This window comes from Anabrus simplex, chromosome X (assembly GCF_040414725.1).
Source record: "Anabrus simplex isolate iqAnaSimp1 chromosome X, ASM4041472v1, whole genome shotgun sequence".
Classification (NCBI taxonomy): domain Eukaryota; kingdom Metazoa; phylum Arthropoda; class Insecta; order Orthoptera; family Tettigoniidae; genus Anabrus; species Anabrus simplex.
Genome location: NC_090279.1, coordinates 202,440,133 through 202,512,221, shown reverse-complemented (window position 1 = coordinate 202,512,221; position 72,089 = coordinate 202,440,133). Strand labels below are relative to the sequence as shown.

The 72,089-nt window shown below is 39.0% G+C and overlaps 2 protein-coding genes across 2 annotated transcripts; one reads left to right on the top strand and one right to left on the bottom strand.

The window, feature by feature from the left end:
* Positions 1 to 22,296: 22,296 nt before the first annotated feature.
* LOC136885914 (nuclear speckle splicing regulatory protein 1) lies at positions 22,297 to 34,572 on the bottom strand. The gene is made up of 5 exons (XM_067158606.2): positions 34,202 to 34,572; positions 33,984 to 34,110; positions 33,734 to 33,892; positions 32,282 to 32,489; positions 22,297 to 24,164 (listed from the first exon to the last, which is right to left on the bottom strand). Exons 1-5 carry the CDS (start codon positions 34,219 to 34,221, stop codon positions 23,431 to 23,433), a joined length of 1,248 nt encoding a protein of 415 aa, XP_067014707.1. The 5' UTR covers positions 34,222 to 34,572; the 3' UTR covers positions 22,297 to 23,430.
* Positions 34,573 to 34,602: 30 nt separating this feature from the next.
* On the top strand, positions 34,603 to 67,786 carry mRpL44 (mitochondrial ribosomal protein L44). Its single transcript, XM_067159320.2, has 6 exons — positions 34,603 to 34,997; positions 42,897 to 43,005; positions 52,623 to 52,880; positions 55,822 to 55,906; positions 58,617 to 58,920; positions 67,551 to 67,786. Exons 1-6 carry the CDS (start codon positions 34,919 to 34,921, stop codon positions 67,739 to 67,741), a joined length of 1,026 nt encoding a protein of 341 aa, XP_067015421.2. The 5' UTR covers positions 34,603 to 34,918; the 3' UTR covers positions 67,742 to 67,786.
* Positions 67,787 to 72,089: the final 4,303 nt, after the last annotated feature.

Sequence of the window (72,089 nt, the reverse complement as noted above, 5' to 3'; positions counted from 1 at the left end):
CTAAGCTCAAGTTGACTGGTTTGATCCTGGATCAGTGCAATGGTGTTTGAAGGTGCTCAAATACATTGGCCTCATGTTAGTTGATTTACGGGCATGTAGAAGAATACACACGGAAAAACGTTCTGTAAACTCGGCATCTCCAGAAGCCATAAACAAAGGGGAGAGGGGGGGGGGGTAGTGGGATGTAAACACTATAATGAGATATAAGAAGTAAAATAATGGGAACAGCAAATCAACCTGTGGGATTTGTATCTGAAGTTAGAATGAGCCTAGCAATAGAAGGGGTAGTTTGTTTGTTTTATGCATTTATTAAATTTATAGGCTATATATACATTATAGAAACTTAGAGGAACAATTAGAGATTAAAGAAAGGAAAATCTTATGAGTCCAGATTAAAAAATGGAATGCATTGCCCCAAACCCAACCCGGAAATATATTTAAAAATTTCTAAACTTATTGATACAATAAAACTGCAAATTCATTTTTTAAGCTTTTTGGAAAGAATGAATAACAGACTTATCGAATACACAAATTTCTGCAAATCAAATGCATGAGATCAAAACGGTATAAGCAAGTAGAGAAAGACCTCACTGAATTAGCATCACCAAATCTGCAGGATAGAAATGTAATCGGGAAAATTGTTCACGCAAGGGAATTTGAGGGAGATGCAAGGAGGAATCTCAACTAATATTGATTTCAAGTGCAGAAGAAGATACCAGTAAGGTCCATTCCCGTCTGATGGAATTGAATCAAATAGAATTTTTTTTAACCATCTAGTTAAATGAGTAATTTTTGTTCTATATAATGTCTCTAACACATTGGTAAAATCTTGGTTCTAGCTCAGTCCGTAATTATTATTTTTTGTCAAAATCAACAATAACAGATGCTACTGAGCTATATAAATGTTCGGTGGCTGACAGGGAATAAGATGGTCTCATCTGAAATTCACCCACACATGAGAACTGATGAAGGTTACTTAATAGTTTTATTATATAGATTTTATGTGGTTAAAAGGCTGATTTATTATTTTACTGTAGTAGACTGATTTTTCAACAACATTGAGGCCTATTTTAACATCACTGCATTTATTTTAGTACTTTAGGATATATTTGGTAATATTTTACTAACATTGTTATTAGTACAAATGGATTGTTAGTCGTGTGGCTTAGTTTGTATTTCTCTGGTTGCCAAAGACATGTTACTGATTTTGCATTTATAGTCGGTCAGCATTGACCATGAAGTTGTGATTTGTATGTGATGAAATTTCCGAGAAAGCATTTTAGTTTAGTTATTTGAGAAACATAAATAGTGAGAAATTATATTTTGTATAATTTAGAGAAATTCTGTTCAGCCATTCCCATGGTGTCGCCACAGACAAACAGGAAAATTGATCTAAATCTACTTTACGTAATCCAAGGTACTCTAGTACGAGGCAAATAGTTGGCTACACGGTTGGGTCAGGAAGCTGTGAGCTTGGACTTGGGAGATAGTGGATTCAGACCCCACTGTTGGAAGCTTTGAAGATGTCTGTGTCAGTGCAACATAAAACGTAGCAACTATGAGGCAAATATTTTGAGTGTTTTATATAGATATAAGGAACATATCACAGGAAATTCACAACTTCATGATCAAGCTGTAGTATATCTTATACTTTGTGGATTTCTGAACATTATTTGATGGCTTTTACATTTATGGTGAAAAATATTCTCATGTTTGTCAAAAGAGGAGAGATCCTATCTTACATTCTTTAATTTAGAATGACATATCAATATTGCTTTTGTTTTATCATTTATTGTGCATGTGCTGCAAAATGTCCTTTACAGCATTTTCTAAGATAACCTTTTCAAGTAAAATATTTCCCAATTTGCATTATCTATCACTTGTATGACTTTTTCCCCTTTTAAACATCATCTCTGCTGGTTTCTCATAAATGGAAAAAGGAGAATACAATCATTTTAAAATTTGCTAAAAATTAAACCTGCTTCTATTCTATTCTATTCTATTCTGTCAAGAGCTTTCCTTCTTATACAACAAAATGTATGGCAAACATTTATTTTTACTTAAAAACTAAGAATTAATTAGCTTAACTTAAATGTTCCTTTCTCGGACTTCGCTTCGAAACATTCCTTTATCTAGCAATTCCTAGTCAAGGTAATAAGGAACAATATTTTTAAAAACAAATTTATACAGTGTAGTTATTAAGAAAAAATATATTTTCCAGAATGAAATGAGATCATACATAGTGTTATGATCGTACTGCATTTCTCATATCACCATTAGGTTTAATACTTTTTCTCAGTTATCAAGTTCTGAAAATGTTCTAAAAATACTGAAATTGATTTCAAAAGAATCATTTTATTACATTGTTTTAAACTTAAAAAAGAACTCTCAGGACTGAAAACATTTAAAAATGTATTGCTGGCTTATAGCTGGATACATACTAAATTTGGTACATAGTAATTAAGATGTTATTCTTTTGAATAAAATGAATATGTGATAAATAAACTGTGATGTTATCACTCCGTCCTGTACCAAAAGTTTAAGTTTGCCAAGTTCATATCATATCACATTGTCTGTGATGTAAAGAAATAATAATTACACACCTGATTGTGATCCTGTTATACCACTGTATGTAAAACCTCCTTAAAAGGCCAATAAAATGTATGCAGTGTGATTGATCTCGCTATCATTTCAGAAGCAGTTACACTACCTACTTCCATGACATTGGACCTCTCCACATTTGAATGTTGTAAATGTAAAGAAAATCCTGAATTATTTATTTAATTACATTAAAAATCAAGTCAGGGCCAGAGAGATCATCTGGGCAGCATTGCGACACCAAAGCATTCCTAAGAAGTACTACAACGTACCCTCATCGTAAAACATGGCGTATCTGTCTACCTGTTCTCTGGCTTCTTCGGCTGTCATTGTCTGCTGGTTGGTGCTCCGTTCATTTTCACTTTAAACACCATCTTTGTAGTCTACTCTCTCCTCACCATGTTGATTGTGTACTGTACGTTGCTCCCTCCATTACCTGCTCCGTTCCACGTCATCTTGCCATGTCACTGATCCTTCTGGACCTTTCTCTGCTGACTTGCTATTCCACTGTATAAGTGAGTGCAATTGCCCAGCTCACCAGTCAGGCATTGAGCAAGGAACCTTGTGTGTGGAGGGAGCGATTCACTTCTATGCGGCTGGTCCGCTTGTACAGCTGTGCTAGTCAACGTCCTACTGGGTGAGCAATATTTTGTTCTATCTCTCAAGGTTATACTGGAACTTTTACTCTGGCCTTCAGCCTGCTGCGACAATTCTAACTTCAGGCTGTCACCAAAATGCATCATTCTTTGCCCTTTTCTGAAAGATTTCTTGTCATAATAGACTGAAGCCGTGCTTGATCTTGTCCTATATATTTTGTTACGTTTGGACTAAGAGCTGGGAAAAATCAAATGACAGTGCTTTAGGGAACACTTATTTTGGTAACATACGTACTTTATAAAAATAAAAAAAAGAGAGAAGCAGCTGTACTCTCCTTCCCTTTTTCCTCCCCCACTTCCTTGTTTTTTCTTCAGTACTAATATTCTTATTTGTAATATTCTCTGGTAGGTTTCATGTCTATAGAAAGACTCGGTGTGTAACCCTGGTGTTCTTGTATTTTACCATGGTGGCCTGTTAGGTGTCTAAGCTAGGAAAGCTGTCTTTGCTATGGCTTTTATTATATTTGTGCTTAGTGCCACTTTTCTTTTAATAGTGAACTACCACTAAGAACACAACGAAGATCCAATACAGTGAATTTGGTCATAACTGGCAAAGACTGCCAGGAACTGGACCCGGGCCTCTTACACAGATAATATACATGTAAGAGACACAGTGAAATTAAAGTATAGTAGGAATAAGGGTAAAAATATAAGTTTATTATGGAGAGAAAAATCAAAAGACCGCATAGGCCAACGTAGGCAAAACAACGAGGTCAAATAAGCTAATAGTTTATATTGATTGTACGTGGCCCTTCATCAAAATACATGGGATTCATGGTGTATTACACTTTCTCTCACTCTTACCTTAATGTAAGTCATGATGAAAACTCGGGTATAATGGCATGCATCTACTTCAATTAAATGGGGAACATAAATTCAGGTGGGTTCAAAGTATTTCTTTTATGCATATCATGTCCAAGCAACCGTAAGTTACAGGAGAAACAGGGCTCTATCATAACATTCTCCGTTCTAGTCGAAAAGATCAGACATACTGCTCTCAACAATAACACTCGAATAAACAAAAACCATAGCCTCGAGAATACAAGATCATTGAGTGAATGAGCTTAAAACAGGAGAAGAGGGAAGGATGCACCAAGCTCATAAAAATTAAAGCAAAGAGAAAAGGGGAAAGGGGAGATTACCATGGTTACACGCCAAATAAACAAAGATAAAATAGAAAGGCATAATAAAATAGAAAATAGGTAAAGAAAGCCAATGATGGCAATGCGTAATGAATAATAAGTAAATTAGACACAAAAGGTACTATGGATCCAAGAGCCAGAACCACCCTCGCCCACACAGAGACCATTGAGTTTAGGTCACTGATAAAGGGACACACAGGCTGGACGCATATGAACGTCAGCCACACAGCACATAACTAAATAAACCACCACTCTCGAGCTCAAACAGACAATAGACCAGTAAGTGGTCCATCTTAGGGAGACGGAGTGTCTCCCTCCAAAACACACAGAAGCAGTCAATCACGTTGTTAGCTTGTATTCATACCACGCAAATGTGGTGGACATGAAATATACAGAACAAGCGATAAAGTAATAGAACATGAGCTCAAGCGGTATGTTAAAGAAGTGATTCGAGTGAAACGTCTCGGACAGCACACAGGAAACGATCCAACACACACATGAATCCATGTCACCTTCTGTTTTCTAAACAAACATAGCAAATCGGTAAAGAAAGATACTGAAAGAAGCATGTAAAAGCAAAGTTAACACACAAATAAATTAGAAACACATGTAATGAGAGAGGCCTTTCTAACCCAACTATGGCGAGCATAGGATGAAGCAATTATCAGACCAAGAGAAGATTAAAGAAAAATATCTCAGATACATAGGCAGTTAACATTCTCAAAAAGGCCCTAGAATCGTACAAAGACATCTTGAATCTGTTAAAATATCTTTTATACGCCACGAAGGCGACTTGGAAATCCATCGCTTCCATATTCTCATATCAAAAAACTCTCCACTCAACCAACCAGAAAGATAACCCAGCAAGACAGGGCAGAAAACAAATGCTTTGACATATGCTGATGCATGTGATGCCATCTACCGAAATAGGGAAGTTTACGTAGTAGGAATGCGACGTCTTCAGAACAGGCAAACATACCATAAAATGATATGGTGCGGTTGAATAGCGATATAAACCCTTTATTGTTATTCATTTGTAATAACTCTAGTCATAATCCTGAAGCGATGTATTCTATTTTATAAACATTTTATACTGCTGTTAAGATAGGCAATAATGATCACCAACTTTTGTCTCCTATTCAACTAAAACCTTTTTGCTTGATTGATGTTTACTCCAGAGCAAATACTGAAAGCGTGAAAACTTACAAATTTTTTTAATACTTCTGTTTAAGTAAATGATAACAGTTACTAAGATTCGTCTGCTATTCTAATTAAAGCTTTTGCTTGAAAGATGATTACTATGGTGGAAAATTATGAAAGGATAAAAATAAGCTATGTTTCATCATTTTACAAAAATCTTTCAAAATATAATATATTGTTAGTTTTGTTGCTGAGAAAGGTGTGTATGTTCTTATTTTCCTTAAATCTTTTTCCGTTTTTCAAACCTGTACCTACCATGGTTTACTCTGGATCACCAGTACTGCTTTCGCGTTACTCTGCTGATTGATCAATATTTGGCCGTGTATCCCGATCCCGCAAACATATGCTTGGTGTGTGATACTGAATCAAGGATGGTATTGTCCTTGAAAGTCTCTTGCATGTTGCAAAGACAATACAACCTTTGTATTTGATGTGTAATGGTTTAATTTCAGGTGTTTTTCTCTGCCTTTTCATGTACCTTGAATTCAGCCTTTGCTGTTTCAAAATTTGAGTGTCACTAAACAGCTTAGCTAAATAATATTTGTTCTATTATAACTATTTTGACTCTTATGTGTTAAAGCTTGACAAGTTTGGTAGGGGTGTTTTCTCCTTTTCAAAAAATTAGCTCAGCCATATTTCCTGTCACACACCTTTATGAGAACTCTTTATCCCATAAGTGCCCACTTTATTGTATAATCCGTACATATAATAATAACTAAACCATTACAGTATGTGAGGCTGATTCAGAATATGTTCGTCCATCCCTCTACTGAAGTTAAATCTAGTTTGGCCGTATCTGAAAGTTTTCCTGTTGAAGTCTGTGTGTATAAGGGTTCGGATTTGAGTCCACTTTTGTTACTAACTACTTGACAGAGCAGTTGATGCCAGAACTACCATGGACCTTACTATACATGGTCATTGAAATGTGTGGAGAGGGTGAGGCAGCCCTAGAGCAACCAAGTTCTTCGCTGGAGAGAAATGGAATCAGGATCAACTGTAAGAAGACAATGAATGTTTGTCCAACCCTTGTCTCGTTTCTCTACGGGGTCGGGTATAAGGCGAGATGAATCTGTCGTGGCAGGTTTTTATGACTGGATACCCTTCCTGACGTCAGCCTCATCAGAGGAGTTAATGAGATGAAATGAATGACGTGATATATGATGGTAGGAAGGGAAAGGTGAAACCTGGTGCTGGCACAGACTGTCGAATAGCTCCAAGGGGTCTGCTTACGTCGTAACGTCCCCATCCGATGGACGAATCGTCAACAGCATCATATGCCCTCGCTCCATATGAGTACTGCGGAGAGGTTTGGAATTTAATCCAGGCTTTGGGCATGCAATCTAGTGATTAGAAATTGTATAACACCACTTCTCCTACCCTGCCAGCAAACATTCTGATGATGAAATTTTTTCGACCAATGGGACTAGAACCAGATAACCAAGGTGTCAGGCCGTTTAGACTTCAGCGCCTTAACGATCACGGCCAGGCGGGCTAAGAAGACAGAATACATGTTCTGTAATTTTGCACAGCCAGAGTTGTTTGGTCCCTGCAGCATTCTCTGCGAACCACTCAGTATCTCAGCTTTGTCATAACTACTGCCACAATCAACAATGATGAGTATTGTTTCAATGTTGGCTGGATGAAATAGTGATCACTAAGAGATGTCTTTTGCGACAGACAGATGACTGCTTAACATAGAGGAAAAATTTACAAGACAGAACAGTGTCTACTTGTCATCAATGACCACTACTATTCTTATTCTCTCTGCCACAGTGAAGGCTTTTGGCTGACGTTTTAGACCCATGTATTTCTTTCATGTGTACTGTATCCACCGCCGGTGCTTACACGGTGAGTCGCTGCTCTCTATCATTTTCCTATAATTGTATATCATCTGATACAAAAGTCCAGGTCCATGGCTAAGTAATGAGCATCTTTACTTTCGTCCTGGACTCCGGGTTTCAAAGGGGGTTGGTGATGAAGTGTATGTGCTGTTCCCAACATTCTGGCAACTAATACACAACACTATACTCCAGCACATTAATATAATTTCCTACATATAAGGCAGACGGCACCCACTCTTGCCAGAGGGTCTGCTTACAATGGCTGCACAAGGCTAGGTGTTATCATCACTTCCTTCCTCTCAAAGCATCTCCTTACGCCACTGAGTCCTGTTTGAAGCAGCATTATTGATATTGTCCAACGTGATTTTAACTGTTCGCGGATTTTCTTTGAACGTTTGGCGCCATGTTTTGCGTGGTCTACCTGGCTCCCACCTGTTTTCTGTTGTTTCTCATCTTCCACTATATCTTGTAACTTCCTGGAGCCACTTTGTTGTAAAATGTCCTTGTTGGTGACTCAGGTGCACGAAGTAACATCCAAAATTTTGTGTAAGCAACAAAGGTGGAACACATCGAGCTTGTGTGCAGTCTGCACCTTAATTTTCCATGTTCACTGGCGTAGACCACTGTTTGCATGACGAAAATTTCATAAAGTTTGAGTTTCATCTCCTTATCGACTGTTGTAGCAGAACAGATGGGTCCAAAGTGCTGAAAGACTGTTGAGGCTTTGCTAATTCTGTAGCCGACAGCTATACTACCATCTTGCGATAAGACGCTACCAAGGTAAGTGAATTGTTTCACTTGTTTGAATGGCTGCCACCCAACAGTGATCGGTGTGATAGTAGCCACGGTTACCATTCAACATGGTTTTTGTCCTGTCAACTAATGTGTAGTCCAACTTATCCAGCCTTGGTGACCTCTTAGTCATGACTTGTGGAGAGAGGTACTGGTAGTGATGGGCAATCTAAGATGGGGTCTCGAGATTTCTCGAGACTAACGCAAGCACTGTTTCTCGCAAGAAATTTCGATAGATCTCGAGAGTATTGTCCCTGCATTAAGTAGTGAGCAGTGTCATAGGGCTACAGTAGACTGAGCTGAATGTTGTTTGTGCCGACTATGCGAATAGCCAACCACAGGCCTTCTCCATTCCGTAAATTTGTGTCGAGAGACTAGGACTTAATTTCTTTCATTTCTACCAAAGTCTATTTTGACGCAGTATAACGTAATTATAATGATACACATTCTGGCATTGTATGCAGCGGTAGGTACACAAATGAGAAGCTTAAGTACAGAATCTGACTGCGACTGTAAGTGTATACTATTATCACTCATTTATTAGACACCACATTCAATATCCATTTGACAAGTGCCTTGTGTTTACCAACATTATGGTAATGAAGGAAATAATTCCTTACAATGTTAGAGTATTTGCGTCATAATTAGGTACTTCAGTATATGACGGTGCATGTATAATTGTGTCTAATTTTACGCGACAACTTTAAGACAATGTCTAAACTGCAATAAAAGTCGTGGGATTATTCTAAAGATGTGCCACAGCACAATCCGCTGTGTTGTTTGTTCAAAAGAAGTACAATATGTCAGCAGAAATACTTCTGGGATGATCCAGCAGTTAAAAACACACAATATTACTGAAGGGAAATCGTCACAGGTCTGCATCACAAGAAGCTACCCCGTCGACAACAATTGCGAGGTATCCAGGTAGGTGTACATCCTATCTACAGTTATTCACAAATTACGCACGGTTATTCAGCTAAGATGTCCACCTCGAATAACTCGTGAACCATTTAAGATGACATTCTGTTTTCACTTTCGTTAATGGTAATCAGGGGCTCGTAGTTGAATATGCAGTTCTTTTCCAGGCTTTTGACGAAATTTATCGATGCACACGTTTCCATATGAGAACATTATTTCACGCAATAACCGCTGATATACTATTAAAACTTACACTCGTATTTACTGGGACGTTGCCGAGATCGCAGCACAGGAGAGCATTGCCCATCACTAGTTTGTTTCGTCTCCTTGTTGACCATTGTTGCGGAATACATGGGTCCCAAGTTCTTAAAGACTGTTGAGGCTTCGCTAATTCTGTAGCTGACATCTACACTAATATCTTATGATAGCGCTGTACCAAGGTAAGTGAATTGTTCCACTGTTGCCAACCAACAGTGATCGGTGTGATAGTAGCACAGTTACCATTCAACATGGTTTTTGTCTTGTCAACATTAATGTGTAGTCCAACTTTTCCAGCCTCGGTGTCTAAACTGTTAGTCGTGACTTGTGGAGAGAGGTACTGGTTTCTACCAACAATGCAGCGACGTTATCAGCAAATAATGAAAATCATTGCAAATCCGTATTGAAAGTATCTTATAATAAATGTAAGAAATTTATTTCACTTCCACCTATTCAATACAATTCAAAATGTTGATGTTTAAGTTAAAACATTATTAAAATGAGAGTTGGGACATGTTTCGCCCTTTCTTATCAGACATCATCAGCCGTATCAGTACCTCAAATCCTACCAGGTACCTGGTTGAGAATTGTTCTAAAATCTGCTGCGAAATTGAATACATTAAAAAACTTACAAACCATATTGTTACCTATGTAAAAAATTGATCAAAGATCTACTACACTAACGAACATCACTTAAAGCCATCATTTCATTTATTTAATCTGATCCAGGACACCCTAGATTTGCCATAAGACACAAAATAATACACAATAACAATTTAGAGGGAAGATAAAGAAGATTAATGTTTTTAAAAAATGATAGGTTACAATTAACCATATTAAATGGCATGAATTCCATATAAATGGTGTCGAAGATCGAAAGGGAGTATTTGATGAGTGCGACGACTATCTCATCTTGTAGACGTCTCGCTAGTTTATATTTTTGTCACCATGTGACGAAAGATTTGGGAATTGTTCCCCTCGCACCAAAGAAAAGTCCAGTCACAGTAATTTTTTTTAAGGTTATTCGACTCAAGAAAGAAAGGGATGGTTGGATTATAGATATTCTTTTTCTCATTGTCTACGTCAGTCGGCTGAGAGGCTGACGATTCAAAGCATGCCGTAGGATCAATAATTTCTGCTTCGTTCCTCCGTCTGTCAATCGCTATAACATCAATCCTGCGAGTGCTGCCTCCATCGGCGATGCAGTGGACTTCTTCGTACACTTCTAGTAAAATTAACAATATTGATGGCCTGGAGCCACGGTCAATGCTAAATATTAATGAAAGTTAAAAAATAGTATTACAAAATAGTGGAAATTAGTTTAGAACAATGCAAATATTTATATATACCAGATGATGAGGATAGTATTACAAAACTATTTAAAATAGTCTTATTTGAATCCGCCTTGTCAATACACTTATTAATGAAAGTTAACTATTTATTTAACCATACATGTTTCGGGAAGTCATATATAAGCTCTTTAGTGTTGTTGAGCTGTTATCTTGTTGCTTAAGTGGTTTTTGGAATACCACGAGCTTAAATCATACCACAGTTCGACAGCCCCTTTCAACTAATAAACCAACATCTGAATACTCCAACAACAGAAGCACACTATCAACATTAAAATATTAGTCAACAGAAGAAGATATTAATGACACTTCAGCAGTCCTCGTCAAGATATTAATTTAATTATTCAACATAGGTTCGATCTGAATTGCAACATGAAACCATCGTCTCCCTGCGCTAGGCACATCATTAATACAGAGTGTGCTCAACGGACATAGATAGGCTAATGACATTTCGGTGAACTCTTTTGGTTGGTCAACAATAGATTTGCTCAACAAAAGTGCTCAGGTAGAACTGCGACGTGAAAGTATCGTCTTTCTGGGCTAGTCACAAACTAAAAATATTATACCTTGTTCGCTATTTTTGAATAGACTACATCAAGTGCGACGTGCCAAGGTCAAACATTACGGAAATTGGCACAGTATTGGAATGCTTTTCCTCGTCATCTCGTATATAAATATTTGCATTATTCTATACTCATTTCCACTATTTTGTAATGATATTTTTTAATAATAATACATTTATTGCAGCCAATGGCCATAGAGAAACTTACATACTGTATATAAGTAGATGATTACAAATTACAATTTCATTAAATAATTCTCAGTCTGCACAGTATTAACTCTCTTCCGAGCAGAATATCTTAAGTGACACGCCGGTTCTCACAAAATTACACGTGGTATCGATCGCATAGCTTGCCACACAAGGAACAACTACAGTCTTCACCTGGTTCATGGAATCGATCCGTGCAACAGACTTTGAAGTGAAATAATACCAATATAAATGGTCCGTTATTGGACATTATAAATTTTCCAGCTAGCTCATTCTTGGTTGCCAGCGTTTCGCCCTCGTGTGCTAGGGTGGGCTCATCAGTTGGTACCTAGCACACCTACCAATACGCTGGCTAGTGCATACCGTGGAGGCCACTGCGTAGGCTAACTGGAGCCACCGGCAGTGCCAATGCACTAAGAGACTTTGTCTCATCACTAAAAATTGATGCCTACTTGGCCATCAGATGATATAGATGTTGATTCCCATAGGGAATATGAAATATTTGTCCTGAATGAGCAAATTTATAATACCAATATAAATGGTCCATTATTGGACATTATAAATTTTCCAGCTAGCTCATTCTTGGTTGCCAGCGTTTCGCCCTCGTGTGCTAGGGTGGGCTCATCAGTTGGTACCTTGCACACCTACCAATACGCTGGCTAGTGCATACCGTGGAGGCCACTGCGTAGGCTAACTGGAGCCACCGGCAGTGCTAATGCACTAAGAGACTTTGTCTCATCACTAAAAATTGATGCCTGCTTGGCCATCAGATGATATAGATGTTGATTCCCATAGGGAATATGAAATATTTGTCCTGAATGAGCAAATTTATAATACCAATATAAATGGTCCGTTATTGGACATTATAAATTTTCCAGCTATTTATATTTATAATGTCCAATAACGGACCATTTATATTGGTATTATAAATTTGCTCATTCAGGACAAATATTTCATATTCCCTATGGGAATCAACATCTATATCATCTGATGGCCAAGCAGGCATCAATTTTTAGTGATGAGACAAAGTCTCTTAGTGCATTGGCACTGCCGGTGGCTCCAGTTAGCCTACGCAGTGGCCTCCACGGTATGCACTAGCCAGCGTATTGGTAGGTGTGCTAGGTACCAACTGATGAGCCCACCCTAGCACACGAGGGCGAAACGCTGGCAACCAAGAATGAGCTAGCTAGAAAATTTATAATGTCCAATAACGGACCATTTATATTGGTATTATAAATTTGCTCATTCAGGACAAATATTTCATATTCCCTATGGGAATCAACATCTATATCATTTGAAGTGAAAGCCGTGGATCGTGAAGCTTGTCACAAGGTGCCTCAGCTCGTAGTTCGCTTCCTACCAGTCATTTGTCATCATCGCGTCTGTGCTGTAGAAGTCAATCCAGATGTCTTTCTTTTTTCTCTGGTGTTTGGAGACTATTTCTTCGTAAGCTGGCGTGGATGGCAGTCCAAGCTGTAAGCGGAGATCTTCCAAAAGCATCGTTTCGCTGCACAATTCGTAGATCAATCTGGATGGGGAAAATTTGGAGACGCTGAGGACTCGCTTCATATATGTGGCTTTAACATTTTCGATGTCCTTCAAGTTCGCTTTTGTAAGGCATTCCCAGATTAACTGTAACCCATAAGTAGCTCCGGGTATGACCTTAAATTTAAATAGTTCCATCGCTGTTCGGAGTGAAATCTTCCTGATATGTCTGATACCATTTATTGCAATCAGAGATGCGGCCACTCTATCTGTAACATGCAGAAAATGTTCTTCCCTGTGCCTGAAGAGTTATTCCCAAATATTTGAATATGTTCACATTGCTTAATGGTTGCTGGCCCAAGTATATTACGTCCTCTGCTGCTTGCCGTCCTCCTTTCTTGAAGGTCCTTTTCACCGTCTTCAGCCTGTTGAGTTGGAGATCGTTTTCATTCACCCAGTCCACTAGATGATTGAACGCTTTTTATAGCGAAGTGATCGATGTTGAAACCAGGGCCGTATTATCCGCGTACAGGTATACCTTTACATCTTCTGTCTTTGTTGCCTGCACCACGTCGTATGTAGCAATGTTGAATAGGAAGGGCCTAAGTGGGTCCCCTTGTAAGACTCCCGTCGTCTGGTTGATCGGGTTAGAGGTAATAAGTGCGTCATCCACTTCAATATAGTTCCTCGAAAGTATATTTTTCACCAGAATTGTATAGGAGTTCTCTTCTCCTACGAGCTGCACGGGTTTCATCATTAGCTTTGTTTTGTTGATAGTGTTGAATGCCTTGGTATAATCAACGAAGATAACGTGTAGTTTCCCTTCTGGATGTCGAAGGACCTTATTTATATCGTTCTGTAGACATTCTACTGCTTGGATTGTCGATAGACATTTCCTAAAACCGAACTGTTCTTCTGGGATACACTTGTCCACTATGGCTGTCAGTTTCAATAATATATAAGTAATAATAATAATAACGTAAATGTTTCCACCTTTTCAATACTACAATATATTCACAAAATTACAAAATTATACGGTACTAGTTTCGACCCATCTAGGGGTCATCATCAGCCGTATTGGAGCAAAGATCATTTGTGGCGAAATCCTAAGACAATATTATTTTAAAGAATAACAAGTGAAATGAGATGTTATGGTAATAGTTAATAATACAAGGAATATACATACTAAGAGGTTTTTAACAAAGAATAAAGTATAAATGGGGTGTTGTAAAAATTATAATCATGGAAATCAGTAAGTTCTTGTATTGAAATGAAATATGGCTTAGGAAGAGGGCTTAAGGTGGGGCTGAAGGGTGTGGGAGAAAGTGTAATTGTCTTGGAAAAGTACCTTTGATTAAATTTAGGATTGAGTTTAGGTTGGCTGCATTATTGTTTCTGAGGAAAGTGATAAATAGATCGAAGAGTATGTTGGGTTTCTCTGAGATTTCATTGAGATTGTGACTGGCATTAAAGTATTGGTCTAGGTGTATGTAGTAATTTTCCATTATGTTCAGTAAAGGGCCCTTGTTTGCTAATACAAGGATGTCCATGTCTTGTTCAATATTGGTGAAATTATGGTTATAATCTTGCATAACCATCAATGTCAGTTTCAAGGTCAGAAGTTTCGCCAGGGCTTTATATAATGTACATTCTAGCGCTATACCTCTGTAGGAATCAGGATTACTCAGGTATCCTCTACCCTTATACAGTGTTTTAACCCTCAAAATCCTCCACTTTTCTGGAATTCTCCCCAGCTGGAGACATTCATTGAACAGCACAGTCCATGCCTTTGCTAATATTAGCTGAACTGTGCAGGTACTCACTAAACACCAAATCATGTCCACAGGCTTAATATTTAGCATCGACCATTGCTCCAGGCCATCAATATTGTTAATTTTACTTATATGATGGCATTTTTTAAGTTATGTTTGTTCAATTATTAGTGTAGTAGATCTTTGATCAATTTTATACATAGGTAACAATATGGTTTGTAAGTTTTTTAATGTATTAAATTTCACGGCAGATTTTAGAACAATTCTCAACCAGGTACCTGGTAGGATTTGAGGTATTGATACGGCTGATGAGCCCCATAGGAACGGGCGAAACATGTCGTAACTCTCGTTTTAATAATGTTTTAACTCTCAAACATCAACATTTTGAATTTTACTGAATAGGTGGAAGTGAAATTAATTTCTTACATTTGTCATAAGCAAATTCGAAGTCTGTGAGCTGCATTTCACTCTAGGGTATTCTAGTGCTTAACAGACCCTCTTAATTATTATATCCAAATGATTTTTGAATCAGAGTTCATTCCACTTGCAATACACGACTGAGGACGCCAGAATACAAAGTGGAAACAGGACATGGGCACAAGCAAATATTCAGGCACAGGGAAACCCTGGATAGAAAGGTAACGGAAAGAAGAAAGTAGTTGAAAATTCTGAAAAAAATCTTATGAATTTTAATGAAGTGGTTCACAACTTAGCCAATATATATACATACGTTGCAACTCTTACACAGGTTTTGCAATGATAACATTTACATACATCAAAGGAAGCAAAGGGAGTAACATACACAAAGAATCAACAAATTGTAGATCAGTATAATTAAGGGGAGCAAGAGAATGCAAAGGTCAGGGTAGGCACGGAGGCACAAAAAAACAATCTCCACATCTTCATATAAATGTACTCTCTCCTCGTCAATTCCACTTCCATTTCTTCTCAGCCTCTGAAAAACAGATTTCTATTTCCCACTTTCAACAGGAGGGTGATCTTCAAAATTCTTGACAACTGTTCAGTCTAGATATGGAAATGTAAGGTAGGAGAATAGCTGAATAAATATAGGATAACAAAAGAGACTGAGATAAATAATAGGTGGTTAAAGGTCAGAATTTTTTTTCTTTTCCTGTGTTTATCTACATGGACTGACAAAATTAATGGATCACTTGAATTTTGAAAGAAAAAAGTTACATTGTGGAACATCTGTTTTATTATTTACATTGATTATTTTCATGAAAAAATTATCTGTCTTATTGCTACTCTTACTTAGATAACATCACCTAGGTAATATTTTCATGAAAACAATCAATATAAATAATAAAACAAATGTTTCACATTTTAACATGTTTCTTCTTTGAAAACTCAAGTGATTCACTAACTCTTATAGTGCCAGGTAGCCGATCTATCGGCCATGCGAAATAGTGCTAAAAATGCCGGGGATCAATCTGTTGGCCACGTTTTTCTTTCACCTGTATCTTCAATTCCTGTTGCATGATGGCATCATAAGTAATACCACCGGAAAGAGCTCGCTTTTACTCTCTGGGAATATCGATAACATCCAACATCGATATCGGTGAAGTTTAAAAAAAAGCTTTCTTTCGACGCATTGTAAGATTATATGTTATAATTCTCATGTTTTAGTCCGTATTGAAATGTACAATGAAGTCAAATGTTAACATTTATTTTATTCAACCTATTCAATACATAAATAGAGATTTTAATTAAGAAATTAAATCTTGAATAAAATTATAGGGACATGTTTCACCCTTTAATTAAGGGCATGTTTTGCAAAACATGTCCCTATAATTTTATTCAAGATTTAATTTCTTAATTAAAATCTCTATTTATGTATTGAATAGGTGAAATAAATAAATTTTAATATTTATTTGACTGCATCGTAAGATGCGTGTGGTAGCCCTGCATTCTGCCACTCTGTGTCGCTTGTTGTCTGTTGTGTGTACGTTTGTTTATTTACTTCCAATAATGTAAAGATGGGTGCGAAAGGCTTCGGCAGCTGGCTCATTTTTTATCCTCGCCGCTAGATGGGGGCTTCATTCATTCCATTCCTGACTCAGTCGAATGATTGGAAACAGGCTGTGGATTTTCGTAGTTTTCATTGTGTAAAGATGGATAAGTAATGAAAGATAATTAAAATATGCAATGCTTTAACATTAAGTAATTCATTAGAGAATAATTTACTGACTGACAAGTGTTTGATGTAAAGAAGAGGTTATTGTGTATTTAACCTGCATATGTAGAATTTTGTAAAAAATCGTAATTCTCAAAAAGTGCCTACTATCAAGAATTGTGTAAAACTTTTTTTTTCAAAATTAGCTGAATATTCTCAGAAAGGTATACTCATGATTTTTAAAAAATACACTATAAATGTAAAAATTAGGTCAAGTTTTGAAATTTAAGTTTTTCAAAAGATAACAAAAAAAAGTTAAACACTGTTGCAATTGTGGTCACACTCATGTTCTATATTCACCTGTGTGCTATGGGAAAAAAAAAAAGAACACGGATTTTCCTCCAAAAACATAAGTGAACGTTTTTCCTTAGTGTGTGCATTTTCATTAAAATTGTCTTGACATTCTTAGCACAACCACTACATTACAGCCTGGCATCAAAAGTGTTAATTTTGCAGTCAATGTAGCTTTCTTCTTACTTTATACTTCCCATATTGAGACTGAAGAACTGTCAAGGTGGCCTCTCAGTGAGTGTTGAAGCCTGCCCTCCTGTCGCTGGGAGGCTGAGAACTGGGACTGATGAGCGAACCCATCTTGATGAAGATTATCCTTGTCCTTTTGTGTTTTCCTGTTTGTCTTTGTCTCCTCTTTCTATAGCTCCATCTTTCACATACTGACTTGCCATTGTGTTTGTCCTATCTTTCTATACATAACTTGATTTGTCACTTGCTTGTTCCTTACCATAATTAAAAAGAGTGGAAATGTAACACAGAAATTGCAGCATCTGCTCAGCGACCATCCTTTGTGAATGTTCCTATCTTTGTAGCTTCAGAATCCACACTTGATTGCTACAGATATGATTATTATGACCACTAATTTATTGCAGTGTTTTTCAAATATGAGCCCCAATACAGTGTGGGTTCATTTGAAAGTCCCATAAACTTTACTCTATGAAGAGATTTTCAAGTCTACACAGAAGGGAGAAGTATTCATTTGAAACAAAACATTCCAAACTATTTTTAAACTGAAGGTACATTTACATTATTTCTTAAAATTAAGTTATTAAAGTAAGAGCCTTTAACAGAACTCACATCAACAAATCAAATTCTTTGTATGCATACAAAGTTATATCTACCCAATCATTTGGAAAAAGGGAACTTGTATGACTCACATAAATCAAGAATCAAACATGCATCCCCTTATGCTCTCTCATGAAAACATTCTGAAAGCTATAACTTGGTTAAGTCCTGCGAGTGCTCACATCGCTGATCTCGATCGTAACTAAAAATCTTGTTACCATTGTGCTTGTAACTGTAGACATGAGGTAGGCTTTTTGGGCTCATGCCGTGTCAAGAAAACAAGGCAAAATTCTTTGCTCCGCACCTTCAGAAGAAAATCTTGACTGATCACGAGGAAGACTTCTCATCCTCCTTTAAACGTCTCCAGTTGCCCAGGTGCGGAGGGGAAAAGGAAATGAAGAGTGTTCTGAGTAATTCAGATGAACTCATAATAGATACTAAGGGAATCACTGGAGAGGTGGAGGGAATATTTTGAACATCTTCTCAACGTAAAAGGAAATCATAAAGGTGGTGTTGCAAACAGCCAAGCTCATGGGGAGGAGGAAAATGATGTTGGTGAAATTATGCTTGAGGAAGTGGAAAGGATAGTAAATAAACTCCATTGTCATAAGGCAGCAGGAATAGATGAAATTAGACCTGAAATGGTGAAGTATAGTGGGAAGGCAGGGATGAAATGGCTTCATAGAGTAGTAAAATTAGCGGGGAGTGTTGGTAAGGTACCTTCAGATTGGACAAAAGCAGTAATTGCACCTATCTATAAGCAAGGGAACAGGAAGGATTGCGACAATTATCGAGGTATCTCATTGATTAGTATACCAGGCAAAGTATTCACTGGCATCTTGGAAGGGAGGGTGCGATCAGTTGTTGAGAGGAAGTTGGATGAAAACCAGTGTGGTTTCAGACCACAGAGAGGCTGTCAGGATCAGATTTTCAGTATGCGCCAGGTAACTGAAAAATGCTACGAGAGGAATAGGCAGTTGTGTTTATGTTTCGTAGATCTAGAGAAAGCATATGACAGGGTACCGAGGGAAAAGATGTTCGCCATACTGGGGGACTATGGAATTAAAGGTAGATTATTAAAATCAATCAAAGGCATTTATGTTGACAATTGGGCTTCAGTGAGAATTGATGGTAGAATGAGTTCTTGGTTCAGGGTACTTACAGGAGTTAGACAAGGCTGTAATCTTTCACCTTTGCTGTTTGTAGTTTATATGGATCATATGCTGAAAGGTATAAAATGGCAGGGAGGGATTCAGTTAGGTGGAAATGTAGTAAGCAGTTTGGCCTATGCTGACGACTTGGTCTTAATGGCAGACTGTGCCGAAAGCCTGCAGTCTAATATCTTGGAACTTGAAAATAGGTGCAATGAGTATGGTATGAAAATTAGCCTCTCGAAGACTAAATTGATGTCAGTAGGTAAGAAATTCAACAGAATTGAATGTCAGATTGGTTATACAAAGCTAGAACAGGTCGATAATTTCAAGTATTTAGGTTGTGTGTTCTCCCAGGATGGTAATAAAGTAAGTGAGATTGAATCAAGGTGTAGTAAAGCTAATGCAGTGAGCTCGCAGCTGCGATCAGCAGTATTCTGTAAGAAGGAAGTCAGCTCCCAGACGAAACTATCTTTACATCGGTCTGTTTTCAGACCAACTTTGCTTTACGGGAGCGAAAGCTGGGTGGACTCAGGATATCTTATTCATAAGTTAGAAGTAACAGACATGAAAGCAGCAAGAATGATTGCTGGTACAAACAGGTGGGGACAATGGCAGGAGGGTACTCGGAATAAGGAGATAAAGGCTAATTTAGGAATGAACTCGGTGGATGAAGCTGTACGCATAAACCGGCTTCGGTGGTGGGGTCATGTGAGGCGAATGGAGGAGGATAGGTTACCTAGGAGAATAATGGACTCTGTTATGGAGGGTAAGAGAAGTAGAGGGAGACCAAGACGACGATGGTTAGACTCGGTTTCTAAGGATTTAAAGATAAGAGGTATAGAACTAAATGAGACCACAACACTGGTTGCAAATCGAGGATTGTGGCGACGTTTAGTAAATTCTCAGAGGCTTGCAGACTGAACGCTGAAAAGCATAACAGTCTATAATGATAATGTATGTATGTAAAGAAAAATGAAAGTTGAAATCAAACCAGCTGCTCTCGTACAAGAGATAATATTCTTACAGCTTTGGAGGCATGATCAAAATCTACAGTTAACACGTTGAGTGCCGAGCCGATTGTAGCACACTGGTGCCAGGCATGTTTTTGAATTGCATTCCGCTGGTGCCAAAGCAATTGTACGCGTTGTAGTCTGTTTATATAATCTTGGGATGTACTATGTAAATTTTATCTCACCATACCATGGTCATGTGTGACGCCATATGGTGTCACATCAATTTTTAGGAAAGATAAAATATAGCGTGACGCCATATGGTGTCACAGAATTTTTTGTCATGGAATGTGCAATACGAATTTCAAATACGGGATATTTATTTGCTAATTCAAATTAACGCATTATTTATGAAAACCTAGTAAAATGCAAAACAAGTACTTATATTACATTACATATTGTTGTGAACAGTTTTCTGATAACTCTAAACAATGAAAATATGCGTCTCGGCATGCCCGAGTTCTTGATTTCAAACCTTATTGGCATTGTTGTTCAAACATCGTCCTTTGTACACTTGTTTCATGTGCTATTTTCATATTTACGTTTTGCACATCTGATCGGGAAGTTAAGGGGAACGCGCTAACTATACGCTACCTGGCTGCTAGCGCAGCTCGACGCAGCCCGGTTGGTTCACGTCTGCTGCTTCGCTCCTCCCTACCTCTCCGCCACACCCCGATACTCCCGCGGCACTTCTAATTTTATGACTATTTATTTGTTCAATTTTGGCGTTTAAACTTGTGCTGGGTACATGCAGTTTTCACCTTAGCATTCTACTGCCTCCCACGAATATTCCTACCAAATTTCAACCGAATCCGAGTGTAACACACGTATGTGTTCCCTCGTAAGATTATTACCAATAACTTCCATTTTTTATTTTTTTGCACAACTATATAAACTGAGTGATAATATGTACGTAAACGAGGAATAAACAATGCCTGGCGCGCTTTCACCTGTGACAATGACCACTGGCAGTCAGTGGCTTCGGAAGAATTCTGTGGCACCATATGGTGGCATAGAGTAAAAATACATAGCTGGAATAGACTCTGAAGTTCGCCCTTCACGTAGTACCAATTTTACGCGCATAGATGTCACAACTGATTATCTATGGTGCATCACCTGAAAATCAACTGTGCCGCCATATGGCGTCACGCTAACTCTGATTTCAAGAACGGTGTGCCGCCAAATGGCGTCACGTGGCACCCAACGTGTTAAAAGACATGTAATTACATATTATTCAAAATGCAACATTATTACAATGTGCTACTAAATTTTTGTGTTTAGTTGAAAGTCATGCTTTTGATTCTCAACTTGTTAACGGTCGGTCAAACACAATTCGGACCTCTTTTCTCACATCTTCGTTTCTCAATCTGTCTTTCTTTGTCTTTCTTATCATACTTATTAGCAGTATAAAAGGCACGCAATAAACAGCATGTTAGTGGACTACTCCTTTTATCTTGGTGTGATGATACCATGTAGTTCTTTTACGAGCGCAGATCTGAGACATTTTATGCTATAACGTAGATGTTGATTCCCATAGGGAACCTAAAATATTTGTCCTGAATGAGTAAATTTATAATACCAATATAATGGTCCGTTATTGGACATTATAAATTTTCCAGCTAACTCATTCTTGGTTGCCTGCGTTTCGCCCTCGTGTGCTAAGTTAGGCTCGTCAGTTGGGACTTAGCACACCACCCAAGACGCAAGGCTAGTGCATACCGTGGAGGCCACTGCATAGGCTACTTGAAGCCACCAGCAGTGCCAATGCACTATGAGAGCTATGTCTCATTTCCAAAAATAGATGCCTGCCTGGCCATCAAATAACGTAGATGTTGATTCCCATAGGGAACCTAAAATATTTGTCCTGAATGAGTAAATTTTAGGTTCCCTATGGGAATCAACATCTACGTTATTTGATGGCCAGGCAGGCATCTATTTTTGGAAATGAGACATAGCTCTCATAGTGCATTGGCACTGCTGGTGGCTTCAAGTAGCCTATGCAGTGGCCTCCACGGTATGCACTAGCCTTGCGTCTTGGGTAGTGTGCTAAGTCCCAACTGACGAGCCTAACTTAGCACACGAGGGCGAAACGCAGGCAACCAAGAATGAGTTAGCTGGAAAATTTATAATGTCCAATAACGGACCATTATATTGGTATTACATGTTATGCTGTCGAGATATATCGACCTAAAGAAATATCAGTGTCAGATGAATTATCAGGGCCTGGTGGACCATTTGGAGGAAAGAGGGGGAGTGATTAGCTAAATGGCTTCCCACCTGAAGGCTGAGCTTTGAATCCCAGTCCTCTCAAAAATCACATGATGTCAGGAACGCCACCCAGGCTTAAATCTCTGACCAAAACCAAACTGAGTCTGGTGACACCAGCGACCCCAGAAATAACTGGGATACGCTGAAGAAAGTTTTAGGAGTTGGTGGCACACCCAATATATGTACAGGGTGCCTCAAAATCCAATACTCCACCTTCCATAGACAGTAGAAGAGCCCAAAACAAAATTTTCTTGGTCAGTAACCAGGAGTCTGAAACAAATTGACTGTTAGAATAAAATTGTACTGTAAGTGTAAGTAGCAGAGTGAGAGGAGTGTATGAGACTCTAACTGAATACAAGGAAGAGCTCCTCGCTTGACCTGCATATTCTCTACAGCACGTGACTGGGGCTTTGAACATGTACGTCAGGCAAAGGTACGTCCTTGCAGAGTGTGTACTGAAGCAGAATGACACTTTTTTGAACACTTTCTGTAAAATATTGACATGAAAAAGAAAGTACTTCAACTATTGATTTTGGAGCTATGGTTATTTAACAGAAGATACAAAAACCAGTATCTTTTTATTTTTTTATTTTATCATCCTGACTACTGAATTTTGATACAGCCTGCGTGAGAGACAACAATGCGTTGCAAGAGGTCGTGCAAACTGTGTGAAATGGAAAACCTGTATGTGAGTGAACTAGTAAACAACTGTAAACTGTAGTTCAATTAAACATATCACGGTTTAAGTACCCTGTGACCTGCTACAATAACAAACATACTCTCACCTATGTAAACAGAGATGAGGAAAGTTTGTGGGACAGACAAATACAAAAGCCCAAACGTTGAACTGTGGATGTTTCCAAGTAGTTCTTTATCCTATCCTTGTACTGTGCTCAGGGAGTGACCTTATGAATCAAATGATAAAATGGTAATGAAACAGGCACTTCTCAACCGTTACTTGAGAATTTGCTTGCTTTCCGTTGATAGTATCTTTCGAGAGCAGCATCAAATACTGCCCCCACAGTTCGTTTGGCCCAAATGTTAGGCTTTGGTGCTTCTGGTTCCTTTTTAGTTCCCTCTGGCTTTTCTTGGCCATTTTCCTTATCCTTCCCACCTTTGTCATTCTCTTTACCTTTATCTTTTCCTGGATTCTTTGGTTCAACTTCTTTGATCTCCCCTTCTTCTGAACCAGATGCAATGGCCACATTCTCCTCCCCTTTCTCCTTCCCAGCTTTCTCACTCTCGGAATCACTACTACTGTCACTACTGCTACTACTTGAGCTGGCCGAATCGGCATCGGGGTTCTCCTCAACTGAGTTTAATTTCTTCTTCTCTTTAGCATGCTTATCCTGAGTTTCTTTTGAACTATCACCTCGACCAGCACTAGTTCCCTTCTTTCTTCTCGTCGCACTGCTGTTCGCTTCACTCTCCGACTCTGAAGACGATGCCTTTCTCTTGCGATACTGGCGACTTTTCTTCTCTGATTCCGCAGACTTGCTGTCCTCAGACTTCATTTCCGCCGCCTCCTCTGTAGGTTGATCTTTTGTGGTCACAAGTTCTTCTTCAATCTTTTCCACTTTTATCTTGGTTTCTCCAGGAACTTCCTCTCCAGTTACAGTCTGACGGTACAGGTGCCGATAAAAGCCACTGAGATCCTGTTGCTTGGATACATCTGTTATACCTGAAATTAAAAACACGGCTGGTTATAATAAGAATGATTTCTCAGAAGAAAGACAAAAAGATTTGCACAGCCTAAATTTATAATCCTGACTTGAGAATGAAGTCAGTTTTTACAATGTCAGTAACTTGTTAAAATGATGAAAGTCTGCTTGAGTGAGACAAAGGGCAAAGTAAAATCTACAGAAAGCATTGACACTGTTACACAGCTGAGGCAAAGACAGTCCATTCTCAGCACTTTTTAATATCATACCAGAGAAGACTCTCCAGCAGCATTTTGGGAGAATTTTGATTGAATCCAGGTCAGAGGTGATAGCATGATGCATCTAGCCTATGATGACGATGTAGTCCTGTTATCCAGATCCAGGGTGGAACTGACACGGATGTACGAAGCTTTGGAAACTTCAGAGAACAAGATTGGGCTCTTTATAAACAAAGGAAAGACTGAGTACCTACTGATAAGTTGGCAAGAACCTGGTACAGACACTGTCAGTTGGAAATCATGTCACTGTTTTCCAGACTTGTACGCCGTGGTTCAGGAGCATAGATTCACAATTAAGTATTTATTTATTTTCCACCTAGTCGATTTTCTCTTGAGTTATTTGTTTGTTTTAATCTTGTCAATCTTATGTTAATTTTAAGGACACTTCATCTAAAGCATTACTTTGTCAATTTTATATATTTTTCATCTAAACAGTGTTATGTGGCTGAAGATGTTGATAATATACGAAACATGTACCACTTTTGACCATTAAAAGTTGCCTTAAGCAATCATTGTATCGACTAGGTGGAAAATAAATAAATACTTAATTGTGAATCTATTGAAGTGCGATACGGACCATGAAGCTGATTTTATGTAATAGTTCAGGAGCATTGCGATGGTTCAGACATTTCACCGAAGACTGCGTTTGGCATTATCGAGGGATCCGACTGACTTCAATAGCAGCGAAGCTCACAGTGGAATGAAGTGGTGTTACAATTCCACCTATTATATGGTGCACTGCTCGCCTATCGGTCCACCATGCTGGAGCGGCAGTCGCTGATCACCTATGTTGCTTTTTCTGGTTAGCAGTTGCCTGTCTCCACCAAGGCAGGTCGACGTACGTCGGGCTCCTTAATGCTTCAATCATTGGCCGAAGAACAGCCAATCAGCGACCGCCCCTCCAGCACGGCGGACCAATGAGCAAGCAGCGCACCGTAGCCTGCACCATATAATGAGGTGGAATCGCAAAATCACTCCATTCCACTGTGAGCTTCACTGCTCTCGAAGTCAGTCAGAACCCTCGATAATGCCAAACGCAGTCTTAGGTGAAATGTGGGGACCATCACACGCCCCTGGACCACAGCCTACAAGCCTGGAAAACACTGACATGATTTGTAACTCCGGATGTGAAAGCCTCAATTGTCAGTTAGGAACGATCCTTCAAAAGCATCATGTGAAAAAGAGACAAAGGCAAGAATCCAAGCTGGGAATCGCTGTCAACTTCTAAAGTTGCACAGTCTGCCGAGATAACTCAAACAATACAACACATTAATTCTGCCTGTTGCACAGTACGGATGCACGACCAGAGGTATCCAAAAGAAGGATTACAATAGTCTCCTAATTTTTTTAGGGAAAAGGTTTTGAGAAAGATCTTCAGAGCGATAAAAAACGTGACCACTAGGGCACGATAGATACAGTAAAAGTGTGAGCTGTATGAAATGTATAAAAACTAATCATTATGAGCTGCATGAAATGTAAACATCTCATGTAGGCAAAGTATGTCTCATGAATGGGTGCACACAGATATTCTATGAAATTTATGTATTTTATCCTCTGAGGAGAGAGAGTGGTGGTGGTGATAACTGTTTTAAAAGGAAGTACAACAGGGCAACCATCCCTCTATATAACACTAATCAGAGGGAAAAAATGGAAGAGACCCGACACTTCGAAAAATGAAGATATCGGCCAAAGGAAGACAAGGGCCACCAAGGGAGTGAAAATGAAAGACTCCCTAGTCCTCGCAAACCTAATAGTGTCGGGTCGGAAAAGAACAAGAGTTGACCAAAAGAGGTCAGATAAGATAGATGAAAGTGAGGAGCCTGGCACAAGTACGTGGAAGCAATGCCAGAACTCGGCTCAGGGCCCCGTGGTCGCCAACCCATGCTCCAAAATTCAAAGCCCCTGGGGCCTCTTTTAGTCGCCTCTTATGACAGGCAGGGGATACCGTGCGTGTTATTCTACCGCCCCCACCCACAGGAGAAAAAAATTGGGAACTACCACACCTGAAACACCTTAGAAGTGTCGCCCATTCCAATTAAAAATGAAAGAAGTTAGACTACGGTGGTATGGACACAGGGTCAGAAGAGATGCAGCAAGAACAGCCCTCAAGCTCCATCCAGATGGCCAAAGACTTCCAGGACGGCCCAAGCAGAGGTCGATGGATTGTTTGCAGAAAGACATGCAAGTTGTCAGTGTTTTCGCAGCTAATGTAGCAGTCAGGACAAAGTATAAAACGGTGAACCTCATGTGAAAAGGGAAATACGCCAGGAAGAAAAGAGTAGTCTGAGGTGGACTGGATGTGTCATGAGAATGGAGTAGCCTGAAGTACAAAAGAAACTTCCATTGTGTTTGGGAAAGCTGAGGGGTTAAAAATAGGATTTAATCCACCTTGATCAATACACAATGTTAACAAACTTTAAAATAATTATCTAAAATGTAGACATGTTTCGATCCCTTGGGCCATCATCTGCACATACATATTTTTTTGCAACATAAAAATATAAAAACATTTGTGGGGGAAAGTCTCGTTAGAAAATTATATTTTCTCAGTGCGACCTTCTTTTAAGAGATTTCTTGCATATCTCTTATTATATGTAAACATCGTTAAAATGTTCTTTGGTTTATGTTTTAGAGGAAATTAAACAGAAGTAAGTGGTGGAAGTGTGTTGGACTTTATATGACTGACAGTCTTAATATTTTTGTCAAATGCGGACCAAGGTTGATTTGTAGTTGTCAATCTTCTAAGAGTTATAAAAGTGACTGTTCCATGAGATAGAACCTCATGGTCCGATGGAGAGACATGTGTGATGCGATAATTAATGGTTCAGTACTGGGATCACCACCAATCACATACTGTAGATCTAACAGAGGCAAACAATAGTGTTCCCAGGGAGAAGGTATCAAAACGAGACTGGGAACACAAACTGTAGAAATGGTGCAAGCAATGTACAAACACTGTGTCAGCAGCGTAAGACAGGGGAGTCATCTTTATTATTTCTAATGGATATTTCTTTATTTCCTTATTTACTGCATTTATGTATTTATTCACGAAGCATAAGATACAGCTACACTGAGCAAATTTCACTTGCACTGTCAACAGACTATTTAACAAATGTAAACTTTCATAATAAAATGTAACAAACATAACAAAATATAACAAGATCAGGTACACAGCCTACTATATAATAACAACTGTCCAAATCGAAAACCATGAGAATGTCCATGTTCATAGCTAAGTCGTCGTGGGTCAAGATGACGATATAATCCCTTCACATCAACTTATCTTTAAGAGACTATTTACACCCCTCTCAAATATGCTTTTATTTGATGCTATATCAAGCTCTTGTCACCTATTAATATTGTTAAAGCGTGTTGGGAGGCGGATTAGGAAAGATCGTTGTAGTATTGAGTGCTGAGTGTGGGGAATGTGGAGAAGGTCTTTGGTTCTGGTGGAGCGGAAAGGAACACAGAGAGAGAAGAGTGAGACAAGATATTCCGAGTGGTAATGCCCATTTAGGATCCCATGCAGGAAACTCAGGTCAGCTACCTGTCGCCTGATGTGCAGCGGTGACACATTAATTGCCATTAATACCTGCTGCGTAGAGAGACTTCTGAGCTTGGGGTTTCTGTTCCTTACAATTGCAGCAAAGAAGGACACTGCTCTGTCTAACTGCTTAGTATTGGAGGGGGAGGCTGTTGTCCAAATCGAAGAGCAGTAGTTTAAGAGAGGTTGAATGATCATGAGGAAGAAGTGACGAAGAGCAATGGGGTCAGAAATTTCTGTGAAGCGATAGAGAATGCCTAGTAATTTCATAGCCTTGGTTGTATATGTTTCTATGTGGGTCTTAACTTGTAATTTTGTATCGAATATTACACCTAGGTCATGCTGTTGCGTAACTACGGTGATGGGCTTGTTGAGTAGGTGATATGATGTCGGTAGAGGAGATTTACGTAGTGTTAAGGTCATGTGGCTGCATTTTTGTGGATTGGGGATAAGTTTCCAAGTACGGCACCAGTTTGAGAGGGCATTAAGTGAGGACTGTAGCAGAGCTGCATCTGCTGGATTCCTGATCTCCCTAAATATCTTGCAGTCGTCAGCAAAGAGTAGGGTATTCGCTGTTTCGTTGAGTTCGGATGGCAGATCGTCCATAAACAAAGAAAACAGCAAGCGGCCAAGAGTACTGCCTTGTGGGACACCGGAGGTGACTGGTAACCATGAGGATGAAGTGCCTGATACTAGCACTCTCTGCCAATGGTTATATAGGAAGCCAGCAAGAAGGGTCAGAAGACTGCCATGTATATTAAATCGTTCGGAGAGTTTATGGAGCAACAGAGTATGGTCTACAGAATCGAAAGCTTTCGATATGTCTACGTAGCAGATATCCAGCTGCGATTTAGCTGCAATGGCATGTAATGCAAAGCTATGCAGAGTGGCCAGGTTTGTTAGACAAGAGCCACCTGGTAGAAAACCATACTGCTTGGTTGAGAAATACGACAAAGTAAATGAGAGGAGATGCTGGTGTATAATTTCTTCAAAGATAAAGGATAGTGTGGAGAGAATAGAAATTGGTCAGTAAGATGAAACATTAAATTTGTTGCCTGATTTGAGAAGTGGAACAATATTTGCCTGTTTCCAGGTAACAGGAAAATAGCTCGCGCCAAAACATCTGTTAAATAATTTACAGAGAGGGACGCAAAGAGTGCTGACAGTATTTTTTAGGAAAAGATGACCTATAGTGTCGGCGGTAGCTTTGTAAAGGAGACAAAGGAAGCATGTGGGAATAAGATGAAGTTATTACTATTTGCAGACGATATTGCAGTCTGGAGAACAAACATCAAAGAAGTACACAAACAATTTGAGGCATTAAACAAGATAATTGAAAAAATATGGTATGAAGATCAGCACAGAGAAGAACAAGATCATGGTGATATCAAGAGGGAAAAGACAGGAAAAGGCATTGTGAAAACTGGTGGCCAAAGCCTTGAAATTCTTGACAGTTTCAAATACCTAGGGAGTGAATTTATGCAGAATACAAGGCTGGACATGGAGACTAGCAAGAAGGTGCAACAGGACAATGCATTCTACCAGAGTAAAAGAAACCTTGTCTGGAGTAAGGAAGTGGAAGTGTAAAGAGATCTATATATTAAAAAAGTTTAACTAAAAACAGCTTTGGCAAATTCGTCTGTCCATTCTACTGGACCGATTTGCTTCATTTCTGTTTTATTCTCTCCACAATCACCAGCCGGAAATCGTGAGACAATGATAGGTCTCTAAGTTCAGCCAACTTTGAGTAATCATAAAATCAAATCATTAAATTATCACTCCAATAATTGCAAGCAAAGTCTATCCTACCCCACAATACGTTTTGTACTTAGCGGTTGCTAAGCGAATAACACTTCAATTAACCCTTTTGCTCTCAGGCTGTTTTCACCAGTCAAGCCCAAAACACTCAAGCCATTTTTCATGATTATGCAAGTTAAAAATGTAAAAAATTGCCAATAAAGAAATCCCCAGATACAAAATTGAAAAAAATCACAATAGTACACTATTCAATATCGTTTTAGGAAAAAAAAATCCCAAAATTCTTCATGGCATATTTCACTACCAAAAAAAAACTTGAAAATATATTCCACAAAATAAAAATAGGTTTTCAAATACTAAATAAGTAATTTGTTCTTCAGTGATATTGTTGTTCAATCATTCTAAGAGCTTTTAATTCTGTATAACATGATTAATTTTGTTTTTTGCATTCTTATTTAGTCATGAGTTATAGCACCTGACGTAAAGAACTGTACACGTACCTTCCAGAATCAGCATTTGTGTTTCGGTAAACATTCTCCTATCTTCACTACTTATAAAATCTGAATCACTTTTCTTCTTTATCTACAGCTTTTCCCACACCTGTGGGGTCGCGGGTGCAAACTGTGTCGCACATGTGGATTTGGCTCTGTTTTATGGCCGGATGCCCTTGCTGATGCCAACCCTATATGGAGGGATGTAATCACTATCGTGTGTTTCTGTGGTGGTTTGAAGTGTAGTGTGTTGTCTGAATATGAAGAAGAAAGTGTTCAGACAAACACAAACACCCAGTCCCTGGGTCATACAAATTAATCAAAGGCGATTAAAATCCCTGACCTGGCCGCGAATCAAACCCGTGCCCTCTGAACCGAAGGCCTCAACGCTGACCATTCAGCCAATGAGCCGGACTGAAATCCAAATCACTATCGGCTATAAAGTCACTGTTATAGTCTAAAGCATCTATATAATCCAAAACATCGGAATTATTCAGCCTAGAACTTGGTCCAGCCGTTTAAAAAAATCAGGCCTACTTGTGGCACGAAAATCTAATAACATGAAATGTTAAACTAAAATTCACTTGAGAACACCAATAAATATTGAATATAGACAAAATATAATAAACAATAATCTACTAATAAAATGGAAACAATAAAACGAAGGAAAACACGTATTTTGAAGCTGTACTCGCAAGCAGCACACTTCAACTCGCCATGCGGTAAACATACGCTGTTAGACAACTTCATTTGTTCCAAACAGGTGAACTTAGTGTCTCTATCTCTCGAGAAAAGTGTAAACTAAATCCAAAAGCTCCTATTGCTGTCTTTTTCTGACATCTGGGAGTCCATTAAGGTACTAATACAGCCATCCGAACACAGAGCCGATAGATTGGCACGCTAAGTGTTTTAAGCAATACCACTGGAGCCGACAGATCAGCTCACTGAGTGTATAAGAGTTAATATTCTGATATATATGATTTTCATCCTTAGTAATGTGGAGTGCATGCAGCCATGTTTGATTACTACCTGTCAAGTCATGTCTGATCATGGAAGAATACTATTCTCTGCCAGATACTCTGATTCTCTGACCTTCCTCAGCTTCTGAATATACTCCACAGATGGCAGAACATTCCTAATAACTTACAGACTGCTAAGAGAAAACAATCTATGTATGTACAGACGAGAAGGTATCAAGTCGACTAGCGTTCTGTATGGCCACTGATAAACCGCAGCGACAAACGTTTCAAACAGTTGGTGTCTACTTACCCGAGCCAGTCTTCAGCCACGGCCAATTGTATCTTGCACTATCTCGGACAAAATCGTTTGAAAATGTTAAGATCCAAATACGGCCAAATGGTCGAAGCACAGAGAATATTGTATGGAAAGAAGTGTTATAAACTAAATTACGAATGAATAATTTATTATGTACCGTTATTAAATGGTCATGAAAGTACTGAAAAGGGCAGGCAAAACAATATGACTGCGACAGGCATATCAAGACGAGTTATCTGACCTATTAAGGCATGCTGTGGAGTAGTATGGGTCCACTAGTAATGTACAAAATGTATTATGCACCCTTGACTTACACGGCTGAAACCTAGACACTGACAAGTAGGGAGGAGAGTAGAATTCAAGCCAATGAAATTAAATACCTAAGAAGTATGATGTGAAACACAGACTGAGAAATGAAGATGTGAGAAAGGAGGCCGGAGTGGAAAACCTAAATGAAAGAACTAATAGGAATAAACTAAGATGGTTTGGACATGCAAAGAGGATGAAGGGGGAAAGAATACCAAAACAAACGATGGGGATGAAGTTCAAAGGAAACAAAGCAAGAGGGAGACCAAGAACAAGATGGATTGATTCAATAAAGAGGAGTGCAAGAAGCAGAAACCTGGACTGGAAGAAAGTGATAGAAGAGGAATGGTGGAGAAGTGCCATAAATGCCCCAACCCCGCAGGAGTTGGATAACGGGAACTGATGATGATGATGATGAGGTAATGTTGCAAGGGAAGAAGAGGTAAACGTCAATGATTCTCGTAAACAAGGAAGTAAATTCTTACTCTCAATGTAGTCTTGTCTTTTCTCCTCCTCATCCTGCTTTTTGAACTCCTCCAGTTTTTCTCGATACGCTGATGTCACGAAGGCTTCTTTATCCTTAAATTGTTCTCCTTCAGCTTCTCTCTCCTTCTGAATAAGACGCTCGGTCCGGCGTTCCTGTTCTCGCTTGCGCCTCTCCGCTTCTTTCAACAGAGACTGGATGTACCGAGGCTGGAACAGATGGCAAAATTCTTAGAAATAATTACATTTCTATACATGAAGGAAGGAAACCACAAAAGCATAGTGCTACAGCCCGTGGTCTACCGAACAACCATTGTTCAGTCCAAAGGCCTGCAAATTACCAGGTGATGCATGGTCATCACAACAAATCTTCTCAGCCATTATTTTTGCCTTTCTAAACCGGGGCTGTTATCTCCTCAATCATTCTCTTATTGATTTATAAAATTCCTTACGATGCTTTGTCAACTGATGATGGCTTGAAACAAGCCAAAACATATAGTGACCAATTGTAACTCAACATGGGAAATGCAAGTATTGATTAGGTTGACCTTAAGTAACATTTTATTTTGTAATCGACACCTAACTCTCAGTGAAAATGAATGAAAACCTACAACCTGTTTCCAGTCATTTGACCGGGTCAGGGATGGAATGAATGAAGCCCCCATCTTGTGGCGAGGATAGGAATTGTGCCGGCTGCCAGAGCCTGTCTCACTCCTCTAGGGCAATGATTAGCCTAATGACTGACACATGAAATGAGATGATATTGGAGAGTGTTGCTGGAATGAAGGATGACAGGTTAAACCGGAATACCTGGAGAAAAACCTGTCCCGCCTCCGCTTTGTCCAGCAAAAATCTCACATGCAGTGATCGGGATTTGAACCACGGAACCCAGTGGCGAGAGACCAATGCGCTGCCGCCTGAGCCATGGAGGCTTGCTACCTAATTGTCAATATGGATCATAATTAAATTTGAAATGACTGTCTCTGTTGTGAAGCTATGTATATTGCACCGACATTGACAAGCTTGTTCAGTGCACTGTAAAGTCCTAGGAGCTGCTGCTAAATTACATCTGTAACCTATAATTCATGAACCAGCAACCAAAGATTTACTCAATATTCTTATCTACCCAGACCAATAGTCCTCTCTCCTCTTAATTTTCTGACGTTAGCAACTCAACTGTTCATTACTTGTGACGTCGTCCGAACCACGCTATGTTAGAGATCTAACAAATCTTCCACGAATGATCAATGGGAGTTTCACAGTGTAGAGTAAATATTGTTCAGACCGAGCTTGATTGACTACTTTTCCTCATTTATTTCACTCTCTCTGGTTGGCAGTAACTTACTACGGAAATGAACGCCGAAGTGGCACTCTTCTACGTCCCCAGTTCTCTGTAAAGCCAGCACCCAACAAACCTCACACCTACAGTGCATGACTTATGATTCACTACATACCTTTTTGTCAAGTGCTTTCTTCACAGCTTTTTCTTCCATCTTCTTCTCTTCCATTTTATCATACACCTCATCATACTGGTACACTGTAGGATCTTCTTGCACTGCTCTCTGCATCTCCAACTGAGTTTGCTTCTTATGAGTGCTCTTTTGGGCTTCTTGCTGGAAAGACATACAGCAAAAAAACTCAAGTTTAAATTACTGTAATTCCAAGCAAACCATTATTTCCAACACCAGCATTCAACTTGTCTACCTTGAGAGCTTTTTTAACCCAGTCACCACCACCTCCTTCCTGTGAAGAATCACTGTCATCGTCAAAAATGGACGGTCGAGGGCGAAGTAATCCCTGACCTCCCTTTTTTGGCATAACTAATCCATACCTGATAAAAGACAGAATAATATTTTATAAAAACAACGAATTTGAGGTTAAGTCCATAACATTGATAATAATATCATGACTTGAAGACTTACTGTTTTGCGTTTCCAGCCATATTCTAATATGTTCCGAGTAAGAAAAAATTACGTAAAAGGGTCTGATCATCCATCAATTGTTTACAATTCACCATCAACAAACAACAGAACTTTCTCACAGCCACGAAGCATACAGCGTACTAGCGGCATGCCTTGGTACTGAAACTCAAACTACTGCTTAATGTGGTATGACATCATAAGATATCATTGTATTTTATACAGGTGTGTCTTATTTAAATTGTTAGCAATTATTAGAATTTCCCAAATTTATTAATAATTGAATTGTTATGATTTACTTCTCAACCAACAGCTATTTTCAAGGGTTGCCTAACTGCGGGAAGTCCGTTGACATTGACAAAAGAACATTCGAACTGTTCATGTGGTAGAAGAAGTGAAAAGATGGTGTATCGGCATAGGGTAGAAAAAGAGCGATAAATAGTATTGTACCGTCTTTTGTTTAACAAAATTGCAAACTGTAGCCAACTTCGAGAAGAGAGATATAGGAGGCGTATATCTCATGGAGATTATGCGACGCATTTTGATTATCGGTTGTAATGTTGCCTCCTTGACTGGCACTGGAGCAAGACAGCAGGGAGGTGCGCTTCAGACGTTTGTTCAATTTACTGAGGTTATGGTTGGCAATAAAAAAGGCGTATACATTTTAATGGATATTTGAGCAATTATATTTGTTACAACAAACCTTTATATGTTTGCGATATGGCCACTCTTCGCAAATGTATCGGTGCTGCATCTCTGCTAACTGCCAATTGCGTGAAGTATTCTCATCTTATTACAGGTATGTGTTTTGCTAAATGCCAGAACTATAGTAATGTAGCAGAATCGTCCTCAGATTTCTTTTCGGGTGGCTGTTGTAGCCGTATTTGCAGCCCTTCTTAGACAGACCCTCTGTGGGAGGTGGGTGGCGTCTGCCGTGTGAGGTAGGGCCTACTGCTTGCGTGTAGTTTCACAAAAATGTGTTATGTGTGAGTTGGTAGTGAAGTGTAGGAGTGCACTGATACCCTGAGCCATCCACGGTAAAAATTCTACAGCTCAGCCTGGCTGCAAAAGAACTTCTTACATTAGCAAAGAACTGTCCAATGTATAGTGTGTTCCGCACACTGCACCAGGCAGGTCTTCATACAGCAACTGTCTTGTACTGCTTCCTGTTATCCTGACACTGTCCACCAGCTGGAACTTGCTCTGTCCTCTTCCTCTTCTTCAATTTACCATTTTTCCTAGGGTATCCATTAGCATACATATTCTTCGCAGTCAGTTTCTCTACCTTGTGTTTGGTTAGCATTTATGTAATAGCTTCCCCTTTTCTCCAGCTCTCTCTGGTACCTCCTCACTGGTTATCCTTTCCATTCTCCTCCCTAACCATGTCTCAGATGTTTCCATCTTCCTTCCTTAGCGTCCAGGTCTTGGTTCATGTAGTGCCACATTCCAAACAAAGCATTTCACCAGCATCGTCCTTCGTCCCATGTCTAGTTGTCCATAGAGGAGACTTCTTTCTTTTCAAGGCCTCCTTAACAAAGGCAATGCAAGTCCTTACACTGTACAACTGAATTGTACATCATATGTTATTATTAGTGATTTAAGCCCAATAGGAAGGACTTATGACTAGTTCTTTTTGGATACTCGCTTTTGCTCCCAATACCTCTTGAGCCCTACTGATAGTTTTTCCTTCCTTACCTGTGAAAGAGGTTTGCGAGATTTAACAACCTTTGATAGTGGAGACCACGAGTTTACCATCATCGTTTTCCAGCTCCAGTTTCTCGGCTGTGGTGTACAAGCTCTTGTCACGTCTTCCTGTTAAACTATAGTTTCTGTGCCTCTGTATCCTCCCACTTGATATTCCTCATGCTGACCTCCGATTTCACTGTGTCTATCCATCGATTCCTTGGCTCCTCAACTGACCTCTCCCCTTTCACTTTTCTATCAAAGTAATTCCTTGCTGTTCTCTTTCTATCGATCCTCATAACATGTCCAAACCATTGTCTTCGTAATTGTCTTCAATCAGCTCACTGGTCTCGAGGCTACACCCCAGATCTTTGTTTCACAAATCGGCTTCATAATTCACACAATCAAGTTCGACGTACAGTGCTCAATGATTTCCCACATAGTCAACACAGGCCTGTTCTCTTGGAGGTTGGGATGTCTTTACCCTGTTGTTCGATCACATCCTAAACCGAGATGGAACTTCAAGAAAGCCAACTGGACTGAATTTGCAAAGCAAACAGACTCCAATATAAGATGGATCAAACCAACATACAACAACTACAGCAGATTTGTAGGGGTTATAATTTTTAATTAATCATTATAACACTAATAATTACTCTGCACCAATCCTTACTATTCGTACATAAAATTTGGTAATAGGTATTTTGATGCCAGCCTCCTTCCTATTTACCATTTTACAAAACTTAAGGTGGTCTGAGATATCGGTATCAGAAGTCCCAGCGGAAGCTAAGTCTTTTCTTACTTCATTGAGCCACGTGCTTCCAGTCTTGTAGCGTTTGATGAGTGTGAAAATCTTCTTCATAAGCCTGCCGTTGTCCATTCTCAGAAGGTGCCCGTAAAATTTCAGCCACCTGCGTCACATGTCAGTGTTAGCCGTTTCCAACTGTTGGCATAGTTCAGAGTTCGCTTTCAGTTAGGTTCCATCCGGAGCACTCTTGGCCCACGAATTTTACGGAGGATACATCATCAGACATTTTTCAGGTTTTCCATGGTGCCTTTCCTGTTCATCAATAAGGTCTCCACAGTATTTAAGATCTGGGGTCGGACAACAGTTTTACAATGGCATATTTTGGTGTTCTTTGAAATGCACCAGTTTTATGGCAGTTGGTATGCTGCGTTGAGTTTTCGTCTCTACCATTGGGGTGGACCCATTTGCCAAGACACTGGAATCAATTGACTTTTCTAGTCTTTCCATAGGTCATGATATTAATTTCATTTTTCCTTATTGATGACTCCACAATTCGCAAATATAAATGTTGTATGTTTCCACGTAATCAATACTGTGTATAATAATAATAATAATAATAATATATCTAGCCTATTTATGTTCTAAAAATACATCGTAGGATTAGTTTTGATCTATATAGATCATCTTCAGCTGATACATCATATTACTAATAACTAAAATAGCAATTCACAGCTGTTAAAATGTCACACTTCTAATAATAATAATAATAATAATAATGTTATTTGCTTTACGTCCCACTGACTACTTTTTAAGGTCTTCGGAGACGCCAAAGTGCCGGAATTTAGTCCCGCAGGAGTTCTTTTACGTGCCAGTAAATCTACCGACACGGGGCTGTCGTATTTGAGCACCTTCAAATACCACCAGACTGAGCCAGGATCGAACCTGCCAAGTTGGGGTTAGAAGGCCAGTTTATAATTATGCATTGCGCAGTGGAGGGGTGCACCCGTTACTCCGACATCATGAGCGTTACTGACGAAACGGCGGGAAATATCTGATAGCACGCTCTCCCCACTCCTAACGATCTGCCTAAGCATAGCAAAAGCGCGAGGCCAGTCCTACCAACTGGTGATGTTCAGGAACAAAAATCCTGTTTATATTTGATTGACCTTCGTACCTTTCCTCGCTCCCTTCAACCTCACACATTCTTCTCTGACACCAAGTTACGGTCTGAGTCTAGATCTGCTCAGAGATATGTGCTTTCATTTTTCAGATAGTTTCTCTATTGATTTGGTATCTCTCTCTCTCTCTCTCTCTCAATTTAGCTTCTTTAATGTCCAAGATATGCGCATGTGTGTGCGCGCACGCGCGCCTCTTAGTCCTGTTTCTTGATATGGGGTCAGGGCTGAAGTGAGATGAATTTATATGGCAAGATTTTATGACCAGATGCTAACCTCACAAGGGGGCATTCCCTACTCGTCACCACCGATTTCGCTCAAATTTATAGAACATGCAGGGCTTGGCTAGAAATGAAAGTACCCAAAGTGGGAACTCCAGATGGTCAAGCGTATAGAAAATAAAAATGTTGACGCGGCTCTCGCACCCTATAAGCCACTTAGGTTAGTGCTCATGCCGAGCAGTTGTTGGCGTAGTGGTAAGAGCTTGGACTAGTAATTCGATGGTCGTGAGATCAACTTCCCGTGTGGAGACTGGCCTTTTTTCTGTTAACTTTTATATTATTCATTTTCTAATTAAGCAGAGAGGTGAATAATTCATTTTATTTATTTATTTATTTATTTATTTATTTATTTATTTATTTATACGCAAAAGGCATAGAAAAGGTAAAAAATTGGGATTTCGTTTTCAGACTTTTCTACCTGAGCCAAAAATCTATTGTTTGTGTACAGCCGCCAAGAGCAACCTTCATTTGTCAGGTGAAAACGAATCTTACAGTGAAACGACTATTCACGTTTATGGCAAATTCCCCAAGGAGGGGAGATAGACAATAAAGGGGGGAAAATAAAGAATTTCTGTTTGAACACGTCGGGAAAGTTCACAGCTCCAAATTTTCTACAATTGTTCATTAAAAAAAGATGTCCTATATGCCTTGTGCGTATAAATAAATAAAATAAATTAAAATGAATGAATAATATAAAAATTGAGAAAAATATTCTCCACACGGGGAGTCGAACCCACGACCATCGAATTACTAGTCCAAGCTCTTACCGCTACGCGCACTAACGTAAGTAGCTTATACGGTGTGAGAGCCGCGTCAACATTTTTATTTTTACTTTCTATACTATTAGCCATCTAGAGTTCCCACTTTAGGTACTTTAGTTTCTAGTCAAGCCCTGTATGTTCTATAAATTTGAGTGAAATCGGTGGTGACGAGTAGGGAGTGCCGCCTTGTCAGTTGAGGAGGAAATGAAGATGAAGTGATTGATGGTGAATGAAATTGGGTAAGGAGCTGGAAGGAATCGGTGTATGAATAGGAACTGTCCTGGCATTTGCCTGGAATTGAAGATGGGATACCACAGAAAACACCTCTCAGGGGCTCTAACTCATACATCTCCTGAATGGTTCCATAGCTGTAGCGTGTTAGTTTCCAAGATACAGGTAAATGTTAAATATAGGCTAGATGTAAGTCGCTCTCAAATATACAGGTCATTTGGGATCTCTGGTGACAAGTTTGAAGGTCGCTGGCGGCACTGTTATCGACTTGAGCACGTCAAAACAGGGAGTGATTATTCACGTCAGTACTGAGAATGTGTGTGTAGAGTTTCCTGACGTCAGCTGGAACGATGCCGAAGCGGATTGACACTTACTTGGAGGGCTACATAACCGCTGTTTCCGATGCCACGTATACCTATCTTGCAATCCAAGGAATGTGCTTGCTTGCTTGTTGTTTAAAGGGGCCTAACATCGAAGGTCATCGGCCCCGGGAATGTGCAAGGAGTGTCATTTCTTGATATCAAAGAATGGGATCAGCGCTGTATCGAATAAGATAGGCAAAGGCCAAGTGGGCTTAATTCCAGACGGGAAAAAAAAAAAAAACAGGCAAATCCACGACCAACCACCAGCTGTACCCAGAAGAGGTGAGGAAAGTGAAGGTCCTTGTCTCAGATGGTAACCCTGCCTCCACCCCCCCAAAGGACTATCGCACATAAGTTGGGATGTGTCTTTCAACAGTTCACACCATAATCAACAAGGACCTGCAATTACAAAAGGGGCATGTGTACCAAGTTCACAAGCTTTTGCATCGTCACATTTCAGAACGTTGCACTAACGCAAGAAAACTGTAAAGGGCTATCTGGCAAGGGACAGGTGGAAAAATGTGGAGACATTAGACTAAGCATATTAGTACCTTAGTGACTGTAACAAATCCCACTCGATTTACTACTGCCCTACAAACAAAGAAAAAAAATCAAACACTGTATAAAGAATACCAGGAAAGTTTTGCAAGGGGTTTCACGATCATTGCTAGATACTGCTACAGTGGTAATTTAAACATTTGTCGTGTCTCTAATAACGTGAAGGTGAACATAATATCAGGAAAAAGTTTTAACTCCCATTTATAACACAGATATCCCAGCACTGTATGGGAGGGCTAAAAATCAGGTGTAGGTACATCCAGCCACACCTGTCATCAACTCATCTCTTCTTAGAGTGAATGGAGATAGAAACTGGAATCTGTACAACACCTTTTAATGACGTTCCTGTGAAGGCACCTGATGGATCACACATGGATTTCTGTGCATTTGGACTCCTAAAAAGGGCCTTAGGAAATAGATGTCCATGCACTATCAGTGGCCTCTGGAAAGCCTGTCAGGAGGAGTCGGATAAGATAGACATGCTAGCTCTGCGAAAAAGTCTGCTGCAATGCAAATTACGTTGTCGGGTTATAGCCAGCCCTAGCTTTCCTATTGAACATGATCGTTGTTGGAGACATGGTTTTCATAAGCTAATTACCCTTCAAACATCATCCCCAGAGATCCCAAATGAGCTTCTGTAGTTAATTTCCTTTACAGGTCTAATTTAAAAAAGGAGTTAGGATTCAGCAAGATTTTTTGTTGAGTAAGAATTACCTTAATGCAAGTTGGCATAAGATTTGACTGTGTGAAGAATTGTAAACATCAACTTTGTGTAATCTTTATTCTATGATGTACTTAGTTCAGCTGATGTTTCAACTGTACAAACCAACTAGTAACTATTTGTGCCTTTCCTTTCCCTTTCCTTATCAGTCTTTTTTTTTTTTCCAAGCTTCATCAAAGGGACTTAATAGTTGCTTCAAGCAACATATTGCATAAACTCATTGGCACTTCCTGGGGAACTGCATGAGAATAATTATGTCACTCATCGCACTAGTCACACACGCAGTTCAAAATGCGTGTCTTCTGAATCTTTTTTTGGCTCAATTTTTTTTTTGCAATATCAATTCAGCATGGTCAGATTATGTCATCTTGGGTACCTGTAGGTTACGTTTACATCTTTTTTTTTCCAAAACAAAAAAAGGTCGGCAACCCTGAAGATGGTGTTTCGTGGTTTCCCGTTTTCACACCAGGCAAACGCTGGGGCTGTACCTTAATTAAGGCCACGGTCGCTTCCTTCCCATTCCTAGCCCTTTCCTATCCCATTGTCGCCATAAGACCTATCTGTGTTTGTGCGACATAAAGCAAATTCTAAAAATTAAAAACAAAAGGCAATGTATTATTCCCCTTAACAATACTAACTGAACTATGTTAAATTTATAAGACTCATCATGATCTCCGTTAATCACATCATATTAAATATAAATTAGTAATTGCTAAATTACAAGTTTTGAAGAACAAAACGAGAAGGTCATCGGCATTCAAAACTTCAAAGTTTATTCATTCCTCCTCTCAATTATAAATGTTTCTGCAGAAAGTACAGGGTGCCCCAAAAGTTCATTAATATTTGACAAGGCAATATTCCATGGAATATTAGCAGTAGAGAGGTAATAATTGACACGACATGGGGTTTTATTGACACCAACAATGAGTGCACAAACAGACCAACAGATGGCACTGGACAGCAACACGTCGCATGAGACCCGTGTACGGTATAAAAAGAGTTGACACTAGTCTAGTGTCAGACCTAAGACAAAACGCTGGTTAATAGAGCAGACGCCTGAAAAGCCTTACATCTGATATGTTTTTGACATTTTAGACATAAAAGGAGCTGTCGTGAGAGAGAGTGTTACCAGAAAAGGCACTGTTAGTGAAGCTTTAGTACTTTATTTCGGTGTCAATAAAATCCTGTGTCATGACAATCATGTGTGTCAATTATTACCTCTCCCTCCAATATTCCTTGAAGTGTTGCTCATCAAATGTTACCGGACTTTTAGGTCACCATGGAGGTAAGACACGTTACAGTTATGATGGAATGATGGTAAATATTTCTAGTGACTGTAAGTGCATTCAGCTAAATGTGGCATTACACTAGTATTTGATTTGCAGAAATAGCCCATATAGATCGCAGACAGAATTTGCATCCAGGTAGGAAAAAAAAATAGAGCAATAGAATTGTTTAATAGAGAATTAAATTCAACCACTTAAACTATGTCTAAATGCTGCTTACCCACGATTTGTACAGATAAAATCAGGTATATTTAGAGTCTGCAAAAGAAACAAGATCTGATGCAGAGTTCCGATAGCGCTATTAGTCACACATGGAAGAAACGTCTAGACGACGGCAGTCATCACAAGAATGACACCTAGCTCGTACAAGGGAAGTACAGTCTAGATGAATTGCAGACAGGACAACTCCAAATGAACAAAGGGGGGAAAATGGAGTTTTTAAAAATTCGGAAAGATCATAATATGAAGATAAAATAGGAATTCAAGAGTGCAGATTGGAACAAAGGGACGAGTTCAATAAATTTCCAACTTCTGTGAATTTTTTTAGGAAAAGACTGGGTAAACAGCTGATAAGAAACTGGGTGACTGCCCTAAATGCAGATCAGTGGTGTTTGTTGATTGATTTGTCGGATTATTTGTTCCTATTTGTGTTCCTATTTTTCTATATATGATTTGATTTGTTATTTTCTTGTTTCCTTTCATTACTTTAGTTGTGTCAAAAGTTACTTTTAATTAAATGATATTTCAGTTACAAAGCTTCATTTTATGATTTCCTCCCATTTGGTTTTATATCATCATTTCATTTCTATTGAGGATTGATGCTGTGTATCCAGTTTGCTCATTTCTGTTGTTACTGACTATTTTTGATTATCATTGTTATTTAATGTTTCAGCCCAGAGAAGTTTCAAACGATGGGTTGCGCCTACGTTGAGGGAACTAAAAAGACGAAGAGATAAACTGGGACCAGAGCCTCCATCCAAGCGTTCGTCTTTCTTGGAATGGTGAGAAATGTGCTCTTACAAAAAAAAAAAAGAAAAAAAGGATTCTTTTCTTAGTAGATACGAAAAGGTTTTCCTAGGAGGTCACAGGACCTTATATGTGAACTTTTTCTGAAAGGCCACACACATAAGATTACAGAACTGTTTAATTGTCTCCTGTAAAATTCTTTTTCAGTCAGATAGGGGTAAAATCCAGTCAACAGAAATGAAATTCATCAGAACAAGGAACCAAAAGACCAGGAAAAACAAGATCAGAAATGAAGCGAACAGGAAAGAGGCTGGCATCAAAATACCTGTTTCAGAGCTTTTAGGAAGACGCAAGGTAGAAGGATTTGGGCAGGTAATGAGGAGGGACGGAAGGAAAACAGCAAGGCACCGAGCAAATGGCCACGTGGTTAAGGGCATGGGAGGTAGTGGGTTCGAATCCCACTGTCACCACACCCGGGAAACGAGAGCTGAAAATGATGATCATGATGATTTCAGTGGAAACAACAAGATGGTTTTCTATGGCTTCCCATTTTCACACCAGGCAAATGCTGGGGCTGTGTCTTAATGAAGGCCACGGTCACTTCCTTCTCACTCCTAGCCCTTTCCTATCCCATTGCCGCCATTAGGCCTGTGTGTGTCGGTGCAACAAAAAGCAAATTAAAAAAAAAAACAGTAAGGAATTACTATGACAGAGAAGTGAGAGGATAGAGACCAATAGAGAGGTGAAGGAATTATAGACACGGTGAAATCTGAGATCAGCAGGAGGAATGTCAAATGGGAGGATATAGAAGAACAGAAATTATACTTTGATAGGAGGAAGTGGCGAGCGCTCGTACACCACACCCAGGAAACTGGAGCTGAAAATGATGATCTGATGATTTCAGTGGAAACAACAAGAATATAGTAAGATCTAGCAGCTCAATAATTTTGTATTTTTAAGTAATATTTTCACATTCTCAGGTCCAAGCCCAGATTTTATATTTGTTTCTGGAATTCAAGCCATGTTAGTGATTTTCAACAACTTGGTACTTTTTAACCTACCGAGTGGATGCACACCATCTGAAAAGGACAGGCTTCTAAATGTAAATCCTGTTTACAGTATTCAAATATTCAGAATAATGTACAAGTATTGCTGTGGTTTTTTAATTACTATTTAAACTGAAAAATAAACATCGTGCAATTTCAACCTATTTGCTTCTCTTTTTATGTCAACTACAGATTATGAAAACTAGGGGTCCCGTGCAAGAAATCGCACATGTTCATAAAGTGTGTGGTGGAGTAGCCCCCTGGTGAACTAAGGAATATACAAATCAGTGCAATATTAGACAGTCTTACTTGCCACTTAATGTAATCTTTGAATTTTTAACATTTATGGTATCCACTTGAATGGAAACAAATGCTAGTGCATTATTATACTGACAAATGTTCTGGAAGTAATTTTTTTGTTTTACTATCATTCCTTTCTTAACTGATAATTACAGCATATTATAATGACATAAAACAGACGTCCCAGCGGCCAAAATGTGAAGTGGACAGCAATGATGGCGCGTATTTTCCTACAGTAACAGTATTTGCAAATCGCACACTTCGTTTCATTTTTTTAAACTTAATTTTTATAGAAATTATCAATATTTATGAATTGAGCGTGCAATTTGTCACTGCTAATGGCTATTCTCTTTCTTTTGAATGCTCATTTGTCACTTTCGGTTACTTGTGAGCGCTGCAAAAGGGATCTATACTACTGAAATAATATATTGTGCCGTTTCACAGTTCTTTATAAGAGCTAGAGCAACAAAGATGGAGTCTCTGCGATCAAAATGTCAAATAAAATACATTTAACGTCAGTACGGGCCGAATTGCAAGTCTTTTCGTCAGTCGGTTACGGTAATGGCCGCGTATAGAAGGCGCAGAAAAAAATGACAGATGGAGATTATTTGAAACCATTATTCAAGAAAAAAAATGCTCATCATTTATTATCTAATCTGACTTCGAGGTGATAGGAAGACGTAAAACTCTTTTAAAAGGAATTATCCAGCGGAACTGTATACTAGAGATTGGAAACGAAGATTAATTCCCGACTACACGCTAATTTGCGGAGATCAAGATTTAAACGCCGCGCGGGAGATTTAATACGTGAAAAAGAAGAGATAAGATATACTACAGTGGAACTTCGTCACGCAGTGACGCAAGCCCTCGGTGAAATTTTTCCCGACACCGTTCAACATTGAAAGACACCTACGGACCAGTAATTGAATGCATTTAGGCTGATAAAAGACGGCGGAAAGAAATTTAATTTCAAATCAGAATATACCGAACATCTGTCTTAGAGAATTTTGAACTATTTATTGGATCAACAGTACCCCAGTAAAACCTATGCAATCTGAGCAACGCAAGAGCTATAGTACTTGGAAGATGTCAGCAATGAGTCAAATGATCTATCATTGTTCTGTTCCATACGCACGAGTCTGCACCATGGGTCTGTAAGGAAGCAAGGCGATGCTGCTTGGATCCTGACGAGGCGAGACGATGTTGGCTGTCCCGGATGACCAGTGATCGATGTTGAGAAGCTACGATGTACCCGACCACTTGTGGAGGAACCAGATGTCGAGACCCTAGTCTCAGATGACCGGAGAGGAGGAAGCGCCGAGACCATCTTGAGCAAAGCTAAGTCCATTATCCAAGTCGTTTTCGTAAGTAAGAATATATCATTTCTTTTATTGCTTGTTAATACTTGTTTGTGCGAATACAGTGCGTAGATAAACATCTAGCTGAATTGATTGGAAGTAGGTACTCATCCGTATGAAACGTCAATTCCATTTGTAGGCGTGGTCACCAAGTGATGTCCCGATCGTAATGTTTTCCAGAGATGTGTGAGGAGAGATCGCTAAAGTTATTATTATTATTATCAGTGATGTGTAAAGAGTGAAGTTGGCATTAATACCTGCGTGTACTAAAGTTAAGCAACGTCAATTTGTCCGAGATCATGCATAGGATGTGTGTTATGAAGGAATGGCAGTAGACTACTCCAAGTTTACGTTAAATTTGGCACTATGACTGTGGTAAATAAAGTAGGTATTTTAGGAAGGTCACGGCACGTTGATGTGCAAGTAAAGGTAATGATTTACATGATGAAGTGATTGTGTGGCTTTATATGAAATATGAGTAGTAATTGACGCGTCATGGATATGATATAGAGTTGTTGATGATGTATGATGGTTGTAGTTATTGTTTCTTCGAGAGAGATAGTCATAATTGTATGAAGTAAGGTCTTGTGACTTCAAATGTTGTAATTGAGAAGGTCACTGATTTCTCGCCAATTCCACGCAATAATTCTAAGCCTACGCATTTTACCTAGCTCAGGAGATGATCTCGAGACGTGTACTGCAATGTTTTCTCTTATCCATATTAGGTTACCTAGATAAGCATGTATGTATTCTGGATATGATTTGAGCCTTCACTGATTTACTTAGGATGATCTTGAAAACTCTCACTGAATATAATTACATTTCTGTATAAATTTCAATCTATAGGCCGATCACTGGTGACCTAGATTTTCAAAGGAGAATCATTTTTCTTTTAGTTGGAGATAGTGTCATACGATAAAATAGATTTTCCATTGGTGGTATGTGTTATTATAACTCTGTATGACAAGTGTGGTGACGTTTCTTGCTACTTCGTACGCACGTAGTCCTATGTCAATAAGATAAGGTCACATTACCTTAAGTTCATGAATTAAATCTTGCGAGAATGTTACTTGTAGGGTGATTACGATTTGCAATGGACGTAGCTTAGCTCATGATGTGTACCACAAGGAAATATGAGTGTCTAAGAAGCAACCAAGTAGGCAGAAATGAATGTTTAAGACGTAAAACATATACGTGTGTACTTGTCAAAACAATGCAAGAAGAGCTTTATAATAGCCTTATTGATAGTCTTAAAACTGCAGCCAGACAGTCAGTCAGTGAGAATTTAAGTAATGTGACAGTTTTAGAATAAATATCAGGTGTTAATTACCAGAATCTAATGCGATTTCCAAGAATGATTGACTTAAACAATTGGAACTCCATTTCTTGACTGAATAGTAGCTCAGAAGTTCCATTTGCGATTCTTTATTTCTCAAAGGAATACCACTAGCAAGACTGTAAATAATAGTTAATAGGATTTTTTATTTTCTTTTCTGTGGATGCATCCCATATTCTTAATGTAATTAATTTTAATGTTTATTTTCTTGCCAAGAAGGCACTTGTAAATACCATTAGCTGTGTTCAATTTGATTTATTTACTCATCACCCAACTTGGTAGATGAATTGAAAGGGAAGGAAAAGGTAGTTTTTTTCAAGAATCTTCCCAAATGTTACATGTAATTTATACTAATAATTGATGATTTCGGGGATAAATGAGTTTTAAGAAAGGAAGCAATTTAAGCCGAGAAGGCATTCATTTAGGTTGAAGTCGAAAGATGTGATTTCTCCAAAGTTGTTGACGGACATGAATTATTAGATTGACAATGAGTCACTCATTACAAGAGTTACTTCGTTAGTAAAAGGTTGAGATAATTTCTTGAATATTTTATTTAATATTTGAATAAATATGGAATAGTGAAACCTAAACACTCTTTCTCTGTGTTCTTAGAATAAGGATTAGTTGTAAGAATGTAGTAGTAACAAGCGACGACGATTTCCATAAGAATTAATGAGAATGGTACCTAACTAAATACGAGTAAGAGACGTCTTTCTGCGTGAGTTAGAGACTACCGTTGATCGACCTGGACGTTTTTCTGTTACGGAACTCACACCCTTAGAACTTAATTACCAGAGTTATTGAAGTTAGAGCTAGTCAGGATCTCTTGTGTCCATGCCTGGACGCGGGAACGGCGCAATATATGATGATACAAGCTAGTCATGAACTAATTTGCTACCTGCTAATTAATTAATAAGCAATCATATTATATGTGAGTGTGGTAAATTGTGTTCCTTATCTACTTTCTCATTACAAAGCCTAGACCCAAAGTTTGAAAAGTTGTATTCGAAACTCTATGATTTAGGCCTACCCAGAATTATTTATAGTACATGGGCATGTGCTACAGTGTTAAAATACCAGTAAGTTTAAAAATTCAAACACATGACCAGTACCCTCCCAGTTTATCTGTTTTGCTATGAGAGTTGTTTATATCACCTTCTGCATTACCTACCATGTGAACTCCGTCACCGTCTCTGGATTGTTAGTGGATGCAAGAGGTTCCATACCAGGGATGTTGGCCGAGTTGTGGAGGTGGTTTGCCATCAAGGAAAGCTGACTAGCCATGATTGCCGAGGCAGCTGTGCATGGGTCCGTGCTTTTTTTTTTTTTTTTTTTAAGGAACCATTTATATTCAAAAACATAAGAATTGTACAATACTGTGTTTTATGACAAACTCGTTGAAGGTCAGTTTCCTAATTAAAAGATTATATATATTATTATTAACTTTATTGGCCACATTGGACCACTTGATTCTTCCATGTACACTTTTTCTTTGATTTTTCTTATCTGCCCAGTACTTCTTCATTCGTTCTGATTGCAGTGTTCTTAATTCGTCTGAAATCTCTACAGGCCTTCTGTGCACCATTTCAGTTGAAAATTTTTGATTCTTGAGAAGGGTGGTAATTTCATTCTTCTTCTCTGCATCTGTAATTTTGAGTCCAACTATTTTGAGATCCTCATGAATTTCTTTGATCCATTGCCCTCCTGTCTTCTTTCCCAGATTTCTCATCACTAGTTGTCATAAAATTCTGTTTTCTGGTAATCGTAAGATCTGAAAGAAATAAGAGCTTCTTTTCTTCTTCATCGTACTGGTAACTGGGTTAATCTCTCGATGGACAGTTTCATTGGGGAGGATTCTCCAGACTTCTTCAACCTGGTAATTTTTATTTATACAAGTTCTGATAATTCTTCTTTCAGTTTTGAGGAGCTCATCAGTTCTTCTTTCATTTTTAATTTGGAACGAAGAGTGGAGTCCAGCAAGGAAGTTGCCATTCACCACTTCTCTTCATAATCATAATGAATGAAGTTTTAAAAGAGGTTAGAAGAAAGGATCCAACAACTAATGCCCTGGATTTTGCTGATGATGTAATAGTATGGAGTGAGACAGAAGCGGAAGTACAAACTAGACTAGATCTCTGGCATGAAGCTTTTGAAACCTTAGGTCTTAAAATCAGCAAAACAAAGACAGTTGGCTTGGTGATGAGTAGAAACTCTCCAATTGTTCATCTAAGAATTGGAAATGAGGAGATGGATATTGTAGACCTTAATTAAGGCCAAGGCCGCTTCCTTCCAACTCCTAGGCCTTTCCTATCCTATCGTCACCATATGACCTATCTGTGTCGGTGCGACGTAAAGCCACTAGCAAAAAAAAAAAATTTCTATCATGCTGTACGTCAGATACTTTGGGATGAAACATTTCCGTTAGTTTCCAAGATCAGCTTGTACAAAATATATCTAGTACCTATATTGTAAGTTATGATCTTCATTTCCGTGTTGACTTTTAACAAATAATATAGAGTTTGAGGGATGTTCCACCATTCAACACATTGCAAAAATATATTCAGTTATAAGAAGACTGGTTTTGACTCCCTTGGAGTCATCATCAGTTCTTGGTGAAAATTAAATCAAGGGGAATCTGATAACAATCATCATAATGAACAACCATGTACCTATACATGATTGCATGGAAACACATCAGTGAGTTGCTAGACATTACCTTGAAATGCAAAGTACACTTGGCAAGCAGAACGTGGAGCTTAGAAAGTCCCCAGTTCTGGCTGTAACAGTCTTGTGTTCATGGAACACTGGATTTACTGGTTGAAAATATATACAAGCACAATACAGACACTTATAATGGTATGGAACCTTGGCTCTCTAAGAGCATTCTTGGATTTGACAGTCCTCTCTGAAAAAGATTGGATGAAATACACACTCATTGAAGCAAAATGTACAAAGACATAGTTCTAGCCTAAACTGCCGTGCGTTCATGGACACGGAACACTTGTATTGTTTGAAAACACACATATACGAATAAAACACTTATAGCCATATGAAATATTGGCGTTACAAGAACGTTTATGAGTTTGACTGTCCTGCCTCCGTCTGACTAAACTAGTGAAACATATATACACCGAATGTACTGTACATAGACAAACCACTTGGCTTTTAAAAGTTCTGGTTATTGGTTTCAAAAATTGTAATGTGTTCGTGGAACACAAAATATAACTGCTCGTCCTGCTTCTATCTACTGGAAGATAATGCATTATCGCAGTATGAATTAATTGATTGAAAGTTTATACACCAATGCGAAACACTTGGCACTTTAATGTTCTTGAATCTGAGTAAAAATGCCGTCGTATGTTTACACAACTCGGCATAAACTTGTCGAGCGGTCTTGTCACAATCAACCGGAATATGTGAACCTTAAAAAAAAAAAAAAAACTAAGACTTGTTTACTATTACAACCAAACGTTGCATGTGATGAATAATAAAATATATCATCAAACGGGACTAGCAATGGGTGACCCAATCTCCGGCATTCTCGCCAACATCTTCATGGACAATTTGGAAACCAATTCAATAATCAATAAAATCAACGGCTTACAACTCTGGCTAAGGTTTGTGGATGACACGTTCGCAATCATACATAGACAGTTGAACAACAGCGACAACATACTTAACGTTCCTCAACAATCTTAACAACAATATTAAGTTCACTAAGGAGGACGAGGTCAACAATTCCTTAAACTTTTTAGATTTAACTTTGACTAGAGACAACAAAAAGTTCATTTATCAAATTTACAGGAAATCATCTGCCGCTCCTTCAACAATAAAAAATGAATCGTTGCACCCCCAATCCCACAAGCAGGCAACATTTTACAGCTTTGTTTACAGGGCTTTGAATATTCCTCTTTCTTACGCTAATCTAAAAAAAGAACTACGTTTCATCAAAGAATTAGCCATGCTGAACGGATATAAACCTGATATGATCACCAAAATCATAGGTAAAATTAAGTCAAAGAATAAAACTATATTAATCCCTGAAAAAAACAAAAAACAAATTTCGCTACTTTTACGTCCACTAATCCAACCATTTACAATATCACCAAACCATTGAGAAAGCACAATATTAACATTGCATACTGGACCCGTAATACCAACCATAACATTTTCTTCAATTCCAACTCCATTAATACAATTTATGACAAATTCTCAAACTCTGGAATATATAGACTCAGATGCACACATTGCAATTTTTCTTATGTTGGACAGACAGGTCGCAGCTCCAGAATAAGGTATTTGGAACATTATAATGCTTTAAAACAGAGAAAACATTCCGCCATGAGTATCCATATGAGGGAAACGGGGCATACGTTCACTACTATCGATCAGGATATGCAAATACTAAAATACACAAACAAAAGTAGTCTAATGACCGGATTTGAAAACGCTTACATTTCCTTGGACCATCATTTTAATAAAAATAGAAATTTAAATGATATCTCAGACATTAATAGCTCCATAATAGATCAAATTCCCAATCTAATCATTAATTTCAGTATCAATGCCAACAACTTCATGAAAATCTTCCACTATAAACATGCTTTTAACCCACCGGTAGCAACAGGAGCTACTCCTACTTCGCCTCCTCGCACTGCATCCCCTCTCCCAGCTCACAACTCGTGCAGCGCCCCACCCTCCTTTCTCCTTCCGCCATCTTCCCCACATCTACGAACACATTCGTACAACACATGGAGCAACAAGTCATTGACCATCAGACCTCCGTAAACAACTAAGGGGCCATTCACTCCTCAACCAACACAAGGGTAAGCGCCTTTTTTTCAGTATTTCCCCATAGTAGGACATATTGTAAATCCCAGCAACTGACACTTACATATTCTCTTTTCTTTTTCAGGGCTCTCACGTTTTATCACCTATGAGATCTTTTAGCCCCCTTTTCGAAGATCATTGACAGTATATAATAAATAAGACTACGATGAAATATAACACGAGGGAATCTCTTAAAACAGTTTCACGCTAACCTGGCGACATTTTATCCATATATATAATTCGTTTTTCAACCATTACATGTTGATCTTAGACATCTATAACAAGTTACAATAGTTAATTTTATTGTGTAAAAAGTGTTCCCAACGATAAACAGTTTAATGCCATCATACGAGGATTATGCTCATCGTTCCGTACTAATAATCGTTCACAGCAACGTATCATCAACAATTCATATCATTCACCTACACTTCAAGCTATTTTAATGTCACCAAATATTTTAATAGACATATTCTTACTGATCATTTTTATATTGTTGTAATTAGTTTTATTGATGTATTAATAGGCGTTTTTACATTATATGCACTGGGATCAGGGCCCTGACCTACCTTGAATTAACTTATTTTGGCTGATGATGCTCACAAAGCATGAGCGAAACATGTCCTATTTTTAATATATGTTAATGATTTTATCCTAAATATAAAGGATTACTGAGTATTGAAAAGGTGGTTGTAATTATTGTAACAATTTCTACACTCCTTCATGCGTTTAAACGAATATTTACTCATATAATCATATTTATTAGTTGTTCCTTGTGTCCCTAGGAATTACAAGGCAGAACAGTATGCGTTTGGCAAGCGTCTGAATGAAGAATTCCGCGAGGACTTGCTCCTTCAGGCCTTCACTCATCGCTCGTATATAATTCAGGAAGAAGAGAAGCAGAAGGAAGTTGGAATAGAGGATCCTCAACTGGACCTACAAGACAACAGGGAACTGGTTGAAACTGGAGATCAATTCATCAGACAGTACATCAGTACATACATTCGCAGATCACTGCCTCGCTTTCCAGAAGAAGGCATTAGGTGAGTGAAAATAATTAGATTATTATTGATAACATTAGGCTTACTTTACTGTATGGAAAGAAAACCTAGGCGGAGTGTAGATATCTTCCTTTTTTCTTTTCCTTTTTAATTTGACCACCTATGGACTGCATAGAACTTTCGGATTCTTGGCCTTTCTTCTCTTCCCTTCCCAAAACCATTTCATTCTTTCGCTTCTCATCTTCCTCTCCTCTTCATTTTATTGGTTTCTTTTCAAATTATTTTAGACTGTCAGCTCTTCTTCTGAATTCTCTTCTCTTGTGGATCATCTACAGTATAATTCCAACTTCTTCTGCATCCCTCTCGACCTCCTCTGTGCACTTGGTGGTGGCCTTTAACCCCAAGATGTATTTGAAGATCCTTTTGGTCACCCACTTATCATCCATTCTTACCAGGTGTCCGTAGAATTTCAGCCTTCGTTTCAGCATTGTGTCCGAAATCTATTCAGTGTATTTGTAGAGCTCCTTACTTCTCCTTTTCTTGCAGATCCCATCATTAGTCCCCAGAATTTACCTCAAAATCTTCCTTTCCTTCTTCTTTTCTTGCAGCTCTCCTTTTCCATTTAAAATAAGACACTCTATTGGAAAGACAGAATAATTTAGGAATAAGACTGGACTAAGACAGGGGAGTGTGCTGTCACCTCTTTTGTTTATTATGGTCATGGACAAAATTGTAAAGGAAACAAAGGAAGCCTAAAGAGATGAAGATACTGCTGTTTGCAGATGATGATGTGATCTGGGGAAAGAACAGCAAAGAAGCGCAACAACAACAACAACAACAACAACAACTAGATGTACTGAATGAACAAATTGAGAAGTATGGCATGAAAATCAGTACAGGGAAAAGCAAGATTATGGTGATGTTGAACGGGGAAAGGCAAGGCAAGGGCACTGTGAAAATTGGAAGTCAGAGGCTGGAAATTGCGGACAGCTTTAAATACCTAGGAAGTGAATTAATGCAAAATGATAATGCAAATTAATTGTCAATACGTCACAAGTTTACTTGTCAAATCACTTTCAATACTTGACAGATCTTGAGAAGTCTTCAAAAGTTTTAGTTGGAACATGTTCTAATCGATCAAAGAATTGCCAAGTCTTTGACAGAAAATTGACCAATGGAATTCGAGTATATACGGTGCGTTCTATTTCGCTAGGTGTGCTGAAATTGACAGGACGGGAATCAAAACAACAAAAATGGCTTCTTCACGACTGAGGGATGTTGTATATGTGTTAATTGCTAAGTGTGAGGCACATCTCGGCCTATATTCAGTGGACTCCCTAGAGTACCACAATAAAATTAATTACCAAGTGTTGTAACCAAAGTTGAGATTTACAAAACACAACTTTATTATTCGCTTCAAATGCAAAATACACTATTTACACAAATAAAAATGAAATTTAACTTGAAGCAAAATGAATTAGGAATCTTGAGAAAGAGTCTATCTTCTGTACACTATATACAAGTTTACAGTATTTACATCCACTTCTATCTCGAAAAGATAGTCCTTGATATGAAAGTCGATAGTCGAAAACTATCCGAAGTACTGACATAAATGTTTGGAAAGTCCTTCCTTGCTGAGTTCATAAAAGCAAGTTTAATGTTGGAAGAATTCTTACTTGGCGAAACCAAGGGAGCTTGCATTAATTAGGGAAATATAACAGTATGTAATAGTATGATTGGATATGGGCAGCGGAAGAGGAGCGGTGACCAGAGGTGAGACCTCGTACTGCCAGAAATTCAGTCCACCTGGTCGAAGCACATTTTCAAGAGGAGTAGCCTCCGTGCTCGACGTAGGGTGTATTCTGGAGCTGGACACCGGGGCAAGTGGGCATCTGGACAGGCTGGGAGTTCCTCTTTATAGTACACACACGATGGTTCAGGCACGCGCACTGAGGGCTGCGCGTCGAGGCTAGAAGAATGACACTTGGCGCGCGTGTAGCTGGCTGGCGGAGCGAGAAGGGAGCGCCGGACATACAACACCAAGCTCGATAGCTGCAGTCGCTTAAGTGCGGCCAGTGTCCAGTATTCGGGAGATAGTAGGTTCGAACCCCACTGTTGGCAGCCCTGAAGATGGTTTTCCGTGGTTTCCCATTTTCACACCAGGCAAATGCTGGGGCTGTACCTTAATTAAGGCCACGGCCGCTTCCTTGCCACTCCTAGGCCTTTCCTATCCCATCGTCGCCATAAGACCTACCTGTGTCGGTGCAACGTAAAGCAAATTGTAAAAAAAATAATAATAATAATAATAATAATAATAATAATAATAATAATAATAATAATAAAATGGCAGCGTATGAGGAGATTGCAAGAGAAATATCTCAAGGAAGTGGGCAGCTTGTATGTCTATAACCTGTAAGTAAACACTGTCAACAACAATCAATTTATGTTTTCATGTAATAAGATATGAATTTCCGTTGCATTGCTGTCATTTTTATTCATTTAATGCGAGTAAATGCAATATAACATAACCTCTGCAAATGATTCCAAAAATGGCTTTCACAGCCGCAGATCTTAAAATCATGGGAATGGAATAATTTTGGGTGGTTAGATCATGTGCATTTACAGAGTTTGATGCCTGTTACTTCCAACATATGAATAAGACCTCTTAGGTCGTATTCGTGAGATGGTGGATTCGAAACCCACTCTCCACAGCCCTGAAGATTGTTTTCTGGGGTTTCCCCTTTTCACACCACTGATAATGTTTGTGTCAGCACAACGTAAAACCAATACTAAATTAATATTAAGATATCCTGAATCCACGTAGCATTCACTCCCATACAACATAGTTGGTATAGAAATGGAACTGACAGCTTTCTAAAATTAATTTTGAATTTTTAAATAGCGGCTCTTATCTTTATCTGCAAATGATATGTGAGTGACTAAAGGATTGTGCAGATGTAATGTGCATAATTTTCTGTTTCAGAGCTGTGTGTGATTACCTGATGTCTGTGGAATTGCTGGCTCATATATCTTCCGGTATTGGCACCAAAGATCTCATACTTAGTTCTGTAAGTATTAATTCCTAGTCTTGCATCATAACTACTCGATTTCTGCACAGGATGTGTAGCCTTGCGCATAGAGCAGTATTCATTGAGTCACCGCTATGACTTTGAAGGTGACACATCATTTGTTACTGTTGTCAGGCACGAAGTTGGGTACTTGGCATTCATAGGCAGAGAAAATTATTTCTGCCCCTTGTTTTGGGGTGAGGTGGGTGAGGAAAACTGCGATATGGGAATGGTGAAGGGGCTGATGGTCGAGATTCACTTACCTCCGTGAACAGTGGCAATTCTGACTGTACAGTGCTGAATAGTCAAAGCCTGTCTGCCTGACTTCTATCATTCGTTGTCACGCAGCTGTCGTCTTCGCATTGTGATAGAACTATTAAAGACGGATAGCGACATTTACATAGCCATTTTCCGAGAAAACTGAAAGACCTATGGAAAAAGGTTTCAGACAACTAATTTGATTTGGATGATTTTCTACATTTTTTCCACTGACAAAATTTTACTAGTGTAAGAAACAGAAAGATCCTTGCTTACTGAAAATTTCAATACATGATTTTTTGACTGAAATTTACTTGTTCATGTTTCTTTTTTATGTTTAATAATTATTTCAGAGGATTTGTATGGAAAAAATAATTATATCTTTGAAATCGGCAGTCTTTTCTGAAGCTTGTAGTATAATTTTTTTTTCCAACAACGTTGGAGATAAAATTGGGAACTTGGGAGAGAACAAACTGCCTCATGCTCCAAAATGTTTGATTGGACATTTCTGCATCAGTTGCTTGATAACCTTGGCAACAGCATAATTTCTGACTTGCCTGATTCAATAGCGGCTACTTTAAGTGAACTATACCCTTGTTGCTTACCCTCGTTCATGTGTAACGCATTACGATAATGTCTGTGACGTTGGTGACGAGTATTAGCTCTCCCCAACCATATTTCGAATACTGCATTTGTGGTTTTTTTTTTTTTAATTGTGTCATTCAGAATTATTTTAGTCTTGTATTTTACAAGTACCTTCTATGTGGCCCTTGCCCAATTTATTTGCTACCATCTCGGTCATTGTCACCATGAAATTATTTTACCTTAATGTTTTCTCTCTGAATCCTTATTATCTTGGTCTGGTACGATTCCGCGCCGTATGTTGTAGTTTCTTATTGAGAGCGAGTCTCTGAATTTCTCTCTCTCCGTGCGGTGGGCCATGCTCATTATCGGTGTGGTCCGCCATGAGTAATCCTTGGAGTACGATGGAGGCAAGACGTGTTTCGTTCCCTCTCCTGGGTCGTTTTCCGATCCACCACATAGATAAAGGATAACAGTGTTTCTACATAAGGACTTGTCCTTAGTGCTGATCTATCAACTTTGGGAACGTCTTCCTTTTATTATAAATTTGTAACTTCAAGTATATTTCATTTATGTGAGTAACGGATAGTAGTACACTTCTCCAACTCCAACAAAGCAAGTAAGTCTTTTCTTCATTTCTGTCTTGGATCTGCTTCCTGCTGCGTGAAGAATTATGAGTGAAATTCTTTCATCTTGAGTATCGTCGTCGGTCTTGGATTTATTATGTCGTCCAGTTTTTTTTTAGGTTACCTTTGGTTTTTCTGAATTGGGTTTCCAAACTGTATCAAGTTATACATGGGATCCGTTTGGTGAAAAGGAAGTGTAATTAATTAAAAACCTATTTATTTGATAATACTAATGAGTAACTATGAAAAATCTCTGTGTATAATCTTTAAACTACGCGAGATTTCACTTGGGTACCAGTCTCTTTATTCGTTTTAATTTCTTGTTTACCTCTGTTTCTGCTCATTTAATTTTGACTGTGCTTTGGTAATCTTTCCCTTTCCCTTCGTATTTTGGTTGGACCTGTGTGTTATTTGGGTTCATGTTTTCGGGGTTGCCAAGGACTCTTGGCGTGTTTGTCACCATGGCAACTGGTCACGGTTGTGATTGTGTTTGTTGTTGTTTGGTGGCGTTCGGCTTCTCTTAAATATGCATGTGAATTTTGGTCCGTTTCTTGGGGATTTTTCATTTGTTTTCCATACTTTATGTAATTTTGTTTTCCCCTTTTATTGATCCTTATATTTTTCTGGCCTTCTGCCGGTTTATGTCTGCTATTTTCTCATCCGCGTTGCATGTACTGGGGGCCGTGTGAAATCTCCGTGGTGATTAGCCTAAGTGTTTTTGGTGTAATGAAAATATTTATAAGTTAAAGGAATGTTGTGAAAAGAAATATTTATTGAAGACGCAATGCATAAAACATGTTAATATTTCACGCATAGTTGGATTGGTTTGAAGTTATACAAAATGTATCAGGTAATTTTATTTTTCCGTCCGGACGGCACGTTAAGTTTTTCCTTCCTAAATTTATTTGTAACCCAGTTTGGGTGGTTTTAATTTTGGACGCTTCCCTGATAGTGATGGCTTAATTCATTTTTTCTTTAAAATAAATAAATATGTAAGTTATGTTCATTATGAAAAACTTGTCCTCTTTATTGTAGATTAGAAATTTTACTACCGTACCAACATTTATTTTGGTTCATGGTCTCTGGGTAACGGATTGTTCAACTAAGGTTGTGGTATGCTTTGATGGTAATGAATTATTTTGCTACTGTCTTTAATTTTCTTGTCCCTGTTTGACTTCTACTGCTGACAGTCGGTAAGGCGGTAGATGTTTTCCCTAATTCTTCTTTTCTTTTCTTCTTCCCAGGACTTTCCTCCCGAGCCGTTGACATTAGCCAACACGTTCAAGGCTGTAGTGGCTGTTCTACTGGAGAGTTCGGGCACTAAACAGGCTGGACGGTTTGTGCTAGACTTTGTAGTGACACATCTGAGTGGGGTGGATGTAAACGACATCTGGCATCCTGAAGACTGCATCAAAACCCTGGCAGACATCTTATCCCGCGAGGGGCGATCTGAGGCGGAGCCAAGGCTGCTCGGAGAAGTGGGACGTAACACCGTCCTGGCAGCTTATCATGTGGGGATGTATGTCGACAAGGAACTGATTGGGAAAGGTGAGGTGAATTTGTTTTTCTCCTCGATTTTGCTTACTGAAATTACGTTAGCACAAGTGGTTAACTCTTTTACGCCCAGGCTTTTGGCTGCTGTCAATGTTGGAATCCTGGATGTTCATTTACATACTAATTATAGTTTCTAGGTTTTATTTTAAAGAAGCAGGGGTAGCACAGTTACATAATGTATCAGTTTTACAATGGAGTGGATATACCCTACTTTACCCTTTCAGGACTAGTTCTAAAATATCTGAGAATTGCCTCTACTGCTATATTTTTCATGTTCATTGAAACTCATTTCCGTATGCCAAGAAATCTCGCAATTCCGGATGTCTCACGTAAAGCTTATCGGGTGCATTTGGTGTCCCGGAAAACATTTTTGATTTTGTTTTTGTAATGTAGAGTCAGTCCAAACAAAATCTGCTAATCAGGTATGTCATGTGACAGTCTCATTGCCTGCCTTATGCAGGGTCTCTCATATAAATCCAGACCGAACGCACTGTGTTTGTACTCTGCGCTACGGCAGCTGCCTCAGTCGAACTTACGTCGCACGTGGCCATTGTGCTTTAAGCGTGTATACAGTCTTATATGAAATCTTACCTTATAAAAGATGCTGGAGGTGTTGTCCTTCCTGGGTTATACAGGCATTGTACCTGGTAACCATATTCTGCGTGATGTGCCACTGTAAAGTTTCTGATTTCATTCGTAATGTTTTCTTTCAGTTCCTCCAATGGATGAGGATTTGTTCGATACACGTTTCATTTCAGTTTACCCCACAAGTAAGAATCTCGCACTGTTAGATCTGGAGAACAGGAGGGGGGAATAGAGCAGCACTGATCACTCTGTCTGCACACACTTCTGAGATTGTAAAAAGGAAATCTTCTGCTGTATGAGGAGGGGCTGAATCTTGTTGAAACCACCCACGTGATTTTTCTTTTTCTATTAACTGATAGAAGAACGGCATCAAAATGTCGTCTACCCCTGTGGGTGGGATACGTCAATGAAGATTACACCCAGGCGACTAAAAGGGGCCCCAGAGGCTCTCAACCTAGGAGCGTGGGTTGGCGACCATGGGGCCCTTAGCCGAGTCCTGGCATTGCTTCTGCTTACTTGTGCTAGGCTCTTCACCTTCATCTATCCTGTCCGACCTCCCTTGGTCAACTCTTGTTCTTTTCCAACCCCAACGGTATTAGAGCATTCGAGGCGTAGGGAATCTTTCATTTTCACGCCCTTCGTGGTCCTTGTCTTGTCTGGTACTTCATTTTTCAAAGTGTCAAATCCCTTCTTTTTCCTTTTATCCTCTCTCTCTACCCCCTGTGGGTGGGGAATGCAGACGTAGACTACATTCACGGTATCCCCTGCCTGTCGTAAGAGACGACTGAAAGGGACAACCAAGGGTGATGTCGTTAGAACCTTGAGATTATTTGTGATTCGTACCATTCTGTACGGAGCATTATGGGTCGGAGTGTTGCTTGTGAAAGAGATCATCATGTGTATTCCACTGGTCTGTTCCACTGTGTTCAGTATGATCTGCCTTACCTATGTGAGAAACACCACGGGAATACGGCACCCGTAATTAGTACATCTAGATGAGGAGCACGATGGGTTTACATTACCTGTAAATAGTACCATTGTGAGGGGCCGGTGACCTGGATTTTGAACCCCTTTAGATAATAAGCATCATCCCAATGTGAATTGGATCCACTGATTGTTTTTGTTTCACAGTTATTTTCTCATCACCATTCGTTTTAGATTCTAGTCAGTGGATACATTTTGAAGTTTTCATTTTCATTTTGTTACACCTCATACCATTAGGGGCCTATGACCTTACTGTTAGGTCCCTTTAAACAACAAACATAATCATCATCAAAATGTCATCTTGGTACCTCTCTTCATTTACTGTCATCTCTAAAATAATAGGTCCATTTATTCGTCTTGCACTAACAACACACCAAACACCAATCTTCCTATCATAATGAGAGACTTAAACAACATTAGGATGTTTTGCACACCAGTAGCGAGAGTTACGACTGTTCACACGACCATTAAGATGAAACCGGAACTTTTACTTATGAAAATACAGGGTTGCAATGATAACTGTCTCACCATGTTAACAGCTGAGATTCGGAGTGGCGACTCATGCTTGCAAGGTCAAGAACTATGCTTGCACCTCACATACTGCAGCTGCCGTACCCAGAGTACAAACACCGTGCGTTCAGTCTGGAACATCATCATTATCGTCATATGAGGCGTCTAGTATCAAAACCGGCCAAGTCACTCAAGGCATATTTTTTAATATGGACGAAAAACCTGTAGAGACAAAGCAATGATGGTCAGAAAAGATTTTTTTCACAGTTATATCGTTAATGGTTTAATATTTAAGTTCCGCTGTTTTGAGAAATCTAACTCATAATTAACCCATCTTTTTTGTTAATTTAAATTTTGACTTGGTCGTTTTTGTTGCAATTTTGTACAATTTCACAAGGTATGAAAGTAAATCTTTCAGTTCACCACTCGGAACAATATCCACGTTACAGCACACAATAGTGACAAGATACGAGCACGCCGGAAATAGGATTGCTTTGGCGCCAATGACGGTAAGAAGCCCGCGAATACGTAAATCAGTGTTGCAAACGAACAAAAAACAAAATATTATGACTTCAAAGAATATACATTACAAGGAACAATTTTGCCTACTGATATTATCACATTGTTGCTTAATGTAACAACGCAAGATTCCAGACAATAATGCTGCATCATAAAGATTGTCGCTCTTTCCTTGACTTGGCCGGTTTTGAATTCACTGGCTGCATGACTTGGCCGATTCTGTTGCACGACCGAGAATTCAGTGCTCTATAACATGAAGACACGGACGATTTTAAAGCATATTCTTGTTTCACCTGATAGTGCTATACTTCTACTTCAAATTTATAACCTTAATTCATTTTCGTGAATTTTGTGACTTGGCCGGTTTTGATACTAGACGCCTCATATGTTCTGCCCACAGGCAGGCTTTCATATGGCAGCTGTCTATGCTCTCCTGTCTTCTGCCATCCTCTTCAGATCCTTGTAAGTTCCTCCTTCTTTGATGTCATCTGTTCCTTTTCCTTCCTCTCAGTCTCCTTCCAGTGCTCTGTAACAAAGAAGTGTCCCATCCAGTTCTTCTTTCTCTTATAACTTGCTCTTCTCACCAACTCTTTCCAGTACTTTTTCATTTCTCACTCTTTCCATCCAGCATATTCTCTACATTCACATCTCAAACATCTCTAGCCTTTTATCATCTTCTCTTCTGAATGTTCACATGTCTGCCCGATGTAATGCCACACTCCAAACAAAGCACTTACCAAGTCTCTTTTCTGAAATCTTGATCTAACTTGCCGCATAATACCATATTTGCTCACATATAACTCTCACTTTTTTTACCAAAAATGAGTGTGAACATTTTTGGTGCATAATATATGCGGGGATTTGTGTGCAAAAGATTGTATTCCCGAAAAAACCATACAATTTTCATTAGGCTATTGAAACAAGATAACTGCGTACCTACCCTACTCATTGTCACTGCCTTCAATCTCCGAGCTATTTTCGCATGCATCATCCTGACTTCTGTCCAACGCATTTGCGATGCCCGTCTCACTTTCAGATCCGATCCCCCTGTGGGTGGGGGCGGTAGAATAACACACACAGTATCCCTTGCCTGTTGTAAGAGGCGACAAAAAGGGGCCCCAGGGACTCTGAACTTTCGAGCGCGGGTTGGTGACCACGGGGCCATTAGCTGAGTCTTGGCATTGCTTCCACTTACTTGTGCCAGGCTCCTCAATTTCATCTATCCTATCCAACCTCTGTTGGTCAACTCTTGTTCTTTTCCGACCCAGACACTATTAGGTTTGCGGGGGCTAGGGAGGTTTTCATTTTCACGCCCTTCGTGGATCTTTTCTTCCTTTGGCTAACATCTTCATTTTTCGAACTGTCAGATCCCTTCCATTTTCCCCTCTGATTAGTGTTATATAGAGGGTGGTTGCCTAGTTGTACTTCCTCTTAAAACAATAATCACCACCACCACCTTTTGGATCCGAACAGCTGATTCCTTCTTTAATCGCTAGTTTGCGTGCTTTGAAATGTAGCATCTCATGCGAGATACTAAAGCCATCATTTTGCAACTCTGTAATGTAATGAAGCAACTCATCTTCCAGCTCACGAAACTTACCAGTTTTTGGCCCTCTGATGCCTTACATGTTCGATTGGTGGTTTCTAGCACACTGAATTCTCGACAGTGATCACGTGACTGCCTGGAGAGGGAAACACTCCCAGTTCACTTGATCAGCTCTGCCAGACAGGTAGCGATAAGCATATTAACAAAGACAGAAGGGTGAGAGGGATGGCTGAGTGTGACTGACTGGCTAGGAATGCGGTCTTGGGGCGGGGGTTTGTGAGTTAGGTATTTTTGTTACAACAGCTAGCCTCAACCATTCTGCAGGTAGAAAGAAATGCAGCTTCCTCTTGTACTGTCACGTACAAAGTACCGTAACAGCAATTGGTACAGTCCCCATAATGGCACGTCCACGGAATACTCAAATTTTATTTGTATGTACCCTATGTCTTTATGACAATGTCAGAAATGAATGCAAGTTGTATGTGGGGATTTTTTCTGAAATTTCAATTTAATGTTAAAAACTTCATAATTGGTCCATATTGAAATGTTAAAAATGGGGTGCTAGACATATGCAGTGGCGAGTTACATGCGTGCGAATACTGTATTCCTATTGAACGTTTCCTTCGTTGTAGCAATGCAAGTTTTTACCTCTTAATGGCAATTCATGTCTTTATTTATTGTACTTCCTAGATATTTGAAAGCTCTTACTTGGCCGATATTAACTTGCCCTATCTTGATATTTACTGATCGTATTGATTCTTATCCCATGCTCCTCAACCCCTTGTGGGTGGGTGACGCAGGTGAAGAATACACCCATGGTATCCCCTGCCTGTCATAAGAGGCAACTAAAAGGGGCGACCAGTGGATACTGAATTTTGAACCTTGAGATTACCTGTGATTAGTACCATCATGTGAGGAGCACCATGAGTAGACTTTTCTTGCGATTAGTACTACTATGTGAAGAATACCGTGGATCTGTGGGCGAATCACTATGAGTTTACAGTACCCATGTATAGTATCCGCACTATGATGGAGGCTCCCCTCTGTCTGGGTTCGGTTGGAACACTCCAAGGAGAAAAAATGAGGCTATCCTCACTGTGGTGTTTCAGCATGTGGTTGTGGACATCATGGGTCTGGGAGTTGCCTGTTATTAGTACCACTATGTGAGGAGTACCATGAGTTTGCATTGCCTGTGAGTGGCTCCATTATGTGGGAAACCCTATAGGTCTGCATTACCTGCAAGTAATACCACAGTGTGAGGAACACCGTGAGTCTACGTTACTTGTGATTAGTACCGCCATGTGAGAAATACCATGGTTCTACTTTACTAGCGATAATTACCATTATGAGGGGCCGTTGACATGGATTTTGGATCCCTTTAGACAACAAGCATTATTGATTCAGGATTGTGCTTTGGAAGCAGCCCCTTTGTCAGTATATATCATTGTTTTAAGTTAGTTTTTGAGAAGGTGGGGCATTGCGGGTCAGATCCACTCATTGTTCATCATCGTCCTTTTCGAATTGTAGTCAGTGGATTGATTTTGGAATTATTTTTAACTTTGAATATTTTGAGTTGGATCCGCTGATTATTTTACAGTCATATTCATCCATTCATTCTCCATCACCAAGTTTTGAATTCTGGTCAGTGGATGAATTTTAGAATTTTCAATTGTCATAACATTTCATCTCATTTCGTACCATTAGGGGCCGATGACCTAGATGTTAGGCCCCTTTAAACAACAAGCATTATAATCTGTCACCATACTCCTCGCAAGCTTAGTTTATATCTTTTAGCAGACTAACAAAAATGCTAATAGTCATTTTATCTGGAGAGCTGACACAAGTTCTGATTGCCTACATAAAATCCTTTCTCATATTATGTATGGTTTGTTTTATGTATTAGCCATACAGAACGAGTTGTTGGTGAGAGAGTTTGCCAGAGATTAGATCTTATATCAATCAATCAATGTCTAAAGGCAATGCCTTGTCGATTCAACTATTGTCTTCTGTCTTCAGCTTGTCGTTTCATCTCACAGTAGGAACTACTTCCAGCAGATCTTATATAAATAGTAAAAATTTTACTTTAACTGTAATAACTCATAGAAATATGAACATTGGGTGTCACAGGATAAATTCACTCTCATAGAAGACAGAAAATGCATGAAATGAACAGGATTGCAAAGACAAGAATTGATAAAATACAGTGTCCAAGGAAGTAAAAAAGGATGTCGTCAAGACAGAAATAATTATTACCATTTTTCTCTGAATCTAAGACGGCCTTGAATGCAAGACGACCCCCACTTTTTCCCTCAAAAAATTAAATTGGGCTTAAAAAGTGCTTTGTGGAATCATCTGGATGCCTTTCTTGTACAGTACGCATTTTTCAACTATATTTGTCTCCACGCCAACACCGAACATTGACTGTAGTTATTCTGTATTTTCTTACGGCTGCAGAATTATTCTTTATTTCCGTGAGTTTAATAACCATTAATTTAAAATTGTCATCATAACATCGAAGAGAACTCATTGAAAATTTGCCAGCAATACCTGTTCCACGTCTCTACAATACGACGATCCATCAGGAAATTATTTCTGCTGACTATAAAACTGTTTCTTTGACTAAGCGTCAGGTACAACCTTCATCATCATCATCATCATCATCATCATAGGTTGTTTTGCCACCCGGCAGGTCCATTCATGGCTGTGACCTCCATATCTCTCGATCTTGTGACCTTTTCTTCACTTCTGCATAATCTTCCTTTCTTTTTCTAATGCTGTCTAATAACTGATATCGTCTCCTTCCTCTTCTTCATTTTCCTTTTATCATCCCTTCAGTTGCTACTCATAGTAAAGTGTTGTGTCTTAGATTATGCCCTATCCAATTTTTCTTCCTATTTTGAATTACGGTCAGCATGCTCCTCACAACCGGCAACCGCTAGATGCACGTCTCACTTGCCAGCTTTGGCCGACTTCAGCAAGTAGCGATGTATAATAAAGATGTGGACGTTGATGGTCAACAGGTTTTGTGCGGGGGAGGGTGGGGTGAAGGGAAGCACCGTGGCTGCCGTGGTGTTCATTACTGTTAGGTCACGAATGCAAGACAACCCTTGATTTTTCACATGAGATTCTGAGAAAAAAAAGTCTTTGATTCGGAGAAATACAGTATGTTAAATAGACTTCTATGGACCAATGTTTGTATTTTTGGGGCTTACAGGCTATGGTCCTGGAGCATTTGGTAGTCCTGACATATCACCAAAAACTACAAATCAGCATTCTCAAGTGTTCCACTCTCTTCAACTTCTACAAAGCTGTCAGTGGAATGGAGTGGTATCACAATTCCACCTGCTCGCCTATTGGTCCACTATGGTGGAGAGGCGGTTGTTAAAATGTGTGATTAAATAAAATTAAGTTACTTTAGGAAATTTAAGTAGAAGAGACAAAATAAGGAATGAGAAAATCCGGGAAGAAATTGGAGTGGAAAAAATGAATGATAGAATAGAGAAGAGCCGACTAAGATGGTTTGGGCACATAAAGCGAATGAGCGACGAAAGAATGCCAAAAAAGGTGATGGAAATGCAAATCCAAGGAAGGAGAGGCCGTGGACAACCACGATTGAGATGGAAGGATACCATCCAACGCAGCATTATAGAAAGAAACCTGGACTGGGACACAGTGTTGGAGGAGGAGTGGTGGAAAGACCGAAGAAAGTGGAGAGGAACCATATTTGCCCCTACCCGGCTACAGCTGGATAAAGGGAAATGATGATGATGATGAGGAAATTTAAGATTTGCTCATTCCAAGAAAACCAACGCTTCCCATGGAGCACAGAGCTCACGGACAACACGTCCGCTCTACATGATCTCGAAGACAGAATTAAGCTCCCCGCAGCAGGTAGCCCACACTGGGTGGTGCAACAGGAAACAGCATAGCAAAATTAACAACCAGTGAACACGCAGTAGTTACCTTTTGATTTTACTTCAGCCAATGAAATTTAAAAATTTAATTCTGTGGGTTATCTTGTCCTTGGACACTTTTCGATGCTTGGGTCTTGTGCAAGTCTCATAAAAATCAACACGTGCAGTACAGGGTGTCGCTTCCAGAAATTCAGAGGATTAAATTTAATACACATTTTGAAGTGATCCAGAATTTACTTGAAGTAGGCCAAATATAGAAACACTCGCAGTACATGTCACATCATCATCGTCATTATTATTATTATTATTATTATTATTATTATTATTATTATTATTATTCAGCTTAAAAGAATCTTAATTACCATTATATACAGAACACCTTAAGCTGCAGATTGGACTTTCTGGTGTTTGAAAAATTTGATGATGACCATATGGCTTTCTTGAATGTATAGATTGTATGGATAAACTGGAAATGACAGTCAAATGGTTAACATGAAAGTTTCTTGTATATTTGTGCATTGTCTTCTTTTTTCTTTAACTGTATGTGGTATTTCCCTTTCGTTCAGGTGTTGGCGAGACCATCGATATAGCAAAGGAAATGGCTGCGCTTGATGCTCTCAAGAAAATGTTCTGTACAACGGACAGCATGTCCCCCTTCTTATTCCACTTGGATGTGGACGTAGATGGTAAGAGTGTGGACCCAGTCCAGAATGTGAGCATTGAGAACTGGAGTCAGAGAAATATTGTGCAGTGTTAGTTTGTATGTAGAAATATACTGTATATTAAAAACTTACTGCTTGTTTTTGTTGTACTACTTTCTCTTCTGAGTGATTCCTTTCTTACTCACAACTCTTTCACCGCGGCTGTCAACTTGAAACGTTCCCATACCAAGCAAGAAGAAGAAGAAGACTGCAATCAAAAATAGGAACAAGCACTTGCAGGAGAAGGCATTAAGGACCCTGTAAGAACAGTTTAGAAGGAAAAAACATCACCATTAACTGCTTAGAATTCTCTGACAATCTTGTGCAGAAGGCTTTGAGTTGGCTATCATACAAGTTAACACCTTGGAAGAGATGGCAAGGAAAACCGGCCTGCAGATATTGTTTGAAAATATGAAATTCATGATCAACACTAAAGATGTGCCAACAAGAAATCAAAGGGTATGATGCTGGTTCTTACAGAGGATGTCTGTCACATCCTATGATTGGTTTCTCAAACTGCAAGCACTTTCGAGGCTTGAAGTTGAAGAACATGTCTCCAACTGACTCGGCAGCTTCTTGTTCCCATATGGTGGGTGCGTTGGCGGACTGGATCTTGAGACACTTGTAGAATACATCAGTACAGCTGCAGTGATACCTACATGTAAGAGAATCAGATAAATGGTTTAAGTATTTGAATGGACCCAACAAGTGATAAATCAAGTCATAAGAGAGGCAGCAAAATACCGACACTTCAGCCGGTGATATTGCTCAGGTGGACTGTGTGCTTTGTTTGTGAGTGTTGGGGATAGAGTTTACATTCTTCCTTCGTCTTGTAAGTTGCTTTACTTCGCACCGACACAGATAGGTCTTATGGCGATGATGGGACAGGAAAGGGAAGGAAGTGGCCGTGGCCTTATTTAAGGTACAGCCCCAGCATTTGCCTGGTGTGAAAACGAGAAACCACGGAAAACTTTTTTATACATACATTGTCAAAATGACCGTGAGCACCTCCTTGAGCGAAGTAAAGATGATGTGCTCTCTTGAGGGTTAAAAAATAAGGGTTTATTTTAACCAGCATGAATGTTGGCAAATGGACATACGATGTTATAGAAGAGTCTTCAATAAGGTGAAGTTAAAATAGGTGCATTTTATTTGACAGCTACTAGAAAAGTTAAGTGTCAGACAACTGCCATACCTTTGTGCTTTTATTGTTCAGTTTGTACTGCTTGCACATATCAACCCTGGAACAGAACACAATATATTGGAAATGTTTACACTGGCATTTATTTAATGAATCATGTCAGAAATGATGTATCCATATTCTCAGATAATAAAGGTAATAATATTAACAATGCTATCAGAAATAATTATAAAGAAACTCTAGAATCTGAAGCAACAACTAGGGTGGATTAAGGAAATTAGAGAGAATATGGAAGAACTAGAAATAACAATGAACAATTTGCAAAACAAAACAGAAAGCATAAAAATAAGATTTAAACCAAAAAATAGACAAACGGCCTACAATGAAAAGGGTATTTGCAGATGAGGAATGACAGAAAAGATCAGAACCAATGAAAAGATATTGGGCTTTACAGAAAGAGAACATATCGAAAAAGATGACCAAGGACAAAACCTGCTATGCGATAATATTTTTGGAGATATACAGACCCGCATCACATACATTATGAAGAGCGAGAATGCGTTGACAATATTCACACAATATTGCACCTTAGATGACAGAATCTTACTGGCCAAAGTTCTAAGCTAAAGTATTTCACATAGGAGGTTTTGTCCCGGCAGTGACAATATTCTCTTAATATTAATTATGTAATTTTTAAATTTTTATCACTGAAGATGGCTCAAATGAGCCGAAACATGTTTGATTAATATTACTCCATCTAAAGGAGGAGATATGTATTCAATAGGAGGACAAATTAATTTTCCTTTTTAAAGTGAAAACCGTCAATACGGAATGATTTTAATATCTTGTAGCAGATAGGTCTTATAACGACGGTGGGATAGGAAATAGCTAGGAGTGGGAAGAAAATGGCTGTGGTGTGAAAATGGGAAACAATGGAAAATCATCTTCAGGGCTGCCGATAGTGGCGTTCGAACCCACTATCTCCCGAATGCAAGCTCACAGCTGCACGGCCACATGCTCTGTTAAATGTTTACTTAATTAAAACATTAATTTGTATTGATAATGTCGTCGATACTTACCAAAAATGATGACCAGTACTTGATGTATAATGTGAATTCTTTCTTGGTTGCAACGAGCAATGCATTTACATAGAAGACTAATTGTTGTTATTTTGAGTCATCAGTCCATAGACTGGTTTGATGCAGCCGTCCATGCCACCCTATCCTGTGCTAACCTTTTCATTTCTACGTAACTATTGCATCCTACATCTGCTCTAATCTGCTTGTCATATTCATACCTTGGTCTACCCCTACCGTACTCACCACCTACACTTCCTTCAAAAACCAACTGAACAAGTCCTGGGTGTCTTAAGATCTGTCCTACCATTCTATCTCTTCTTCTAGTCAAATCAATCTCCTCTCACCAATTCGATTCAGTATCTCTTCATTCGTGATTCGATCTATCCATCTCACCTTCAGCATTCTTCTGTAACACCACATTTCAAAAGCTTCTATTCTCTTTCTTTCTGAGCTAGTTATCGTCCATGTTTCACTTCCATACAATGCCACGCTCCACACGAAAGTCTTCAAAAACATCTTTCTAATTCCGATATCAATTATAAAATTATAATTATAAAAGTTATAAGAGTGTTGTAGACCTCTAAAAGGTAAGAGTTGGGTGAATAGCTTCATAAAGATGCCATAAAAACAAGATGAATCTGTGATGGTTCACTGACCATCCTAGAGGTCGCTACCTTAGTCATTGTTTGAAACGTTATTACACATCTCCTCAGAGATACTCGTTAAGAATTTGAGTGGTGCTTGCAATTATTAATCCTGTGATGAGAGCTCGACATTCTAGGAATGTGGTTGAGATAAAGAGCTGAAGTGAACGGCTGCTCCTGCATACTGAGTAAGTTGGTTGTGCGGTTCTGGCCGTAGCTGTCAGCTTGCATTCCAGAGATGGTGGATTTGAACGTCATGGTTTCCCATTTTCCTATCTCATCATCACCAAAACCTTGTCTAAGTTGGTGCTGTGTTAATCTACTACCCAAAAAGAAAACACTGGTCTTACAAAAGCCTGAGCAGGTCATAAGCTTACTCTGTAACATTTTTCTGTGCACAATTAAAAAGAGTCATTGGTTTTAGAGTTTAAAAAAACACTCTTTAGGTCTTTTCAGTTGTGAAATTAGCAGCATTTCGCCCCAGTGTAGCAGTGGGCTCATCAGTTGGATTGCACCATTGAGAAACCACTGCAAATAGACAATTAAATAATTAAATTATGGTTTTCTACTGGGAACCTATTTTTTATATAAAAGTTAAAGGGAGGGATTTTTACAAGTAGAAATATGTTCCCCTAATGCACCATCACTGCATTGTCCTATAGCACAAAACACAACGTTGTGATTTCTTGAACTTACCCGGTGTATGCTTAAGTTTTTGCCAGTTTTTGTGGTAAATTTTGAGAGAAATTCATTTTTTATTTATTCGAAATATTGGCCATCGGCTTCTACATACTTCGCCCATCTTTCAGGTAAGTTATGAATACCATGCCAGAAAAACTGCTTGTCTTTTACGGCAAACCAATCGTCAAGCCATTATCCAACTTCCTCGAAATTGCTGAAGTGTTGCTCTGTGAGCACATGCCCATTGAGGCAAAAAAGAGGTGATAGTCAGATGCCGCCAGGTCGGGGCAGTACGGCGGGTGCCGAAGTATGTCCCATCCAAGGGATTTCAAGGTGTCTTTCACTGGTTTATCTGTGTGAGACGGCGCGTTGTCTTGTAACAAAATCACTTTGCCATGTCTTCTGGCCCATTCCGGTCGTCTTTCGATCAATGTGTGATTTAGATTAATAATTTCTTGGTGAAAGCGTTGTACATTAACGGTTTCGCCAGACTTTAAGAGTTCATAATATACGATACCGCTCTGGTCCCACCAGGCACAAAGCATGGTCTTCTTGCCGAAGCAACTTGTCGTAACCATGTCTCACATGTCCTAATCGATGGAGATTGTTCACAATATGTTTCTCCCAGCAAACGATGACTTTCCACAGCCTTTTTATTTTGACTGAATAAGAAAAGCAATGCGTGCTGCAAATGTTCTTTTTTCAGTCACAAACGTTGACATGATCACTGAACGTTACAACACGGATGCTAGTGGTTTGCGGACTCAACTTGTGTGTGTTGGTAGTTTATGTCAGGCGAACAAACTGACGGATGTGTCAAATTCATACGATGCATACTGTTCGTTGGCTAGTGAATCTG

Coding starts and splice junctions, on each gene's coding strand:
- LOC136885914 (XM_067158606.2), bottom strand. CDS start 34,221: ATGGCTGGAAACGCAAAACA. Junction 33,893..33,983: donor GGGTTAAAAAAGCTCTCAAG/GTAGACAAGTTG, acceptor ATGTCTTTCCAG/CAAGAAGCCCAAAAGAGCAC. Junction 32,490..33,733: donor AGAAAGCACTTGACAAAAAG/GTATGTAGTGAA, acceptor CATCTGTTCCAG/CCTCGGTACATCCAGTCTCT.
- mRpL44 (XM_067159320.2), top strand. CDS start 34,919: ATGGCCACTCTTCGCAAATGTATCGGTGCTGCATCTCTGCTAACTGCC. Junction 43,006..52,622: donor CGTTCGTCTTTCTTGGAATG/GTGAGAAATGTG, acceptor TTGTGTCCCTAG/GAATTACAAGGCAGAACAGT. Junction 58,921..67,550: donor CAAGGAACTGATTGGGAAAG/GTGAGGTGAATT, acceptor CCTTTCGTTCAG/GTGTTGGCGAGACCATCGAT.